General features: G+C 43.3%; 1 protein-coding gene, 1 long non-coding RNA gene and 1 pseudogene across 5 annotated transcripts; 1 reads left to right on the top strand and 2 right to left on the bottom strand.

The window, feature by feature from the left end:
* The window catches only part of LOC118924135 (40S ribosomal protein S6-like), a 918-nt pseudogene extending 404 nt beyond the window's left edge, over window positions 1-514 (bottom strand).
* Window positions 515-13,540: 13,026 nt separating this feature from the next.
* LOC118924134 (patr class I histocompatibility antigen, A-126 alpha chain-like) lies at window positions 13,541-49,191 on the top strand. 4 transcript variants are annotated; one of them, XM_057493764.1, is made up of 8 exons: window positions 13,541-13,695; window positions 13,994-14,263; window positions 14,453-14,728; window positions 15,259-15,534; window positions 15,647-15,757; window positions 44,655-44,687; window positions 44,826-44,873; window positions 45,113-49,191. In XM_057493764.1, exons 1-8 carry the CDS (start codon window positions 13,632-13,634, stop codon window positions 45,121-45,123), a joined length of 1,089 nt encoding a protein of 362 aa, XP_057349747.1. In that variant the 5' UTR covers window positions 13,541-13,631; the 3' UTR covers window positions 45,124-49,191. The 4 variants fall into 4 exon arrangements, with proteins under 4 accessions (XP_057349747.1, XP_036764529.2, XP_057349748.1 ...); XM_036908634.2 differs by lacking the exons at window positions 44,655-44,687; window positions 44,826-44,873; window positions 45,113-49,191 and adding exons at window positions 16,192-16,224; window positions 16,363-16,410; window positions 16,561-16,966; XM_057493765.1 differs by lacking the exons at window positions 13,541-13,695; window positions 13,994-14,263; window positions 14,453-14,728; window positions 15,259-15,534; window positions 15,647-15,757 and adding exons at window positions 41,955-42,086; window positions 42,363-42,632; window positions 42,841-43,116; window positions 43,720-43,995; window positions 44,109-44,219.
* On the bottom strand, window positions 27,251-42,387 carry LOC118924138 (uncharacterized). The gene is made up of 2 exons (XR_005029466.2): window positions 41,857-42,387; window positions 27,251-28,616 (listed from the first exon to the last, which is right to left on the bottom strand). It is a non-coding gene; the product is annotated as an uncharacterized LOC118924138 (long non-coding RNA).
* Window positions 49,192-72,089: the final 22,898 nt, after the last annotated feature.

Raw genomic sequence — 72,089 nt, 5'->3', positions numbered from 1 at the left:
CCCCCCCCATTTATTTTTTAATGACCAAGTTGACAACACTAAAATTGGCATCCACAGTGCAGCCCCCCAACAGATTTGCTCTTTCTTTTTCCAGTCCTCCTGGGCTGTAACAGGAATGCCCCTTACTTAGTAGAAGGTGGACACAACCATGGGTCAAGGCACCCTGCTTCAAGGGGAAACCTTGTTTGTCATCCCTACCACTGATTCAGACCACAAAACCCTTCCACTCTTCACCTAGAGCATCAACAGCAACTCTTGTGAGCATATGCTTCTCCTGAAAGGTGGGAAGTTTGCTTTTATTGTCCACTTCAGTGAGTTTCTGGCAGCCAGTGGCTGGGGAAGAGATGTTCAGCTTCATCTTTAAGCAGCAGATGGCCTGTGAGGCACCGCAAAAAAGAGCCACAAATTCCTTAATAACCCTCCCTTCAAGTGGTGGAACTTACTCCCTTCTTCTGAGTGTGGACTAAACTCAGTGACTCACTTTTTTTTTTATTAAAGTATCTTTGACATACAATCTCATTTTGGTTTCAAATGTACAACAACAGTTACTCATACTATCAAATCCTCACCCCCTCTAGTGAGGTTACTAATTATCAATGTAGAAAGATGTTACAAAATCATTCACTATATTCTCCGTGCTGTACTACAGTCCCTGTGACCAACTTATATTGTGATTGCAAATTACTGCACCCCTGTATCCCCCTCAACCCCCACTCATGCCAACTCCTCCCCCTTGGTAACCATTAGTCTCTTCTCAGTGTCTTTAGTCTACTGCTGATTTGTCCCTTCTGTTTTCCTTTGTTTTTATATTCCACAAACAAGTGAAATCATATGGTATTTTGTCTTTCTCTGCTGGGCTTATTTCACTGAGCATAATACCCTCTAGCTCCATCTATGTTGTTGCAAATGGCATAATTTCCTTTCTTTTTATGACTGAATAATATTCCATTGTATATGTCCCACCTCTTTATCCATTCATCTATTGATGGACACTTAGGTTGCTTCCATATATTGGCTATTGCAAATAGTGTGACAATAAACATAGGGGAGCATATATCTTTTCAAATTAGGAATTTTGTTTTCTTCAGGTAAATTCCTAGAAGTGCAGTTACTGAGTCACATGGTATTTCTATATTTAGTTTTTTGAGGAACCTCCATACTGCCTTCCACAGCAGTTGCACCAATTTACATTCCCACCAACAGTGTAGGAGGGTTCCTGTTTCCTCATGTCCTCACCAACAATTGTTATTTCTTGTCTTTTGGATAGTGGTCATTCTAACTGGTGTGAAATGATATCTAACTGTGGTTTTAACTTGCATTTCCCTGATGATTAGCGATGTGGAGCATCTTTTCATGTGGCTATTGGTCATTTGTATATCATCTTTGGGGAAGTGTCTGTTCAGATCCTCTGCTCATTTTTTAATTGGGTTATTTGTTTTCTGGGTGTAGGGGTATATGAGTTTTTATATATTTTGGATGTTAACCCCTAATCAGATGAGTCATTTACAGATATATTCTCCCATACTGTAGGATGTCTTTTTGTTCTGCTGATGGTGTCCTTTGCTGTACAGAAGATATTTAATTTGATGTCGTCCCACTTGTTTGTTTTTTATTTTGTTTCCCTTGCCCAAGGAAATGTGTTCAGGAAAAGCATTGCTCATGTTTATATTCAAGAGATTTTTGCCTATGTTTTCTTCTAAGAGTTTTATGGTTTTATGACTTACATTCTGATCTTTTTATCCATTTTGAGTTTACTTTTGTGTATGGAGTTACAAAATAATTCAGTTTCATTCTCTTATATGTATGTTCAGTTTCCCCAACACCAGTTGCTGAAGAGGCTGTCTTTTCCCCATTGTATATTCATGACTCCTTTATCATATATTAATTGACCATGTATGCATGGGTTTATATCTGGACTCTCTATTCTGTTCCATTGATCAATGGGTCCGTTCTTGAGTGACTCACTTCTAATAGAAAGAATAATGTGGAAGTGATGGTATGTGTCCTTAGATTTGGTCTTAAAGTAACTATGGTTTTCTGGGCTCTCTTCCTCCCCCTCTTTCAGATCATTTGTTTTGAGAAGACATGACCTGTTATAAAAATACTCAGTGAAGCTCACACTGTGTGGAGCTAAGGCTTCACACTAAGAGCCAACAAGGAATGGAAGCCTCCTAACAATAGACACATGCATGAGCTTGACACAGTTCCTCCAGCCCTAGTCAAGCCTTTGCATTGTTGTAATGAGCTGATATCTTGCTTGAAACTTAATGAGAAACCTTTAGCCAGAGCCATCCTGTTACCCTGCTCCTACAGTTATGATCCTCAGAAATTTAGGATTATGAATTTTCATTGTTTTAAGCTTCTAAACTGTATTATCATTTGTTACACAACAATAGAGGATGATCCTAGGACACTCTTTTTTGCAGGAACTGCAGGGCTCACTCCCTCACCTCCTTCAGGACTTAGCTCAAATGTCTTCTCCCAGGAAAGCCTACCCTCAGGATATTTGAAACTATAACCAGTTTCTGCATTCTCCCACCTTGTTCTTTTTCTCTAAATCACTCTTTACTTTCTAACACCTGATCCTTTACTACACTGCTTTGTTGTTTGTTGTTGGGTCTCCCATCAGCATGAGTTGCATAGGGCAGGGGTGTGCCCGAGTTGGTCTGAAATTTCCAAAAGTACCTTGAATAATGCCTGGCACATAGTAGATGCCCCCAAAATACTTGTGAAGGAGTGAATAAGTCTAGGGACCAGATCTCCTTAAAGCTGAGACTGGGGCAGGAAAGGCAGGTAGTTCCTTGGTAAGTGAGCAGGGGAGGGTTGTGTTGGGAGGGGGAGGAGCTGCTCACGACTTATCCCAGCCTATAAGCCACGCAGACAGAGCCGCTCAGAGCCCTTCAGCACTTCCCAGGCAGCCACTAGCACCTGGCCAAGGACTAGCCATACCACGAGCTGCTTCTGAGGACTCTCGCCCTCCGAAGGGGTGCCATGGCCAGGACATGAGGCTCTTACTGTGCAGTCCTCCAGGATCTATTCTTATGTACAGATTCCATTGACTTTGCCCAGCCTGAAGGCTTGGCTCAGCTGCAATCTATAGGGCCCTGGTGGGTCGTCCCCTGATCCACCAACCCAAATTTCCAGGTCATTCCACAATACTAGAAGTTAGATTTGGGTTCAAGAATTTAGAACATATAATCCCAGGGTTTGGAGATGGCAGGAAGGGAGGCCTGAGGGATCCAGGCAGCAGGTGGCATCTGCTTAGATCCATGAAGGGGAAGAAGAGGCAGGACTCTGGGGTCTTGGGCTCTCAAAGCTGGGGAGATGGGAGGAAACAAGCTCCAAGCTCCTAAGGCTGGGGGGTCTGACACCTGGAAAGGCAGGTTCCCTTGGGGGTCCTTAGGTATGGTGTTTAGTTGCCTGGGTCCTGGAGGCTTGGGAAGGAGGGGGAGGATCCCACTTGGGTTCTGGGGGGATATGAGGCAGGAGCCTGGGCCCAACTCACCACTGCTCTCCTTGTAGCCACTGTAGCCTTGAGCCTCTGGGCCTGGGTTACCCTCTGCACTTCAGGAACAGTCTCCATGGCCCCTAGGAGCTGGGCAGCTCCTAGTCTGAGGTCCACAGCTGCTCTTTATGGCACAGTGGTTCCCACCCATCTTAGCAAGTGGAGAGGGTGTCCAGGTAGCAGAGAGCTGTGAGCCGGGAATGGACTCAGACACGGCTTTGAAGTCATAGTGCTCAGAGTGGGAATCTAGAAACCCAGGATCAGGGCCCAGGCTGCCCCCTCCAGTGGTCAGGCCCTCCCTCCGTGCTCCTTGGTGCTCTTGGTGACCCCAGCCCAAGACGGAGGGATCCCTGCTCTGCGAGAGGTGAATCTCCTCAATCACCTCTCTTCCCTCCTTTTCCCTTTCCTCCACCTATGTTTGTGTTATACCATATGTGTAAGTATAGAAATATGCATAAACTTTGGTTTACCACCAGTTACAGAGCTGACCATGTGCAGTCAGCATCAGGTGACCACAGAGACTTCTCACAGAGTCCAAAACCCTGTGCCTCTCCCCACACAGAACCCACCCCCCACACAGGTGTCCACTGAGCCGACCCCTCCCCTGCCCCCTCCTCTCTACTTCTTCCCCCTGCACTCCTGTGGGCCTGCATGCCCCTAGAGTCACCATCTCCTTCCTCTCCTCTCTTCTCCAGGAGCTTCCCCGTCCTCCTGGGCCATGACCCTGGGGCTCTCCTCCCCTTCTTCCATCCCTTCCTGTGACTGGAGGGTCCAGAGTTGATTCCCTGGAGGAGGGGTCTTCATGCCCGGAAGCTGCAGCAGGAAAAAGCCTCAAGAGACTACGGGGCTCAAGGTCCCACCCCAGGAGACTAAGGGCACCCAGAATTTTGTGGGGTCAACCCAGATCTGGGAACCAGATGTGATAGCCTGTTTGCTCCTCCCTGAGGCCAAAGTGCATGGTCATTCAATGAGGATGAGAAGTTTATGGCAGTACGTATTTTGGGAAACAGTCCAGACTCCTAACCTGACTCTGATGGAGGGCTCCCCCTTGTGTGCACAGCCCTGTCCTGCTACTGGCAGCTCAAGGAGACCCTGGGAGGTCCCTGGGGAGGGAGCAAGGGCGCCCAAGTCCCCTGTCCTTAGCCCTGAGGCCACACGGGGGCGCCGGCGCTCTCTCTCTGAGTCTGCGCAGCCAGGGGCGAGGAGCGCGCTGTGCTGTCAGGCAGAGGAGGGTGACCTGGAGGCCGGGCAACGTGGGGATGAAGATGCTCCTGGGCAGCCCTGGGCTCAGGCGCGAGGGCGGGGCAGCGACTGGAGGGGCAGGGGCGCCCTGGTCCGAGGTTCCCATCTTTCCTCCCTACAGCCCTCTCACCAGCCCCCTGATGACAACACCCTGGAAGACGGAAAGTAGATACTGTTTTGTCCACTCCCTGTTCCTTTCTGAGGACTATTTATCTTTTAAATAAACTTTAAAACTTTTAGAATGATTTGAGATTTATGGAGAAGTTGCAGTTATTACAGATATCCGGTATATCCCACACTCAGTATCCCTGTTGTTAATATGTATATCCCCATCACACATTTGTCATAGCTAATGAAGCAATAGTGATACGTTACTAACTCCACATTTTATTTGGATTTCAGTAGTTTCCTTTTTTTTTCTGTTCCAGGATTCCGCTCAAGCCACCACTTTAGGTTGAGTCCCAGTCAGTCTCCTTCAGGCTCCTCGGCTGTGACAGTGTCTCAGGCGTTCCTTGTTTCTGATGACCTTGACATTTTGAGGAGTACTGCTCAGGTGTATGGTAGACTGTCTCTCAGTTTGCGTTTGGTTGACTGGGGCAGTGGGTTTGGGAGAAGAAACCGCAGAGATGAAGTGCCATCTCAACCCCACATATCAAAGGCATATGATATCTACTAGATCATCATGGGTAATGTTAACCTTCAGCACCTGGCAGAGGTCAGGTAACCAGGGCTCCTGCTAGGAAGTTCCCTTTTTACTCTCTCCCTTTCCATTCTTCCATAGCGTAGTCTTTGGAAAGAAGTCACTATTACACTCACACTTAAGGGGTGTTCTGCTATAAACATCTTCATGTAGGTTTTTGTGCAAACATGAGTTTTCAAATAATCTATGTAAATATCTAGAAGAGCCATCAGTGGTGAGTCTGTGTTTAGTTTTATAACAAACCTCCATCTCCACAGAGGCTGTGCTGTTCCGTGTTCCTGCCAGCAGTGGGTGAGGGCTTCTGCTGCTAAACATCGTGGTCAGCACTCAGCTTCCCAGTTTGGGGATTTCCACAGCGGCATCCCAGTGGTTTCCTAATGACACAGGATATGGGGCACCTTTTCATGTGCTTATTTGTCATTCACGTTCTTTGGTGAAGTGTCTGTCAAACTTGTGCTCATTTTCTGATTGAATTATTTGTTTTCTTGTTGAGTTTCCAGCATTCTATGTGTATTCTAAACCAAGTCCTTTGTCAGATAAGTGATTTGCAAATATTTTCTCCCAGTCTGTGGCCTGAGTTCTTTTACTGACACAACGCTATACACTAATACTTAGATATAAGCATAGTTACATTTTTCTGGGCAGAGAAATGGTAAATTGCAACTGGGATGGTTTCTGGGTGGAAGATTTAGGTGACTGGGGCGTGGTGGGGGACATTGTGACATTTATTTTTGTATAATCTTGAATAGTGCTAAAATTCACTGGTGAGAGCATTAATACATGTCAAAAATAAATTACCTTAAAATCCCCTTGTGAGTAAAATTGCAATTTTTCCAGAATCTCTCCCCTGGCCTTAGTGTACCTCCATATCAACTGGTGTTTCCAAGGGGTAGAGAGAATTAGTCTATCTCTGTATCAATAGGTAATTACACAGGGGAGCAAGGGCATCCAGAACTGAGAGGTTGGGTGGGGCCCCTTTTTTTCTACAACCAGGTCGTGACACGGGTGAGAAGTGGATGACTGCTTGTAAGGAATAAATGGGTTTCTCCCACTTTATTTCTCCCTTTGACTGATTTTGTTTCAAAGGTATTTTGTCCCAGGACTTTTCCCCCCAGAGTTACACCCCTACTCTTGCAAAACCCTTAACAGGCCATGTTCAGCTCCTGCATTAAGCCTCACATTCTGATGCTCTGCTCCAGGGACCGTCAACTTTTCACCCAACTATTTTGCCATTGAATTTCCATTTCTGGAAAAGGTGGATTGTATGGACAAATCCTCCCACTAAAATAGCTAAAAAGTCCATGTAAAACACGAATATCATCACTGTTAAGCATCAAAGAATAGACGACACACTAATAAAAGACCACACTCCACAAGAAGGGAAGCTCCTGCTTGGCCTCCACAGCTCCCAGCATCCTGAGAGACGGAGAAAAGGCCTGGAAGGGCACTGCCTGGAGCCAGACATGCAGGCCCAGCCCTTCCAGCCCCAAGCCTTTCACTTTTCTACCTATCTGCCTTCCCTTTTAAATTTAAACAAAGCTGCTTAATTCCCATTATGATGTATAGGTATAATGTACAACATATTTAATGTAATGAATATTCACCACAGAAAAAGTGTAAAACGTTAAAAGTGATAAAAGACAAAGGAAAAAGTACAGTAATCCTCACAATGGAGATACTGTGGCTTTTCTTCTAGTCTCACACATCTTTCGGCTGCTGTCGCAGGGCAGGGAGAGCCCCTCTTTCTAAGCTGATGAGCACAGAGCGAGGCCCAGCCCTGCTCTCCAGATACCATTTCCCGAGTCCACTCACCCTCCGCTCCTGAGAGGCCTCTCTTCCATCCTCCTCCTTCCTCAGTCCCCTCCAGGCCCTTCCACTCCCCACTCTGAGGTGACAGGCTTGTTCCTATTTTCAGTCAGAAAAGAAGGACTCAGGTGAGAGCTGTCACTCACCATCTGCTTCTGTCTCCTCACCTTCCCACCAGTGACGGAGACATCCCGCTCCTGCCTAAGGTGCCCTCAGCTTGGGCCCAGGGTTGGCCCTCCCTCCCCATCATCCATTCCCCCTCACTACTGGCTCATTCCTCCTACAAAAGGACTGGAATTCCTCCTGTTCAAAAATTAAAACTAAACAACATAAACCAAAACACAATCCTCCCAGAAAAACCCATCATTCAATCGCACGTGTCCTTCCAACTATGGCCCTATCTCCATGGCACTGCTGCTAGAACAAGCCTGGTCCATGTTCTCACCTGCTGAATTGTCTTTTTATTTTTACTGAATGGATATATGCACATAATTTTAAAAGTCCAGTACTTCTACAAGGCTGGTAATGAAGATAGACTTCCGCCCACCCCATTCCCCGAATCTCAGAAAAAAACTTGTTTTAGCCCTTCTCGCTGATTCTCTGGTACTTCTCTGCCTCCCACAGGCATGCTTACCACACTCCTTCTTTGTTTTTCATTTTTATGCATCATCTTTACTGAACTGGCTCTTCTTTCACACACCCCATTCCTCCCGACATAGGTGTTTCATATTTCAATTAGCTCAATGTGCAAAGTTTACACTATTATGACCATGTAAATGCAGATCACAATGGAGCACTTAGTAGACTGTGATCATTTTCTTTTTTTGAATTAATTTTTTATTTTACCTGTAGTTAACAAATGTCTGGTTCCTTCATTTGCTTTGTTTCTGTTGTACTTATTACTAAATCATCCCCAAACTTCCCCAGGGTAAATCTGAGAGAATACATTTGAGCACATCAGCTATATCACCACCATCTCCTCTGCTGACACCGGGTCCACAGCCCTCAGTGCTGCCCACGTGGCCTGGATGCTGCCCACCTGGGGCAGGGCTGACATCTGGAGCTCCTGCACCTCATCCTGGGTGGCCCTGAGCCTCTCCTCTTCTGGCTCCACTGTTTCCTGGATCCCGTGTATTTTCCTGTTTTGGTTTCTCATTCCTTCATCATTTTTTCCCCACTTTGCCTACTAGTACCCTGAAGAAGGAACATGGACAGTAAAGCTCTGCATCTCTAAATATCTGAAGTGTCTTTAGGCCACCCTCCCCCTTGTTCACAGTGACATCATAGAGAATCTGTGTTGGAAATACTCTTCCTCGGGCTTTGGAGGCATTGCTTCAATGTCTCCCAGCCTCCAGACCTGAGTTTGTTGCCTGTTGAAGTTTTCAAGGTCTCTTCCTTTCCACCCTCTTTCTGAAATTCCACTGTGATGTGTTGGTTTGGGTCAGATTTCATCTACTAAAGTAAGAATTTTATAATGACTTTCAAACTTTGGTATTTAAATTTTGAGAAATTGTCTTGAAATATTTTTTATCCTTTCCTACTTTCCACTTTTTGGGAAACTTATATTATGAACTTGTTGGAATCCCGTGATTAATAGAGCAACAGGTCTTCTGCTTGCCACCACTTTTCCATTTGCACTACTTAGTGGGAGTACAGCTTTAATCTTAAAAGGCATCCACTGAATTATTCATTTCTGTGAACGTATTTTTAATTCCAAGAGCTCCTGCTTGTTCTGTGACTGTATATAGTTGTATATGATTCTGCTTTTGTTTCCTGTGCCATATATCTTTACATCCTGTAGCTGTTGTTGATACAGTGGTCAGGGCCTGTTGGCTGTCCTGCTGTCTGCTTTCATGCTCATGAACTCAGCTCAGTGGTGATTCATGGTCATCTTTGGCATTTCTGCTCAGTGCCCGTCTCCCTTGGGACAGTGCTGGTGTCACATGGCCAGGGTCTTACTCTTGCTCATTGTTGAACCTCCAGAGTCTGGCTGATCCGGATCCACTGGAGGCCTTGAAATATATACTGGAAGATGGATTTACTGTGGTTTGAGTAGAAAAGTCACATTGCCGCTTGACATCCTCCTGAGCTCTGAGCCTAGTGGTCTCCTGTCACAGAACATTCTGGAACATTGCAATAGTTCATTTGTTTGGAGTACAGATCACACCCAGAGACAAGGAACCAAGGGGAGATGAGTCAACAAGGCCTCTGAGAGAAAACCCCTCAGGATTCAACCCCTGCTCCACCACCTCCTAAGCCTCTGTGAGTCCCTGTCCCTGTCTGTACAAAGGGATCACATGCTGGGTGCCTCATGGGTTTGCTTGGGTGGTTAAATTTGACCCTCTATGCAAATCACATGGTATGAATCCCTGAGAGATATTGATTATAGCATTTAGACAAGTTTAGTTCTTTGCCTTTATAGACCATAACGAAAAGACCATCCTTGAATGTATACTTTTGACACCATGTATGATTATCTTCTTAGGATAAATTCCTTAAATAAAATTTCTGTGTCAAAATTTAAGCACGTTAAATTGTTGAAACATTTTACAAAAGCATCTTCTAGAAATTTCACACCCATTTTCAATCCCTTCAGAGTGTATTTTCCCTACCCTCTGACAGATACTTTCATCCCTTAGTTTCATTTTTGCCAAGCTGTTAGATTTAAATTTTTATTCCCATTTGTTATTTAACATTTTAGCTTTTGTTTATACAGTTTAGTTTTATTACTAATATATTTGTTGACATTTTCATTTATTCTTTTACAAATTATTTTATAATATTCTTTAATTATTATTTGGTTGGGTTGTAGTTACTTTAAAATATTGAATGTATGAAAGAAGAAAAGGCAGCCCCCAACATGGGGAACTGGTCTGACACAGCAAGGCCTCAGTGCCATCTGAATCAGGCCTGATGCTCACCACTCAGCCATGTCATTCTTCTGTGGGACATAAGTCATTGCACAGGACATCAACATCAGAGAGGACACTCTGAGACCATGACAACATGAGCCGAAACATGACCACTGCATCATTCTGTCTAAGCACAGACAATAACAGCACAGGTGCACCCACAAAGTACCAAACATCTCCCAAACAGCAATGGCTGTTCTTTCCAATTACAATGTTCTCCTTGCTGTAGTCAGCTCTGACTGTGGTAAGATTTATCAATACGCGCGATCATAGCACTGCCTCCACTTCCTGACAGCATCCAATCAGGAGTGAGCCCCAGCTTCCACGGACCCTCCCAAATCACCCATCCAAAGCCCAAATCCTATATATGTTCCAATACCTTCATGCTAATACACCCCATGGGCCCCAGTGGTGTGTGTTCTCCCTCACTGCACCTAGTAAAACATACAACTTGTCTGCCCACAGGTGCTTTTGGTAGTCTTTGGGTGAAGAGCACTGAAGCATGTTACCTCTTTGTCAAAATTGTGTACATGTCCTTTAGTTTATGGGCATGAGTTTGTATCTATATGAATGAGTGATGACATATAGAAATTTTATGTTTTTCATCTTTGGGTCATGCTTAGAGAATTCTTCACTCCACAATTGCAAAAATGTCATGTATATTTTTATAGGCAGAGACGATGAGGAGAGAGGGGTCCAAGGGTGAAGGGAAACAGAACTGTTTGAATTGGGGGGAAGTCTGGAGAAGAGTAACAGGCATAGAATTCTAAGGTTTACATCTGCTCTATAACATCACAAGTGTATCTACATGGCCTACACTATATTGGATATATATTGTGCTCAATAAATACTCTCTCTTGATCTGGTTGAAGGCTTATGCACCTGCTTATGTTCACCAGATAAATGAAAACAACACCAAGAGTCCCAATGTAATACACACAGGATTAGCTCCATGGTGGGCATTTTTGAACATTTACCACCTTGATTTGTCATGTTTTGTTAGTAGTGTACACTGTAGTTGTTAAAAGGTATCTAATTAAACTTTCATGGGCATGTATTTTAAGATATATCTAGATATATATAAAGATAAATCCATGGATTCTATATGAAGATAATTTTAATATCTATCAACCATGAGTTACACAGTATCTCTTTGGAGGGAAGATACTGAACACTCAGAACATTCTGGACATGCACTGTCCAGTATGGTAGTTACTAGTCACAAATGGTTACTTAAATTCTAATTAAATGAATACAAATAAAAATTCAACTGCTCAGCACACTAGCCACATTTCAATTGCCTAATAGGCACAGTGGTTACCCTATGGACAGTGCAGATACAGAACAATTCCTTCACCACAGAATGTTCCATGGGGCAGGACTGCTCTTCATGCTTTGTGGGCCTCACGTCAGATGCATCAGGGCCATGTAAAATGAAAGGGCCAATATTGTGTCACTAACAGACTTCTCTCTGGGACATAAATATATATTAAGCTGGTGTAGAACAAAGCCAAAGTAGATTATCAGTGGGTCTGGTGCCTCCACACACAAACTGTTTCCAATTCCAAATGGGAAGCCCTCATCCCTCCACCTCCCTTCCCAGACTGAGGACACTCTCTGGCATCAAATTTCCAGGGGATGAGTTCTCTTCTGGAGGAGGCTGGGAGGCAAAGCTCTAAGCTAAGTTGGAGAACAGGGAGTCCAGCTCAGGCAAAGGAATTCTGGGTCAGTGAAGAGGAGGCTAAGTTGGTGGCCAGTTGGGAGACTCCCTGGTTTATCAGGAACAGCAGTTCTCAACGTGTAGTCTGTGGACCCCTTGAACTCACTGCCACCCTACCATGGGATCCACAAGGTTAAAACTATTCTCATAGTATTACTTAGAGTTTATTTACCTTTCAATCTATTGATATTTGCACTGAGGTAAACTAGCAAGAATGGAGGCTATGGGTTCAAACTGCAATGCCAGTTATTCTTCATCCCCCACTTGCAATAAACACACACTCATACACATGGATACAAATTAGTTTTACTTTAAAACATCTGGGTTGGAGCAGTAAAAATTAATACCTTTTTAAAATTACTATCCTCAAATACACTTTTAAAAAATATATAAGGGTATGAGAGGTACACATACAGCATTTCTGCTACATTCCAAAGTACTATGTCCCAAGGTAAATAATTTGTATGAACTGAACTAGCCTCTTTTTAATGTGTCACAAAATGGCATAGAAGCTATGAATATTTAGACTTGGATATTTGGCAGACACTTTCTTGAAAATGAACATTAGCCTGTCCCTTCAAAAAAATCGGCTGATAGATGACAACTGACGGTACTTGTTGCCTTGATAAAATGTAAAAATCAGAATTTTTGGAAAACTTCTGTCCCACTAATAAGCTTGACAGCTTCTCAGTACTGACCAATTTCTCTATTGGGATCTGTGGTAGCATAAAACAAATGTGACTTTTTGACAATCTGATTCCACTGTAATCAACAGGGGCAGATCTAAATAACTTAATGAAACAATGGATTACTTCACTGTATCATGCACTAGTACAAGATGCAGTCATTACGCAGGTAGGTGTATGGATTTTAATGTAACAAACAGGAACTAGTCAATAATACTGTTCAGGTTTCATTTTGCAAATAACCTTTGAGAGAGCACTGACACCTAGTTTTAATTTAGTATCAAAGATGAATACCTACCCTTATCTGGAAAGATTATCAAAAATACTCTTACATATTTGTGAGGCTGTGTATTTTTTCATATACTTCAACCAAATTAGCATTAAATACCTAAGCAAATATGAATATCCAAGAGTCTTCTAGTGAGACAGACAATAAAGAGTCTTGCAAACTATAAAATGTAAAAAGATAAGTGTTCTTGCTATACTGGCTTTTTTTGAAAGCAGTTTTTCATAAAAATATATTATTTCTTTTAACATAAGTTATTGCAATGAATTACTTTTTTTAAGGTTTCAATTTCTAATATAGTAAACACTGACATTTATAACCCACATAAACAAAATTATCTTTGGGGTCCTACTCATCTGTAAGATTGTATAGACATCCTGAAAGCAAAATATTTGAGAAGCCCTGACTTACATAGCCCCTGGGTCATGACTCTGGGAGACAGCGTGACACCACGCTCTCCAAGGAGGAGAGGGGTCTGGGCAAAGCCCCAGGTCCCCCGGAGGGCGTGGCTCTCAGGGCCCCAAGGCCCGAGGGCAATGTCAGGGCGGGGAAGCTTAGTGTCGGGAACTCCCCCGGTCCCCGAAGTTTCACTTCTGCCGCTCACAACCTGTGTCGGGTCCTCCCGCCTGGATACTAGTGATGCGAGGCCCATTCGCGCTCGCATTGCGTGTCGGGTTTCCGGACAAGCCAATCGGCTTCACCGCGGTCCGGGTTATAAAGTCTCCACAGACTCGCCGGGACTCAGCTTCTCCCCACAGGCGGACGGTCTGTGCCATGGCGCCCCGAGCCCTCCTCCTGCTGCTGTCGGGGGCCCTGGCCCTGACCCAGACCCAGGCGGGTGAGTGCGGGGTCGGGAGGGCGCGGCCTGTGAGGGGAGGAGCGAGGGGGCCCCCGGAAGGGGGCGCAGGACCCCGGGGAAGAGTCATCGCCGTCGCTCCCGGGCCCAGACCCCCACCTCCACCCCACCCTGTCCCCCCCGATCCCTCAAGCTCCCGCCCACACCCCCCTCGGGTCTCCCGCCTCCCTTTTCGGTCTCCTGAGCCCCGAGCGCCTCCCCGCCCGGCCCCACCCACTGGGACCCGGAGCCCGCGCGAGGAGGAGGGTCGGCCCGGGTCTCAGCCCCTCCGCGCCCGCAGGCTCCCACTCCCTGAGGTATTTCAGTACCGCCGTGTCCCGGCCCGGCCGCGGGGAGCCCCGCTTCGTCGCCGTGGGCTACGTGGACGACACGCAGTTTGTGAGGTTCGACAGCGACGCCGCGAGTCCGAGGATGGAGCCCCGGGTGCCGTGGATGCAGCAGGAGGGGCCGGAGTACTGGGACCAGGAGACGCGGAACGTCAAGGGCAGCGAACAGACTTTCCGAGTGAGCCTGAACAACGTCCGCGGCTACTACAACCAGAGCGAGGCCGGTGAGCGACGCGGGCCCGGGTACAGGGCGCGGACGGGCGGGGTCGCCCCGAGGCTGCAGGCCCTGCCCGCTCTCCCACATGGGAAGAGCCCACGGGAACCCGTACCCGGTTTCAATTTCAGTTTAGGCTCCGTCACTGCGGGTGCGGGGACTCGCGGGGCTGAGGGGCTGACCTCGGTGGCGGGGCCAGGGTCTCACACCCTCCAGTGGATGTTCGGCTGCGTCATGGGGCCGGACGGGCGCCTCCTCCGCGGGTACCACCAGTCAGCCTACGACGGCGCCGATTACATCGCCCTGAACGAGGACCTGCGCTCCTGGACCGCGGCGGACACGGCGGCGCAGATCACCCGGCGCAAGTGGGAGGTGGCCGGTGCGGCTGAGCACCTCAGGAACTACGTGCAGGGCAGGTGCCTGGAGTGGCTGCGCAGGTACCTGGAGATCGGGAAGGAGACGCTGCAGCGCGCAGGTACGAGGGGCCGCGGGCCTCCCGGCTGTCCTTTGGGGCGGGCTGGTGTCCCACAGGAGGGGAAATGGACTCGGTGTCAGAGCCCGGCTCCTGCCGTGGGTGGGGAGAGGGACAGTCCTTTCCTGAGATGAGGGGAGAGACATCCCGAAATAACCCATCAGGGGTTCACTGTGACGCTGACAGCCATCCTGGGAACTCTGACTCTGTCTTAAGGCCTTGTTTTCAGCCAGAGAACATCTTAGGAGTCCTGACTCCAGCTTTCCTGAGACATCAGCCCCAACCCCAGTAAGGACCATGAGTATGTTCCCCTCTTTACAGACCCAGAACCTGCTGCCCGGGCTTGACCCTGATTCTAGAAGTTTCCAAGGAATAGATTATCCTAGATCCTCAAGTCACAGCTACTTTCTGGGTTTTCTGCCTCTTCCTTCCAAGCAGTTGTCTTGTCCATCCTCAGGGTGGTCACAGGAGTGTTTGCTTCAGTGGCCCATGGACGTAACCCAAGTATGAATTTTCTGATTCTTCCTCCTCAGAACCCCCAAAAAGACATGTGACCCACCACCGCTTCTCTGACCGTGAGGTCACCCTGAGGTGCTGGGCCCTGGGCTTCTACCCTGCGGAGATCACCCTGACCTGGCTGCGTGATGGGGATGACCTGACACAGGACACAGAGCTTGTGGAGACCAGGCCTTCGGGGGATGGAACCTTCCAGAAGTGGGCGGCTGTGGTGGTGCCTTCTGGGGAGGAGCAGAGATACACATGCCATGTGCAGCACGAGGGGCTGCTCAAGCCCATCACTCTACAGTGGGGTAAGAATAGGTGATGGTGGAGCCTCTTCACAGGGAGCAGATCTCCTCTGGAGACCAGCAAGATCAGGACTCAAGCCTGAGGTCAGGCCTTCACCTTCCCTTCCCTCCCCAGAGCCACCTCAGCCCACCATCCCCCTCGTGGGCCTCATTGCCGGCCTGGTCCTCTTCGGGGTCACTGGAGCTGCGGTGGCTGGAGCTGTGATGTGGAGGAAGAAGCGCTCAGGTAGGGAAGGGGGGTGTTTCTGAGTGCTCCTGGCCCACTGGGGGGCTCAAGCCCTGGGTGGAAGTTTGTCCTGCCTGTTATGGGAAGTGCCATCCACACCCCTGTGCTTGCCCAGCCTGGAGCTGAGGGCTGACACTGACCCTCCTAAAGCACATGTGAAAATGAAGGACAGATTTTTTCCCTTCACAAATCTGGTGATGGGGACAGGATTCCCAGCAGCCCAAGGTCAGAGGGAAGGTCCCTGCTGAGGACAGATTCCAGGAGGGCAGGTGGTCCAGTCCCCACCACACCTCCTTTCTCCCTGTTTCCTGATCCTGTCCTGGGTCTGTAGTAGCAGTTCTGGAAACTTCCCTGTGGTCCAGGGCTATCAAATCCCACTAGGCCCTATGGCCCTGCCTCCTCCCTGCCTCTCACAGGGTGTTTTCTTCCCACAGGAGGAAAAGGAGGGAGCTATGCTCAGGCTGCAAGTAAGTATGGAGGGGGTGGTCCCTGAGCCCCTTGGGGGTGTAGATGGGAGCCCATTGGGGAGCTCACAGTCCCCATAATGCCTCCTTTACTGTCATCTCCCATGGGCTCTGTCCTCATCCTGTTCTGTCCCACACCAGATGGGGACAGTGACCAGGGCTCTGATGTGTCTCTCACAGCTGCTAAAGGTGAGACCCTGGAGGTCTGAGGTGGGAGGGGTTGGGGCAGAGGAGACACACTGGGTGATGGGGACTCTGAGTGGGAGCATGGGGTGGGCTAGGAGAATGTCACCGTTAGGTGACTGCCCTCAATTTGTTCATGATGATTTTCTCTCACAGTGTGAGGCGGCTGCCTTGTGGGGACTGGGTGATGCAAGATTTGTTCGTGTTCCTCTGTGTGACATTGTGTTCCCTACCTCTTTCTGCGAAGAGCATCTGAATGGGTCTGTGTTCCTATTGGCATAATGTGGGGAGGTGGGAAGACTGGTCCACCCCTGCCCACCAGGACCCCTCCCCACACTGACTGCCTTCTCTTCCCTGATGGACTGTCCTGTTCCAGCAGAGGTGGTCTGGGCCTTGTCTTCACTTCATGTTGGGCTTAGTATGGTCTTACTAATTGAAAATGAGAATCTGTTATGCATTTGTGTTTTTTTAATTCTTGCCATAGGGGTTGATATATTAAAGGGGAAGAATCGTAATGTTGAGAGAAGAAATAAATGGAAGCACTGAGAACTTCCAGAATCTGTGTTTGCTGTGCTGAGTCTGTTGTGAGTGTGGACAGGAGAGGCTGCGGGGAGCCCAGTGTGGACAGGGCCTGTGCCTGTGGGCTCAGTGCATCATGGGCTTTGACGTCCCTCCTCAGCTGGGTCATCTCTGCTCCTTTTCTGTGTCCCTTCAGTAAAACCTTGTCCTACCAGTACCTGTGATCATGGGAGGTTGGACATCATCCAGGCCTTGTCCTATGTCCAGGATTGGGGGTAGGAAGGGCTTTGTGTGTCCAGGTCTACCTAGGCTCAGGCCTGGACCCAGCCCTTAGCCCTAATATTTTGGGAATTTTGTTTGTTTGTTTCTGTAGAGATTTAGGGCTGTTCATGTTCTTATGTGGAGTTCATGACATTCACTTCTGTATCCTGCCTCTGACAGCAGCATTTATCCCTGGCCTATCATTCTCCTCACAATACTAGGGCAGCCCATGCACACAGGAGACTGTGGTATTGAGAGGGAAATTTTGAGATGCATCCTGCTTGTCCCCTCTTCTGGGGCTGGTTTTCTTTCTTTCTTCCTTTCCTTTCCTTCTTACCCTTTCCCTTTCCCTTTCTTCTCTCTCTCTCTCTCTCTCTCTCTCTCTCTCTCTCTCTCTCTCTCTCTCTCTCTCTCTTTCTCTCTCCTCTCTCTCTCTCTCTCTCTCTCTCTCTTTCTTTCTTTTCTTTTTCACTCTTTCATTTTATCCCCATCTTTATAAAGCCATATTCTGGAGTCGGAGAGGGGAGGGACCCAATAGTGTGTCATAGGGATTAAACTGCAGTTAGTTTCTATCTTGTCTGCTCACCTGCCCTCCCTCCCACCTTAGTTTTGGGTAATGCCAGTGCTGTCTCTGATCCAGACTCGTGGAGCTATGAAATAGGGCCTAGATTAGATTTATATTTGCTTGGAAAATATGGCCCTTAAGCCGAGGTACATCTTTTCTAAAGAAAGAAATATGCTTGTGTGCTGGTGTGCAGGAGGGATGGAGTGGGAAGGAGGACGTGGAGGTGGGGGAGTGGGGGAGCGGCACTGGTGAGGAAAGCACTGGCAACAGTGACATCAGTGTGAGTGGATGTTGTGCCGCAGCTGCCACCAAACAGCTGTGATATGAGGTCCCATTAGTAAAGATATTGTCTCTAGAATAGGGAGGTGCTCTACATGGATCATTCATTCAACTGATGTATGTTGTATGCCAGATAATAGGACATTCACATAATAACACACACATAACAGGACACCTCAGAGAACTAAAAACAAGCAAAAATTGCAAGCCATGTGTAGCACATGTTCTAGTGGAAGGAGCAGAGTATATCAATAAGCATAATAAAAAGGGGAAGTGTTTATATTAGGAGTTGGTAAGTGATTTGAGGCAGGTGGCCCAGAGTATAAGTGTGGGGACAGGGAAGATGGCTATTGTACTGGGGTGGTCAGTGTGAGCCTTACTGGGAATGTCACCTCTAAGTGAAGGTTTGAAGGATGAAGGAATGACCATGAGGATGTCTGGGGCAAGTTCTTTCCAGGCAGGGGAACCTCCATTGCAAACGCTGTGTCAAGGAAGGGCAAGGAGGCCACTGTGCTGCAGCAGAGAGCAACTGAGACGAGTCCCATGTCCGGCCACATAATGTGGGCCTTAGAGTATTAGCAGGGCCTTGACTTTTCTCTGAGTAAGATAAGTTAGAGACGATTTTGACCAGAAGACTGACCTTGTATGACTTATCTAGAAGCTTCGGCCTGGCTGCGCAGAACCAAGAAGTGAAGGGAGATGAGCAGTCGGGAGAACTGTAGGAAACCAGTGCTGGGCTCCAGGCTGGAGAGGCCGCTGCCTGTCTGGGATGTGAGCATGAGAATTATGGGAAGTAATTGGATTTTGGATATATTTAAAGATGGACTTTGCAGCACTTCCTGATGGATTAAATCTGGGTTGTGAGAAGGAGGAAACAAGGACGCCCACAATTTCAGACTGCAGGGAGAAATGTGGATGCTTTCATGGAGATGGGGACGACTCCAGAAGGGGCCTGAGGAAGTGGCATCATAAGCATCCAATTTAAAATATGCTGAAACTGAGACGTCTGTTAGAAATGCAGGTGAGGTTGGCAGTTGGATACACAGTGGTGTTTAGAAGGAATGTCATGGATGGTGAAATAAATCTTGGAGGTGACACCATAGAAGTGATACATAAGGCCCTGAGCACACATGAGGTCACCAGGGGTTGTGGGATAGAAGAGAAGGAAACAGGATCTGACCCGTGCACCCCCAGTGCTGAGCGATCTGATCAGACCACAGGCCCAAGGCAGACTCACAGTCTGGCACCACATGCAGAAGCCCATAGAGCAGAGAGACCCAACCTTTAGTGTCACCAGGCTCCCCTGGACATCCCATTAAGATCCAGACAGTCTGGGTAGAGCATGAGATTCTGGATTTATAACAAGCTTGATGCTGCTGGTGGTTTTCAGGTCACACATTTAGTAGCAGGAACATAGACCAGGACTCCCGCACAGCTGTGCATCGGCCTCACCTGTAGGGCTTGTGAAGTAAGTGATTCCTGATTCCAGGCCCAACATTCTAAGAAGGTGGGTCTGCGGAGAGGCCTCAGTGTTTTGTAACAAGCCCAGCCAATCCTTGGGCTCTGCCAGATGGGTCAGTTTAAGGGTGTGCTCATGATGGGAAGGCATCTTAGATACACAGTTTTTTCCTGGGAGGAAAAAGGCAGGATGCGTGTGTTTCCCTTCCAGACGGTGAGCTAGGTGGACCACTGAGGAAGTGCTTATCAGTTCAACCTAAGCAAATCTCTCAGTTGCTGAGAAAGTAGATTATAAATGCTCTCACCACAGAAAAGAAATGGTAATTATGGACCTGGTGTAGTGTTAGCTAATGCTTGTGGTAAACGTTTGCAATATATAAATGTAGCAAACCAACAGGCCCTGCTCCTTAAACTACACAATGTTACGTGTCAATTATATCTCAATAAAGTAGAAACAAATCTCTGAATCCTTGCTTGAAGAACCTATTCCCTACATGGATTTTTCATGAGCAAAACCAGATGCTGAATTGTTCTATTTGAAACATAACGAGTATATATACATATATTTCAGAGATAGTCTAGTTTTTGGGTCTAGACTTTGTTTCTCTAGTTTATACTCACAAATAAGTGGTCACAACACATCATGACCAAGTAAGGTTTATCTCAGGACACAAGTTTGGATGGCTATAGAGACATCAATCTAATATAATCTTTAATAGAATGAAGAACAGTAACCATAGGATACTCTCCATGCAGAAAATGTCCTTTAAAAATTCAACATCCATTCATGATAAAATCTTGGCAAACTAGGAACAGAAGGCCACTTCTTCAATTTGGTAAAGGGCCTGTATGAAAAACCTACAGCCAACATTATACATTATGGTCAAAGACTGAATACTTTCTACTTAAGGAACAAGGCAAGGATGTCAACTGCACCATTTCTACTACACAGGTCCTAGCCAGAGCATTAATGCAAGAAAAAGGAATAAAAGGAATATAGATTATAAAGGAGAAGTAAAGTGTCCTAATTGGCAGCTGACATGATTGTATACATAGAAAATTCCCAAGTAAAGGAATATTCTAGCATTAATAGGTGAATTTACCAAGACTGCAAATTACCAGTCCATTGGATTTTGTTTTGTTTTGTTTTGTTAGGAAAACCAAAAAAAATTAATTCCATTTATAATAGCATGAAAATAAAATATTTTGGGATCAACTGAAGAAAAGTATACAAGACTTGGAAATCTACACAGCACCATTAAGAGAATATTTTTTAAAAACTAAATAAGGGATCAAAGTATCATATTCAAGGATCAAAACACTTCATATTGCTAAAGATCAGTTCTAAAATCAGTCTAAGATTCAGTGCAATCAATCCTGAATCCTAAAAGCCAATAAAAATACAGACAGGTCTTTTTTTTAAAGGAATTGTCAAGCTGATTCTATAATTTATATGTAAATGCAAACGTCTTTGAATAGTGAAAATAATGTTATGAAAAGAAGAGGAACTTGGAACATGCGCACTACCTGATTTCAAGACGTAACATAAGGCTCCAGTGATCAGAACCAAGTGATGCTGGCATAGGCGAGTCTCGGTCAATGGAACAGAATAGGACCATATGTGCTCATGAAAAGGCGTCAAGGTAAATCAGTGGGGAAGGATCCTCTTTTCCACAAACGATGTCGGAACAGATAGACACAAGGAGAACAAACACCTATACAAAAGCTAACCTGAAATGAAGCACATACCAAAACATGAGGCAAAAATATTAAGCTCCTAAAACAGTGCTCTCCAATAGAAGTGTAATTTGAACCACAAATATAACCTTTACATTTTTAGTAACTGCATTAAAAAGTAATGGGTGAAAATGGTTTTAATATTATAATTTTATAATATTATAATTTCAAATTATATAATTTGAAATTATAAAATAGTATTATAATTCAGCATATAATTAATGAAAGGATTATTGATGACAGATTTTACTCTTTTTTCTTATACTTTCCTCTCTTGAAATTAATGTTTTGAGTCTCCAGAGGCCAGGAATTCCTGCTTTTCTGTTGTGCCATTTGGTGGCTCTCCTCCAGATCCAGTGATTCTAGGATTTGCTGACCCCACAAAACTCACAGCTCCAGCTGGATGCAGCAGAGAGGAAGCACAGAGGCAGAGCTGGGGCAGGACCCACCTCAGCTTCCTCCCTCTCCTCCCAACTCTCCTACATTCTCCGGCCCTTCCTCCACTCTCGACCAATCTTGAGGATTTCATGAGTCCCCAGGCACAAACGGGAGCTGGTCATGAGATGAACAAACCCAGACCTCTACAATTCCTCTCTGGGAAGTCCTTCCTGCGGTCTGCCCACACCCACTCCTGTTGTAGCCTCAGTGCTTCCCCAGGAGAGCCCCAGGTCTGCACAATGATCCTAGGACACCTTTCTTCCCAGGAACTGCAGGCCCACTCCCTTCCCTCCTTCAGGACTTAGCTCATATGTCTCCCTCAGAAAAGCCTGGCCTCAGAATATTTAAGATGACATCAGGATCCCTCATGTTCCCTGCCTTGTTCTTTTCTCTAAATCACTCTTTACTTTTGACACCCTGATCCTTTGCTACAATTGTTTGTTTTTTGTAGGGGTCTCCCATCAGCATGTGAGCTTCATGGGGCAGGGATTTGCCTGAGTTGCTTTAAAATAATCCAAAGTGTCTAGAATAGTGCCTGACACATAGTAGATGCCCCAAAATATTTGTTAATGAATGACTATGTCTAGGAACCAAAACTTAAAGCTGAGACTGGGACAGGAAGGTACTTGGTTCCCTGGTAGGTGATGGAGGGGAGGATGGGTGTCTTGTTTTGGAAGGAAGAGAAGCTGCTCTAGGCTTATCCCAGCCCAGAGGCCAAGCAGCAGAGCCCCTCAGAGCCCCTCAGCATTTTCCACGTGGCCACAAGCACATGACCAAGGACTAAGCCAGACTGCCAGCAGCTTCTGAAGACTCTTGGCCCCTGGAGAGGTTCCACGCCTAGGTGACAGGGTCCTTAGGCAGTGAAGTCCTCCAGGCCCTACTCTTACATCCAGTATCTGCTGATTCTGCCCAGCTGGAAGATGTGGCTCAGCAGCAGCCTGTGAGGCTCCAGGGAGCACCCACATACCCCAAGATCCCACACTTCTGGGTCCTTCAGCAGAGCCAGAAATTATCCTTGGGTCAGGACTGAAGGACCTATAATTTCAGGGTTTGGAGGAGGCAGGGAGAGAGGCTTGGGGGATCCAGATGGCAGCACATCTCAGCTTATGTCCATAAAGGAGAAGAAGAGACAGGATGCTGCGTCCAGGGCTCTCAGGGCTGGGGAGGAGGGCAGCCACTGTCCAGGATCCAAAGAGGGGTGTGGGGGGGTTGTTCTGACACCTGGACAGAAGGGTCCATGCTTGGTGTCCTTGGGGCTGGTGTTTAGATGCCTGGGTCCTGGAGACTTAGGGAGAAGGGGAAGAAATGCATTTGGGTTTTGGGGGTGTTGTGAGGCAGAAGCTTGGGCCCTGACTTGTTGCTCTCCTTGTAGCCACTGTAGCCTCCAGCCTCCAGGCCTGAGCTGCCCTCTGCACTCCAGGAACACAGTGCCTGAGGCCACCAGCAGCTGGGAAGCTCCCTGTCTGAGGCCCAGGGATGGTCTTTTTGGTGCAGTGGTTCCCACCTATCATAGCAAGTAGAGAGGGTGTCCAGGTGGCAGAGGACTGTGAGCCGGGGATGGACTCGGACACGGCTTTGAAGTCATAGTGCTCAGAGTGGGAATCTAGAAACCCAGGACCAGGGCCCAGGCTGCCCCCTCCAGTGGTCAGGCCCTCCCTCCTCCGTGCTCCGTGGTGCTCTTGGCCACCCCAGCCCAAGACGGAGGGATCCTTGCTCTGCAAGAGGTGAATCTCCTCAATCACCTCTCTTCTCTCCTTTTCTTTTCCCTTTCCTCTGCCTGTGGTTGTGTTATACCATACATGTAAGTATAGAAATATCCCTAAAGTTAGTACAGTTCACCTGCAGTTACAGAGCTGGGCCTGTGTACTGTGTGATCAGCATCAAGTGACCACAGAGACCTCTCGCAGCGCCCAGCCAGCAGCCCCTGTGCCTCTCCCCACACAGAACCCGTCCCCCACACAGGTGTCCACTGAGCCGACCCCTCCCCAGCCCCTCTCCTCTCTGCTTCCTCCCCCTGCACTCCTGTAGGCCCCCGTCCCCCGACAGTCACCATCTCCTTCCTCTCCTCACTTCTCTAGGAGCTTTGCCGTCTTCCCGGGCCATGACCCTGGGGCTCTCCTCCCCCTTCTTACCCCTCTTTCACACCCTGGAATAGAGGGTCGGGAGTTGATTCCCTGAAGGAGATTTCCTCCCTGGAACCTGCAGCAGGAACAAGCTACAAGGTACTCTGGGTTTCAAGGTCCCACCCCAGGAGACTAAGGGCACCCAGGGTGTTTGTGAGGTCCACCCCAAATCTGGGTACTAACTGTTATGGCCCATTTGCTCGTGGTCGTTAAAGGAGGAAGAACAATCAGTGTCACCATGTATTTTGGGAAACAATTCAGCCTCTGAACCTGACACTGGATGGGGGTTCCCCCCTGTGTGCACAGCCCTGTCCCACTGCTGGCGGCTCACGGAGACCCTGGGGAGGTCCCTGGGGAAGGACCAAGGGCGCTCAGGCCCGTCCTCAGCCCTGCGGCCACACGGGGGCGCCAGAGCTCTCTCCGATTCTGCGCTGCCCGAGGCGAGGGCCGCTCTGTGCTGTCAGGCAGAGGTGGGTGACCTGGAGGCCGGGCAACGTGGGGATGAAGATGCTCCTGGGCAGCCCTGGGCTCCGGCGCGAGGGCGGGGCGGCGACCGGAGGGGAGAGCCCTGGAGCCCGCCTGTGTCTGAGGTTCCTGTCTTTCCTTCCCACAGCCCTCTCTCTGGCCCCTGATGACACTCTCTTAGAAAATAGAAAAGTATATCATTCTTTCTTCCACAACCTATTCCTTTCTGAGGGCGATTTTAAAAAACACTTTCTAAAATTTCAGATACTTTGAGATTTAAGAGAAGTGTAAAGTTAGTACAGTATCCCAACTCAGTGTCCCTGTTGTTAACATCTATATTCCCATCAGACCGTTGTCACAGCTAATGAAGCAACAGTGATACATTATTACTAACTCCACACTTTATTTAGATTTCAATAGTGTTTCTTTTCTGTTCCAGGATCCCGTCCAAGTCACCACATTAGGTTAAGTCCCGGTCAGTCTCCTTCAGGCTTCTCGGCTGTGACAGTGTCTCAGGCATTCCTTGTTTCTGATGACCTTGACATTTTGAGGAGTACTGCTCAGGTGTACGGTAGACTGTCTCTCAGTTTGCGTTTGGTTGACTGGGGCAGTGGGTTTGGGAGAAGAAACTGCAGAGATGAAGTGCCGTCTCAACACTGCATAAAAGGGTATATGATAACCACTAGATCATCACATGTGATGTTAAATTAACCTCGTCACCCAACTGAGGCTGAAAATTCCAGGTCTCCCAATGAAGAAGTTCTGTTTTTACACCCGCACTTACCATATTGCAGTCTTTGGAAGGAAGTCACCATGCACATACAGCCCACACTTAAGGGGTTTTCTGCTATAAACGCCCTTGTGCAGGTTTTTGTGCAAACATAAGTTTCAACTGAGTTAGGTAAATACCTAGGAGAGCTATCACTGGTGAGTCTATGTTTAGCTTTATAAGAAACCACTAACTATCTTCCAGAGAGGCTGTGCTGTTCTGAGTTCCTCAGCAATGGGTGAGAGATTCTCTTGCTCCACATCCTGGTCAGCACTTGGCATTCCCCGTTTGGGGATTTCCATTATTCTAATAGGTGTGTGATGGCATTCCACAGTTGTTTTCATTTGCATTTGCCTAATAACACATGATGTGGAGCATCTTTTCATGTGCTTATCTGCAATCTGCAAATCTCCTTCTGTGAGTATCTGTCAGACTTCTTCTCATTTTTTAATTAAAGTACTTATTTTCTTATTGTTGAATTTTCAAGGTTCTTTGTATTTTAAAAACAAGTCCTTTATTAAATAAGTGACTTCCAATCATTTTCTCCCAGTCTGAGACCTGAGCTTTTTTACTGAGATAACAATGTAAACTAATGCCTAGATATAAGCATAGTTATATTTTTCTGGGCAAAGAAATGAAAAAGTGCTAACTGCAATGGTTTCTGGCGGGATGACCTGGGTGACTGGGGTATAGGGGGATGATGTGACTTATTTATTTTGTATAATCTGAAGTATTGTTTGAATGAGCATGAATAACCTTCACAAAAATAAATTACATTAAAATCGTTACTCTTGTAAAGTCTTGTAAAGCACTTGACATCATCTGTGAATATGCAGATTCTGATCCTGTACTCTGGGTCCATCACTTTTTCATGTAACTATTTTGCCTTATAATTTCTGTTTCTGGAAAAGGTGGGCTAGATTGTATGGACAAATTATCCCACTAAAATAGCTTAAAATGCCATGTAAAACAGAAAAACCATGTCTAAAGCATGAAAGAGCCAACAAGATACTAATAAAAGACCACACTCCAAAAGATGGGGAAGCTCTTGCTTGTCCTCCACAGAGCCCAGCATCCTGAGAGAGGGAGAAAAGCCTTGGGAAGGTCATTGCCCAGAGCACAGGCGTGCAGGCTCATCCCTTCCACCTCTGGGTTTGACCCCTTGACTTTTCTACCCATCTGCCTTCCCTTTTAAAATTTAAACATTTCTCATTAATGTTTTTGTATATTGTATAACATATTTTATGTCATGAATATTTACTGTAGAAAAATTATGAATGTTAAAACTGATAAATGACAAAATACAATAACTATTCTTCACAGTGGAGATATTTGCTGCATTTCTCCTAATGTCTCACACATCGTCTGGCTGCTGCCCCAGAACAGGAACCTCCCCTCTCTAAGTTGCTGGGCACAGAGCCAGGCCCAGCCCTGCTGTCCAGATGCCATTTCCTGAGTCCGCTCCCCTGAGAGGCCTCTTCTCCTTCCTCATCCCTCCTAAGCCCCCTTCATGTCTTCCCACTCCCCACTGTGAGGTGAGGGGCTTATTTCTATTTTCAGGCAGAAAAGAAGGACTCAGGTGAGAACTGCACCCCAGGAGACGTCTGTACCTCTTTCATTTTCCCACCAGTGACTGGGATGTCCCACTCCTATCTAAGGTGCCCTCAGCTCAGGCCCACGGTCGGTCCCCACGCCTCTGCCCCATTTATCCCCCCCCTTCCACTGGCTCCTTCGTTCCTTCTACAAATAGGATGTAATCCCCCCATTCAAAAAATAAAAGTCAAGTAAATAAATCAAAATAAAATCCTTGCATAAAAAACCACTACTCTATCCCAAATCTCCTTGCATCTATTGCCCTATTTCTATGGCACTCCTAGACCAAGACTGAGTCTATTTTCTCAACTACTGGGCTGTCTTTTTACCCAATGGAATAGTGCACAGAGTTTAAATTCTGATACTTCTATAAGCCTTCTTATGAAGACAGATGTCCCCCCACCCCATTGCCTAAATTCCAGAAGTAGCCTGTCTTAGCTCTCCTAGCGGATTCTTTGATGTTTATAATACTTTGTTTTTCAGTTTTATGCACCTTCTTTAGTTAGTTCTTCTTTCACATACAACCATCCTCCCAATATAATATTTTTTTATCGTTTTGATTAGCCCAATGTGCAGAGCCTGCGCTATTATGCTTATAGAATGCTAGTCACAGTGGAGCACTAAGTAGACTAGAACAACTTTTCTTGAAACAACTTTTTATTTTTTCTGGAGTATATAAATATCTTGTTCCTTCAGTTGCTTATATTTCTGTTATATTTGTTTTAAATCATTCCCAAACTCCCAGGGTAAATCTGGGTGAATATATTTGAGTGCATCAGGGATTCTATGGCCTTCATGTCTTGGCACATCCCTGGGCCTCAGTACTCAGCACCGTTGTGGACTGGATGCTGCGCACCGGCACGGGGCTCACATCCCATCTCCTGCACCTTGTCCTGGGTGGCCGGTGCCTTTGTTGAGCTGGCTCCCCTGTTGCCTGGATCCCATGTGTTCCTGTTTATTGGTTTTCTCTATCATTTTACCCCACTTTGCCTAGTAGTATCCTGAGAAAGGAGTATGGAAAGTAAATGACTGAACCTCTAAACATCTGAAGTGTCTTTAGGCCACATTCCTCCTTATTCACAGTGACTTCATATAGAATCTGTGTTGGAAATACTTTTCCTCAGGATTTGGAGGCATTGCTTCAGTGTCTCCCAGCCTCCAGGCCTGTGTTTGTTGCCTGTTGAAGTTTTCCAGGTCTCTTCTTCTCCACCTGCTTTCTGAAATTCCACTGTAATTTGTTGGTGTGAGTCAGATTTCATCTACTGTAGTGAGAAGTTGGTTAGGCCTTTCAAAATATGAATTTGTACCTGTAAACTCTGAGAAGTATTCTTGAAATTGTTTTTTATCATTTACTACTCTACATTTTTTTGAAGTTACATCATGAACTCGTTGGAATCCCATGACTGATAGGGCTAAAGGTCTTCTCTCCTGCTTGCCATCACTTTCCCATTTGTACTACTTAGGGGAACTGCAGCTTTAATCTTCCAAGTCATCCACTGAATTATTCATTTCTGTGAATAATTTTTAATTTCCAAGAGCTCCTGCTTGTTCTATGATTGTACATAGTTGTATATGATTCTTTTGTTTCCTATGCCATATATCTTTACATCCTGTAGATGTTGTTGATACAGTGGTCAGGGCCTGTTGGGTTTCCTGCTTTCTGCTTTGATGCCCATGAACTCGGTCCTCACAGCACTCAGCTCAGTGGTGATTCACGTTCATCTTCGGCATTTCTGCTCAGTGCCCGTCTCCCTCGGGACAGTGCTGGTGTCACATGGCCAGGGTCTTACTCTTGCTCATTTCTTTACCTCCAGAGTCTGGCTGATCCGGATCCACTGGAAGCCTTGAAATATATGCTGCAAAATGGATTTACTGTGGTTTGAGTAGGAAAATCACATTGCCAGTTGACATCCTCCTGAGCTCTGAGCCTAGTGGTCTCCTGTCACAGAACATTCTGGAACATTCCAAGAGTTCACTTGTGTGGCGTGCAGATCATACCCACCACCTGATAGACAAGGAACCAAGGGGAGATGCATCAACAAGGCCTCTGAGAGAAAACCCCTCAGGGATCAATCCCTGCTCCACCACCTCCTAAGCCTCTGTGAGTCTTCCTGTCCCTGTCTGTACAAAGGGATCACATGCTGGGTGCCTCATGGGTTTGCCTGGGTGATTGAATTTGACCCTCTAAAGGAAAGAAAAGTGTTGCTGATAGGAATTTTTAATCTGTTTATACTTTTATTGCTGGGAATTGTTTTTAAGATCTTCTATTGTTACAAAAGTAATTCATTACAGGAAAAAACCATATATAATCAAAAGAAATTTTTAAGTATTTATCTTAGAGACAATTAATAGTCTTTTCATACCCTTTTCTATCCATCAATGTGTATAATTTTTTTGTAAAAATTAAATGTATCATACATATTTGTGGAAGCACATTCCCTAGCAATAAACACATGTATTTAGTAATAAAAACATAGCTAATTAAAAAAAAAATTTGACCCTCTATGCATATCACATGGTATTGATCCCTGAGTCATAGTAAGTGGTCCATTATTCATTGTTACCATCAGTACACTGATTATAGCATTAATATAAGTTCCATTCTTTGATTTTATAAATGATAATTCAAGAAACATTCTTGAATATATACTTTTGAGAAAATGTGTGATTATCTGCTTAGGATAAATTCCTAAAATAGAATTTGTGTTAAATTGTCAGCACATTTAATTGTTGAGACATTTTGCAAAGTTGCCCTTTAGAAATGTCATACCCATTTTCAATCCTTTCACTTTTTTATGACAGAGTATTTTCCCTACCCTTTTACTTTCATCACTTACTTTCATCTTTGCCAAGCTAAAAGATTTTAATTTTTATCCTCATTTCTTATTCCACATTTTCAGTTGTTTTTTTTTTTAAATAATTATTTTTTATTGAAGGGTAGTTGACACACAGTATTACATTACATGAGTTTCAAGTGTACAACACAGTGGTAGAACATTTATATACATAATTCTAGGTTCCAGCTATCACCCTACCAGGCTGTTACAATATCTTGACTATATTCCTTATGCTATACATTACATCCTGGTTACTAATTTATTTTACCATTGGAAGTCTGTCTTTTTTTTTTTTTTTTTTTTTTTTTTGTGAGGGCATCTCTCATATTTATTGATCAAATGGTTGTTAACGACAATAAAATTCTGTATAGGGGAGTCAATGCTCAATGCACAATCATTAATCCACCCCAAGCCTAATTTTTGTCAGTCTCCAATCTTCTGAGGCATAACAAACAAGTTTTTACATGTAGAACAAATTCTTACATAATGAATAAGTTACATAGTGAACAGTACAAGGGCAGTCATCACAGAAACTTTCGGTTTTGCTCATGCATTATGAACTATAAACAGTCAGTTCAAATATGAATACTCATTTGGTTTTTATACTTGATTTATATGTGGATACCACATTTCTCTCTTTATTATTATTATTTTTAATAAAATGCTGAAGTGGTAGGTAGATACAAGATAAAGGTAGAAAACATAGTTTAGTGTTGTAAGAGAGCAAATGTAGATGATCAGGTGTGTGCCTGTAGACTATGTGTTAATCCGAGCTAGACAAGGGTAATAAAACATCCACGTATGCAGAAGATTTCTCTCAGAACGGGGGGGTGAGGTTCTAAGCCTCACCTCTGTTGATCCCCAATTTCTCACCTGATGGCCCCCCTGCGACTGTGCCTGTCTTAGGTTGTTCCTCCCTTGAGGAATCTTACCCGTCTCTGGCTAACCAGTCATCTTCCGGGGCCATACAGGGAAATGTGAAGTTGGTAAGTGAGAGGGAAGCCTTATTGTTTGAAAAGGTTAGCTTTTTACTTCTTTGCATATTTATGCCCTGTGGCTTCTATGCCCAGCATTTGTCTTGAGGTATCTTTACCACTTGGAAGAATTATGATACTCGGTAAATTTGATATGAGGCACGAATTCTATTTAAGGGTTGTAATTAGGAAGGAAGAAGAAAAGCTATAGAAGTAGCAGGCAGAAGAAAACATGGGAAGATTGATTATTTCTTTGATATATCTTCTTGTAGAGTAACTTCAGCATGTATAGGTTTTAAGCTACTACTTAAATTGCACACACACATTAACATAATAGGAGTATAGTTACATAACCAAAGCATATCTGTAATTACCAGCCATCTGCAGTGAAACCAAGAAAACCAGTTAGGCACCTTAGGCATTTGTGAAAACTTATCTATGATATGGTGGATATTGTCCAACTGAACTTGAACAGTCTGAGAGAAATCAGACAAATTAAAACAACCCATTCCTGGGGACTGTTCACATGCCATATGTTCTTTTAACAGTAAATAGTTTGTAGTTGTAAGACTTTGGAGTGCTACAATTTGCACTTCTCCAAATTCTTGGTTGAGTTCCAACAGTATAGATCCAGTCCAATTTTGTTGTTTTACTGTATGCACAGGCCAGCTTAGATATCTCCTTCCTCATTCCCATGGCAAGTCCAGGAACTGGTGGGATGAGTGCATCTACACCTGTGGCAGTGCGTGGATCTTTGTTGGGGTTTTTTGATGATCATCTTCTGGCATGAGTCTTCCAGAGAGTGCAGATGTTGGAAGTTCTTTTTCATATCGTATCTTAGTTCATTTTCGGGGTAGCCCAATTAGGCTTTGATCCTCTGTATAAACACAAACAGACCCTTTGCCTACACTTTTATATGCCCTTTATACCCTTGTGTAGAACTCGTTGGAGATTACCACACAGGAACTGCCCTTTTTTTTTTTTTTTTGCTATCACTAATCTACACTTATATGATGAATATTATGTTTACTAGGCTCTCCCCTATACCAGGTCTCCCCTATAAACCCCTTTACAGTCACTGTCCATCAGCATAGCAAAATGTTGTAGAATCACTACTTGCCTTCTCTGTGTTGTACAGCCCTCCCTTTTCTCCTACCCCCCCATGCATGTTAATCTTAATACCCCCCTACTTCTCCCCCCCTTATCCCTCCCTACCCACCCATCCTCCCCAGTCCCTTTCCCTTTGGTACCTGTTAGTCCATTCTTGAGTTCTGTGATTCTGCTGCTGTTTTGTTCCTTCAGTTTTTCCTTTGTTCTTATATTCCACAGATAAGTGAAATCATTTGGTATTTCTCTTTCTCCGCTTGGCTTGTTTCACTGAGCATAATACCCTCCAGCTCCATCCATGTTGCTGCAAATGATTGGATTTGCCCTTTTCTTATGGCTGAGTAGTATTCCATTGTGTATATGTACCACATCTTCTTTATCCATTCATCTATTGATGGACATTTAGGTTGCTTCCAATTCTTGGCTACTGTAAATAGTGCTGCAATAAACATAGGGGTGCATCTGTCTTTCTCAAACTTGATTGCTGCGTTCTTAGGGTAAATTCCTAGGAGTGGAATTCCTGGGTCAAATGGTAAGTCTGTTTTGAGCATTTTGAGGAACCTCCATACTGCTTTCCACAATGGTTGAACTAACTTACATTCCCACCAGCAGTGTAGGAGGGTTCCCCTTTCTCCACAGCCTCGCCAACATTTGTTGTTGTTTGTCTTTTGGATGGCAGCCATCCTTACTGGTGTGAGGTGATACCTCATTGTAGTTTTAATTTGCATTTCTCTGATAATTAGCGATGTGGAGCATCTTTTCATGTGTCTGTTGGCCATCTGTATTTCTTTTTTGGAGAACTGTCTGTTCAGTTCCTCTGCCCATTTTTTAATTGGGTTATTTGTTTTTTGTTTGTTGAGGCGTGAGAGCTCCTTATATATTCTGGATGTCAAGCCTTTATCGGATGTGTCATTTTCAAATATATTCTCCCATACTGTAGGGATCCTTCTTGTTCTATTGATGGTGTCTTTTGCTGTACAGAAGCTTTTCAGCTTAATATAGTCCCACTTACTCATTTTTGCTGTTGTTTTCCTTGCCCGGGGAGATATGTTCAAGAAGAGGTCACTCATGTTTATGTCTAAGAGGTTTTCGCCTATGTTTTCTTCCAAGAGTTTAATGGTTTCATGGCTTACATTCAGGTCTTTGATCCATTTTGAGTTTACTTTTGTATATGGGGTTAGACGATGGTCCAGTTTCATTCTCCTACATGTAGCTGTCCAGTTTTGCCAGCACCACCTGTTGAAGAGACTGTCATTTCGCCATTGTATGTCCATGGCTCCTTTATCAAATATTAATTGACCATATATGTCTGGGTTAATGTCTGGATTCTCTAGTCTGTTCCATTGGTCTGTGGCTCTGCTCTTGTGCCAGTACCAAATTGTCTTGATTACTATGGCTTTATAGTAGAGCTTGAAGTTGGGGAGTGAGATCCCCCCTACTTTATTCTTCTTTCTCAGGATTGCTTTGGCTATTCGGGGTCTTTGGTGTTTCCATATGAATTTTTGAATTATTTGTTCCAGTTCATTGAAGAATGTTGCTGGTAGTTTCATAGGGATTGCATCCAATCTGTATATTGCTTTGGGCAGGATGGCCATTTTGACGATATTAATTCTTCCTAGCCACGAGCATGGGATGAGTTTCCATCTGTTAGTGTCCCCTTTAATTTCTCTTAAGAGTGACTTGTAGTTTTCAGAGTATAAGTCTTTCACTTCTTTGGTTAGGTTTATTCCTAGGTATTTTATTTTTTTTGGTGCAATTGTGAATGGAGTTGTTTTCCTGATTTCTCTTTCTGTTGGTTCATTGTTAGTATATAGGAAAGCCACAGATTTCTGTGTGTTGATTTTGTATCCTGCAACTTTGCTGTATTCCGATATCAGTTCTAGTAGTTTTGGGGTGGAGTCTTTAGGGTTTTTTATGTACAGTATCATGTCATCTGCAAATAGTGACAGTTTAACTTCTTCTTTACCAATCTGTATTCCTTGTATTTCTTTATTTTGTCTGATTGCCGTGGCTAGGACCTCCAGTACTATGTTAAATAACAGTGGAGAGAGTGGGCATCCCTGTCTAGTTCCCGATCTCAGAGGAAATGCTTTCAGCTTCTCACTGTTCAATATAACGTTGGCTGTGGGTTTATCATAGATGGCCTTTATTATGTTGAGGTACTTGCCCTCTATTCCCATTTTGCTGAGAGTTTTTAACATGAATGGATGTTGAACTTTGTCAAATGCTTTTTCAGCATCTATGGAGATGATCATGTGGTTTTTGTCTTTCTTTTTGTTGATGTGGTGGATGATGTTGATGGACTTTCGAATGTTGTACCATCCTTGCATCCCTGGAATGAATCCCACTTGGTCATGGTGTATGATCCTTTTGATATATTTTTGAATTCGGTTTGCTAATATTTTGTTGAGTATTTTTGCATCTACGTTCATCAGGGATATTGGTCTGTAGTTTTCTTTTTTGGTGGGGTCTTTGCCTGGTTTTGGTATTAGGGTGATGTTAGCTTCATAGAATGAGTTTGGGAGTATCCCCTCCTCCTCTATTTTTTGGAAAACTTTAAAGAGAATGGGTATTATGTCTTCCCTGTATGTCTGATAAAATTCCGAGGTAAATCCATCTGGCCCGGGGGTTTTGTTCTTTGGTAGTTTTTTGATTACCTCTTCAATTTCGTTGCTGGTAATTGGTCTGTTTAGATTTTCTGTTTCTTCCTGGGTCAATCTTGGAAGGTTATATTTTTCTAGGAAGTTGTCCATTTCTCCTAGGTTTCCCAGCTTGTTAGCATATAGGTTTTCATAGTATTCTCCAATAATTCTTTGCATTTCCGTGGGGTCCGTCGTGATTTTTCCTTTCTCGTTTCTGATACTGTTGATTTGTGTTGACTCTCTTTTCTTCTTAATAAGTCTGGCTAGAGGCTTATCTATTTTGTTTATTTTCTCGAAGAACCAGCTCTTGGTTTCATTGATTTTTGCTATTGTTTTATTCTTCTCAATTTTATTTATTTCTTCTCTGATCTTTATTATGTCCCTCCTTCTGCTGACCTTAGGCCTCATCTGTTCTTCTTTGTCCAATTTCGATAATTGTGACATTAGACCATTCATTTGGGATTGTTCTTCCTTTTTTAAATATGCTTGGATTGCTATATACTTTCCTCTTAAGACTGCTTTTGCTGTGTCCCACAGAAGTTGGGGCTTAGTGTTGTTGTTGTCATTTGTTTCCATATATTGCTGGATCTCCATTTTGATTTGGTCATTGATCCATTGATTATTTAGGAGCATGTTGTTTAGCCTCCATGTGTTTGTGAGCCTCTTTGCTTTCTTTGTACAGTTTATTTCTAGTTTTATGCCTTTGTGGTCTGAAAAGTTGGTTGGTAGGATTTCAATCTTTTGGAATTTTCTGAGGCTCTTTTTGTGGCCTAGTATGTGGTCTATTCTGGAGAATGTTCCATGTGCACTTGAGAAGAATGTATATCCCGCTGCTTTTGGATGTAGAGTTCTATAGATGTCTATTAGGTCCATCTGCTCTACTGTGTTGTTCAGTGCTTCCGTGTCCTTACTTATTTTCTGCCCAGTGGATCTATCCTTTGGGGTGAGTGGTGTGTTGAAGTCTCCTAGAATGAATGCATTGCAGTCTATATCCCCCTTTAGTTCTGTTAGTATTTGTTTCACATATGCTGGTGCTCCTGTGTTGGGTGCATATATATTTAGAATGGTTATATCCTCTTGTTTGACTGAGCCCTTTATCATTATGTAGTGTCCTTCTTTATCTCTTGTTACTTTCTTTGTTTTGAAGTCTATTTTGTCTGATATTAGTACTGCAACCCCTGCTTTCTTCTCACTGTTGTTTGCTTGAAATATGTTTTTCCATCCCTTGACTTTTAGTCTGTACATGTCTTTGGGTTTGAGGTGAGTTTCTTGTAAGCAGCATATAGATGGGTCTTGCTTTTTTATCCATTCTGTTACTCTGTGTCTTTTGATTGGTGCATTCAACCCATTAACATTTAGGGTGACTATTGAAAGATATGTACTTATTGCCATTGCAGGCTTTAAATTCGTGGTTACCAAAGGTTCAAGGTTAGCCTCTTTAGTATCTTACTGCCTAACTTAGCTCGCTTATTGAGCTGTTATATACACTGTCTGGAGATTCTTTTCTTCTCTCCCTTCTTGTTCCTCCTCCTCGATTCTTCATATGTTGGGTGTTTTGTGCTGTTCTCCTTCTTGGAGTGCTCCCATCTAGAGCAGTCCCTGTAAGATGTTCTGTAGAGGTGGTTTGTGGAAAGCAAATTCCCTCAGCTTTTGTTTGTCTGGGAATTGTTTAATCCCACCATCATATTTGAATGATAGTCGTGCTGGATACAGTATCCTAGGTTCAAGGCCCTTCTGTTTCATTGTATTAAATATATCATGCCATTCTCTTCTGGCCTGTAGGGTTTCTGTTGAGAAATCTGACGTTAGCCTGATGGGTTTTCCTTTATAGGTGACCTTTTTCTCTCTAGCTGCCTTTAACACTCTTTCCTTGTCCTTGATCTTTGCCATTTTAATTATTATGTGTCTTGGTGTTGCCCTTCTTGGATCCTTTCTGTTGGGGGTTCTGTGTATTTCCGTGGTCTGTTCGATTACTTCCTCCCCCAGTGTGGGGAAGTTTTCAGCAATTATTTCTTCTAAGATACTTTCCATCTGTTTTCCTCTCTCTTCTTCTTCTGGAACCCCTATAATACGGATATTGTTCTTTTTGGATTGGTCACACAGTTCTCTTAATATTGTTTCATTCCTGGAGATCCTTTTGTCTCTCTCTATGTCAGCTTCTATGCGTTCCTGTTCTCTGATTTCAATTCCATCAATGGCCTCTTGCATTCTATCCATTCTGCTTATAAACCCTTCCAGAGTTTGTTTCATTTCTGCGATCTCCTTTCTGGCATCTGTGATCTCTTTCCGGACTTCATCCCATTTTTCTTGCGTATTTCTCTGCATCTCTGTCAGCATGTTTATGATTCTTATTTTGAATTCTTTGTCAGGAAGACTGGTTAGGTCTGTCTCCTTCTCTGGTGTTGTCTCTGTGATCTTTGTCTGCCTGTAGCTTTGCCTTTTCATGGTGATAGGAATAGTCTGCAGAGCTGGGACGAGTGATGGCTGGAAGGACTTCCTTTCTTGTTGGTTTGTGGCCCTCCTCTCCTGGGAGAACAGCGACCTCTAGTGGCTTGTGCTGCGCAGCTGCGCGCAGACAGGGTTTCTGCTTCCTGCCCGGCTGCTATGGAGTTAATCTCCGCTGTTGCTGTGGGCGTGGCCTGGCTCGGGCAGCTACTCCAAAATGGTGGAGTCGCGTTGGAGCAGGAGCTGCTGGGAGGCTATTTATCTCCGTAAGGGGCCTCCCTGCTCCCTGCAGCCCAGGGGTTAGGGTGCCCAGAGATCCCGGATTCCCTACCTCTGGATTAAGTGACCCGCCCTGCCCCTTTAAGACTTCCAAAAAGCACCCGCCAAAACAAAACAACGACCACAAAAAAAAACAAGAAAAAAATTTTTTTATTTAAAAAAAAAAAAAAGTGGTCGTTCGTTTTTCTTTATTCTCCGGTGCCAGCCTCAGGCCTCTGCTCACCGGTCTTTCTGCCCTGTTTCCCTAGTATTGGGGTCCCTGTCCCTTTAAGACTTCCAAAAAGCGCTCGCCAAAACAAAGCAGCAAAAAGTTCAAAAAAAAAAAAAATGGTCGCGCGCTTTTCTTATGTCCTCTGTCGCCCAGCCTCCAGTGCCTGCTCACTGTTCTTGCTGCCCTGTTTTCCCAGTATCGAGGGCCCTGCACTCTGGCCCGGATGGCTGGGGCTGGGTGTTCGGCAGCCCTGGGCTCCGTCTCCCTCCCGCTCTGCCTGCTCTTCTCCCGCCGGGAGCTGGGGGGAGGGGAGCTCGGCTCCCGCAGGCCGGGGCTTGTATCTTACCCCCTTCGCGAGGCGCTGGGTTCTCTCAGGTGCGGATGTGGTCTGGATATTGTCCTGTGTCCTCTGGTCTTTATTCTAGGAAGGGTTGTCTTTGTTATATTTTCATAGATATATGTTGTTTTGGGAGGAGATTTCCGCTGCTCTACTCACGCCGCCATCTTCCGCCCCTCTCTCAGTTTTGTTTATATCTATTTACTACTAATATATTTATTTGACATTTTATTTCTTCTTTTCCCAATTGTTTTCTAGTAAGTAAACATAGTTTAATTATTTTTAGTTAGGTTGTAGTTAATTTAAAATATTGAATTTAAGGAAAAAGACAAGGCAGTCCCCAGTATCAAGAAATGGTCTGACACAGTTCATTAGAAGATGGCCTGATGCCCACCCCTTGGCCATGTCATTCTCCTGTGGGACATAAATCATCTCACAGAGCATTAACATCAGACCAGAACACTCTGAGACCTCAACAAAGTGAGACAAAACACTACCACTACATCGTTTTGTCTAAGCATACATAAAAACTAACACACTGTGCAGTCCACAAAATACTGGACATCTCCCTGGTGCTGAACGACATGAACGATGGCTGTATTTGACAGTTACCGATTTATGTCCGCTCTAGTCAGCCCTGTCTACATTAAGCTCTATTGAGATGCCCAGAGAACTTCCTCCTCTTCTGGACAGCACCCAATCTGGAGTGAGCCCCATCTTCCACAGACCAGCCCCAAATCACCCATCCAAAGCCCGAATCCTGTAGATGTTCCAATACCTTTACACTAAGACTTCTGAGGTCCCTTGCTGTGCTGTCTGCAGGACTGCAAGTAATAAATCCAACATGTCTCCTGGTGGTCTCAGTGATGAATATTGAAGCATGTCACTCATTAGTTTGTCAACATTTTTTTACATGTCTTTTAGTTTGATTATGGGTGTGGTTTGTATCTTTGTGAGTGTGTGGCTGACATACAGAAATTTTAACTTTTTCTTTATGGTGTTTCATCTTAGGTTCATTCTTAGAGAATTCTTTATTCCATAAGCATAAAATTTTCATGTTTATTTTCATCCAATAGAAATAAAGAGGAAGAGGCTCCAAGGGTGAAAGGAAACAGAGAGAACTGGTTAAATTTGGGGGAAAGAAAGGGGAGGAGCAATAGGTTAAGAATTTAAGGTACAGAATTCTAAGATTTACATCTTCTGCTTGATACCATTACAAGTATGTCTACAGAGCCTAGAAAGTATTAGATATATGTTGTGTTCAATAAATACCCTCCCTTGAGCTGGGTGAAGTCTTACGGGCCTGCTTAGTTTCAGCAGGTTAACGGAAACAGCACCAAGAGTCCCAATAAACACAAGCATTAGCTCCATGATGGGTATTTTTTAACACTTATGCCCTAGATGTGATAAATCATGTTTGGCTGATGTCTGTACACTGTAGTTGGTAAAATGCATCTTAATTAAACTTTAATAGGCATGTATTCTAAGGATTTATATAGAAATATGTTAGATAAATCCATGACTTCCATGTGAAGATATTTCAGTATCTATCAAGCTTTGATTTATGCAGTATCTTCTTTGAAGAAGAGACTGAACACTAAGAACATTCTAGATATGCACTATATGGCAGCTACCAACCATATATGGTTATTTGAATTCTCATTAAATAAATACAATTAAAAATTCAGCTGCTTAGTGCACAAGCATTAGCCACATTTCAAGTGCTCAATAGCCACAGTGGTTACCCTGTGGTCAGTGCAGATATAGAACAATTCCTTCACCTCAGAACGTTCTATGGGGCAAGACTGCTCTTCATGCTTTGTGGGCCTCAAGTCAGATGTATCAGGGCCATGTAAAATAAAAGGGCCAATTCAACAGGCACATGAAAAATGCTTCATATCATTAATCATCAGAGAAATGAAAATTAAAACCACAATGAGATATCACCCCACACCAGTTAGGATAGCCAACATCCAAAAGACAAGCAACAAAAAATGCTGGTGAGGATGCAGAGAAAGGGAAACCCTCCTGCACTGCTGGTGGGAATGTAAATTACTTCAACCATTGTGGAAAGCAATATGGAGGTCCCTCAAAAAACTAAAAATAGAAATACCATTTGACCCAGGAATTCCACTGTTTGGAATTTACCCAAATAATACAAGTTCTCAGATTCAAAAGACATATGCACCCCTATGTTTATCGCAGCAGTATTTACAATAGCCAAGATATGGAAGCAACCTAAATGTCCATCAGTAGATGAATGGATAAAGAAGATGTGGTACATATACACAATGGAATATCATTCAGCCATAAGAAAAAAACAAATCCTACCATTTGCAACAACATGGATGGAGCTAGAGGGTATTATGCTCAGTGAAATAAGCCAGGTGGAGAAAGACAAGTACCAAATGATTTCACATATCTGTGGAATATAACAACAAAGCAAAAACTGAAGGAACAAAACAGCAGCATACTCACAGAACCCAAGAAGGGACTAACAGTTACCAAAGGGAAAGGGGCTGGGGAGGATGGGTGGCAAGGGAGGGATAAGGGGATTAAGGGGTATTATCATTAGCACACATAATATAGGGGGGGCATGAGGAAGGCAGTACAGCACAGAGAAGGCAAGTAGTGACTCTATAGCATCTTACTATGCTGATGGACAGTGACTGTAATGGGGTATGTGGTGAGGACTTGATAATGGGGGAAATGTATTACCACAATGTTGCTCATGTGAAACCTGAGCATAAGGTTGTATATTAATGAAACCTTAATTTAAAAAAATGAAAGGGCCAATATTGTGTCACTAACAGACTGTCAGACTTCTCTCTGGAATATGAATACATATTAAGCTGGTGGAGAACAAAACCAAAGGAGGTTATCAGTAAGTCTGGTGTCTTCAAACATAAAGTGTTTCCAAGTCCCTCCATCTCCTTTCCCAAACTGAGAATCCTCCCTGGCATCAACGGGTAAGCTCTCCTCTGGAGGTGCCCAGGGAGGGCAAAGCTCTAAACTAAGCTGGAGGGCAGGGAGTCCAGCTCAGGGAAAGGAATGTTGGTCAGGGAAGAGGAGGCTCAGGTGGTGGCCAGTGGGAGACTCCCTGGTTTATCACGAACAGCAGTTCTCAAAGTATGGTCTGTGGACCCCTTGAACTCACTGCCACCCTTTCATGGAATCCATGAGGTTAAAACTATTCTCATAGTATTACTTAGACTTTGTCTTTTCACTATGTTGACATTTGCACCGAGGTAAACTGAGCACAAATGGAGGCTATGGGTCAAAACTGCAATGCTGGTTATTCTTCACCCCCACTTACTTGCATTGAAAAACAAAAATAAAAAGTTTCACTTTAAAACGTCCTGGTTAAAGCATTAAAAGTTATCTTTACTAAATTATACTCAAATCTGTACTTTCAAATTTTATGTGATGTGGGATGTACACATAAAGCACTTCTGCTACATTCCAAAGTACTAAGTCCCAAGGAAAATAATCTGTACAGATGAAACAAGCTTCTTTTTTAATGGATACCATTTATTTGAAGGAAGGAACAACACAGAAACTGTAATTATTAAGACTTGGATATTTAGTGGACAGTTCCTTGAAAATGAACACCGGCCTGTCCCTTCAAGAAAATCAACTGACATATGACAACTGACAGTACTTGTTGCCTTGATAAAATGTACACTGAAGAGAAAAATCAAAATTTTGCAAAACTTGTGTCCCACCAATAAGTCTGACAGCTTCTCAGTACTGACACACTTTTCTATTGGGATCTGTGGTAACATGAGACAAATGTGATTTTTTTTTGATAATTTGATTCCACTATCATCAACACTGGCAGATCTACATAACTTAGTGAAACAACACACTACTTCAAAATAATCATGCATTAGTAGAAGATACACTCAATGTGCAAGGTATGCCTATGGATTTTAATATAAAAGGAAATACTTAATGATACTGTTTCAGGTTCCACTTTGCAAATAACCTTTGAGAAAGGACTTGTATATTCTAACTTAGTGTCAAAAATGAATATCAACAATTATTTGAAAAGGTTATTAAAACTACTTTTACATATTTGAGTGAGATTGTATATTTTCCATATATTTCAATCAAAGTAACAAATTAAATGCAGACGCAAATATAAACATACATAAATCTAATGAAACAGACGACAGACTTGCAAAAATGTAAAACGTAAACAGATCCACTCTTCTCACTACTGTGTTAATTTGGGAAAACAGTTATTTTTCACAAAAACATTTGTTAACATGCAATGAGTTATAGATATTACCTCAAATGAATTAATAAAATTTCTTTAACTGTTTAATTCCTACTATAGTAATCCTGACAGATGCAACCCCCATAAAATATAAGCCCAAACCCCAGGGTTTCACTTCTGCCGCTCACAACCTGTGTCAGGTCCTCCCGCCTGGATGCTAGTGACGCGAGGCCCCTTCGCACTCCCATTGCGTGTCCGGTTTCCAGACAAGCCAATCAGCGTCACCGCCGTTGGATTAGAAAGTCTCCATGGACCCGCTGGGACTAAGCTTCTCCCCACACGGCGAGGGTCTGGGCCATGACACCCCGAGCTCTCCTCCTGCTGCTGTCGGGGGCCCTGGCCCTGACCCAGACTTGGGGGGGTGAGTGCGGGGTCTCTGCTGGGAGGAGCGAGGGGACCGCCCGGAAGGGGGCGCAGGACCCCCGGGGAAGGCGCTTCTACGCCGCCCCACGGCCCGTCCCCAACCTCCGCACCGCCCTATCCCCCTCTGTTCCCTCGTCCCTCCCCGGCACCCGCCTCTACCCTCCGTCGGGTCTCCCGAGCCCCGAACCCCTCCCCGCCAGACCCCACCCACTGGGACCCGGGACTCGAGCGGGGAGGAGGGTCGGCCCGGGTCTCAGCCCCTCCGCGCCCGCAGGCTCCCACTCCCTGAGGTATTTCGGTACCGCCGTGTCCCGGCCCGGCCGCGGGGAGCCCCGCTTCGTCGCCGTGGGTTACGTGGACGACACGCAGTTTGTGAGGTTCGACAGCGATGCCGCGAGTCCGAGGATGGAGCCCCGCGCGCGGTGGGTGGAGCAGGAGGGGCCGGAGTATTGGGACCGGGAGACGCGGATCGCCAAGGGTCACGAACAGAATTTCCAAGTGGGGCTGAACAACCTGCGCAGCTACTACAACCAGAGCGAGGCCGGTGAGCGACGCGGGCCCGGGTACAGGGCACGACCCCTCCCCAAGTCCGGCTGAGGTCGCCCCCAGGCTGCAGGACGCGCCTGGCCCCGTGCCTGCCAGGGAAGACGCCGGAGGGACCTTTACCCGGTTTCATTTTCAGTTTACTCTCAGGCACTGCGGGTGGCGGGGCGGGGCTTTGTGGGCGGGGCTAACCTAGGGGGCGGGGCCAGAGTCTCACACCCTCCAGAAGATGTGTGGATGCGACCTGGCGCCGAACGGGAGCCTCCTCCGCGGGTATTTCCAGTCAGCCTACGACGGCACCGATTACCTTACCCTGAACGAGGACCTGAGCTCCTGGACCGCGGCGGACACGTCGGCTCAGATCGCCCGGCGCAAGTGGGAGGTGGGCCGTGAAGCGAAGAGTCAAAGGAACTACTTAGAAGGAAGGTGCGTGGAGTGGCTGCGCAGGTACCTGGAGATCGGAAAGGAGACGCTGCAGCGCGCAGGTACGAGGGGCGGCGGGCCTCCCCAATCTCCCTTCGGGCTGGGCTGGCCTCCCACAGCAAGAGAAATTGACTCGGTGTCAGAGCCCCGCCCCTGCCGTGGGTGGGGAGAGAGACAGTCCCCTATTCATACTCTGCCCTAGAGAGTGACTCGCCCTGAGGGCCCGCCTTTCTCTAAAGAACTATTTTCGCATCCTTCCCGAGGTGGAGGCGGAGACATCCCGAAATAATCCGTCAGAGGAGGTCCCTGTCACCCTTACAGTCATCCTGGGAACCATTCCTTGCTCTCTCAAGGCCTTGATCATAGCCTGAGAACATCTTAGGAGGTCTGACTCCCGCTTTTCTGAGCGATTCATCTCCACCCCTATCAGGACCATTAGTGTGTTTTCCTACTTACAGACCCCGACCCTCCAACCTGGTCTCTAACCGCCATTCTAGAACTTCCCAAGGACTAGTAGATTATCCCAGATCCCTGAGTCCTGGCTGCTATGCTTCCTTCCATAGTAACCAGTTGTCCTGTCTATCCTCAGGGTGGGCACAGGAATGTGGTTGCAGTAGCCCATGAAGAGAGAATAAAGTGTGAATTTTCTTATTCTTCCTCCTTAGAACCCCCCAAAAGACACGTGAGCCACCACCCCTTCTCTGACGGTGAGGTCAGCCTGAGGTGCTGGGCCCTGGGCTTCTACCCTGCAGAGATCACCCTGACCTGGCTGCGTGATGGGGACGATCTGACCCAGGACACAGAGCTTGTGGAGACCAGGCCTTCAGGGGACGGAACCTTCCAGAAGTGGGCGGCTGTGGTGGTGCCTTCTGGGGAGGAGCAGAGATACACATGCCACATGCAGCATGAGGGGCTGCCTGAGCCCATCACCCTGAGATGGGGTGAGGAGGGGTGAGGGGTGGAGCCCTTCTCAGAGAGCAGAGCCCTGTGGAGACTTCAGCAAGGTCAGGACTCAAACCTGAGGTCAGGCCTTCACCTTCCCTTCCCTCCCCAGAGCCACCTCAGCCCACCATCTCCCTCGTGGGCCTCATTGCCGGCCTGGTCCTATTTGTGGTCACTGGAACTGCAGTGGCTGGAGCTGTGATGTGGAGGAAGAAACGCTCAGGTAGGGAAGGGGGGTGTTTCTGAGTGCTCCTGGCCCACTGGGGGGCTCAAGCCCTGGGTGGAAGTTTGTCCTGCCTGTTAGTGGGAAATGCCACCCACACCCCTGTGCTTGCCCAGACTGGAGCTGAGGGCTGACACTGGCTCCTGTAAAGCACATGTGAAAATGAAGGATGGATTTTCCCCTTAATGTATGTGGCCATGGGGATGGAATTCCTAGCAGGCCAAGGTCAGAGGGAAGGTCCCTGCTGAGGACAGATTCCAGGAGGGCAGGTGGTCCAGTCCCCACCACACCTCCTTTCTCCCTGTTTCCTGATCCTGTCCTGGGTCTGTAGTAGCAGTTCTGGAAACTTCCCTGTGGTCCAGGGCTATCAAGTCCCACTAGGACCTCATGGCCCTGCCTCCTCCCTGCCTCTCATGGGGTGTTTTCTTCCCACAGGAGGAAAAGGAGGGAGCTATGCTCAGGCTGCAAGTAAGTATGGAGGGGGTGGTCCCTGAGCCCCTTGGGGGTATAGATGGGAGCCCATTGGGGAGCTCACAGTCCCCATAATGCCTCCTTTACTGTCATCTCCCATGGGCTCTGACCTCGTCCTGTTCTGTCCCATACCAGGTGGGGACAGTGACCAGGGCTCTGATGTGTCTCTCACGGCTGCTAAAGGTGAGACCCTGGAGGTCTGAGGTGGGAGGGGTTGGGGCAGAGGAGACACACTGGGTGATGGGGACTCTGAGTGGACAGTGTGAGCATGGGGTGGGCTAGGAGAATGTCTCCCTTAGGTGACTGCCTTGAATTTGTTCATTCTCTCACAGTGTGAGGCGGCTGCCTTGTGGGGACTGGGTGATGCAAGATTTGTTCGTGTTCCTCTGTGTGACATCGAGATCCCCTGCCTCTTTCTGCGAAGAGCATCTGAATGGGTCTATGTTCCTATTGGCATAATGTGGGGAGGTGGGAAGACTGGCCCCCCCTGCCTCCCCACACAGACTGGGTTCTCTTCCCTGATGGACTGTCCTGTTCCAGCAGAGGCAAGGCTGGGCCTTGCTTTCACATCATGTTGGGCTGAGTAGTGATGTCTACCTTCCTTAGGGAAAATGAGAATATGGTATGCATTTGTTTTTTCTACTAATTATCAAGGGGTTGATGGGGTAATAAAGGAGAAGATTGCTGATATTGAGAGAAGAAACAAATTTTAAGCACTGAGTCCAAAATCCGTGTGTTTGCTGCATTGAGTCTGTTGTGAGTGTGGACAGGAGAGGCCGCGGGGAGCCCAACATGGACGGGGCCTGTGCCCTGTGGGCTCAGTGCATCATGGGCTCTGATGTCCCTCCTCAGCTGGGTCATCTCTGCTCCTTTGCCTTTGTCCTTTAAGTAGAACTTTGTCCCAACAGGACCTGTGATCACAAGGATTCAGACATCATCCAGGCCTTGCCCTGTGTCCCCGACCATGAGCAGGAGGGCTTTGTGTCACCAAGTCAGGCAAGAGCATGGCCTGGGTCCCACCCTCAGCCCCCATGTTTTGAGTGTTTATTCATTTTGTCTTTGTTTCTGTAGAGGATTGTGCCTGTTCTTGTTTTGTGTATGAGTTCATGTCTTATTTTCCTCTGGATGGTGCCCCCATCCCTGACAGCCAGGAGTCATTTGGCCTGTCATTGTCCCCACAAGTCTCAGGATGACCCCTGTGCACAGGATACTCTAGAGTATCAAAAAGTGAATATTGAGATCAATCATTCTTTCCCTCCTTCTAGGGCTTCTTTATGGAATTTTCTATCTTTCCCCCACCTTTTTTAGTTAGAGGAGGGATCAGATTCTAAGTGTGTCATTCTTATTAAATTGTAAGTATGGAGGGGGTGGTCCCTGAGCCCCTTTGGGACCAGGGAAGTTCCTATCTTCGCTGCCTTATGTCTAGTGATTCCTGGTGCTGCCTCTGATCCAAACTCGGGGTTGTAGAGGCTAATATAGATTTATATTTGGTAGGAAAATAGGACCCATGGGCTAAGGCACATCTTTTCTAAACAGCAAACTATAACTGCTGGGCTGTGCAGGAGGGTTGGTGTGAGGGGAGGAGATGGTGCAAGTGGGGAGCAGCACTGGTGAGGAAAGCACAGGCGGCACTGAGGTCAGTGTAAGTGGACATTGTGCCGTATCTGCCACCAAACAGCTGTGACCTGCAGTCACATTTAGTAAAGATATTTCTTGATTTAGGGAGGTGCTCTATATGGACCATTCATTCAACTATTTGTTATGTGCCAGATAATAGTACATACACATACTGACACACACATAATAGGGTACCTCAAAGTAAAACTGCAAGTTGTGTGTAGCCCATGTTCTTGCAGGAAGGAGTAGAGTATATCAATAAACATAAAATAGGAGCAATGTTTATATTAGAAGCTGGTTAAGTGATTTGAGGCAGGTGGCCCATAATATAAGTATGGGGAGAGGGAAGATGGCTATTGTTTTAGGGTGGTCAGTGTGAGCCCTACTGGCAATGTGACCTGTAAGTGAAGATTTGAAGGATAATGGAATGCCCATGAGGGTGTCTGGGGCAAGTTCTTCCCAGGCAGGGAACTTCCATTGCAAATGGTCTGGGACAGGAGTGTGTCCTGTGTCAAGGAAGGGCGAGGAGGCCACTGTGCTACAGCAGAGAGCAACTGAGACGAGTCCTGTGTCCGGCCACATCATGTGGGCCTTAGGGTATTAGCAGGGCCTTGACTTTTTTCTGAGTAAGATGTGGAGTTAGAGACAATTTTGACCAGAATATTGACCTTGTATGACTTAAAAGCTTCAGCCTGGCTGCTGTGCAGAAACGAGAAGCGAAGGGAGATGAGCAGTCGGGAAAACTGTAGGAAACCAGTGCAGGGCTCCAGGCTGGAGAGGCTGTGTCTGGGGTGTGAGCATGAGAATTATGGGAAGTGATTGGATTCTGGATATAATTAAAGATGAACTTTGCAGCACTTCCTGATGGATTTAATCTGGGTTGCAAGAAGGAGGAAACTAGGACATGCACAATTTCAGACGCTACAGGGAGAAATGTGGATGCCTTCATGGAAATGGGGAGGACTCTAGAAGGGGCCTGCTTGAGGAAGTGGCATCATAAGCATCCAATTTAGGAAATGCTGAAACTGAGACGTCTGTTAGAAATACAGGTGAGGTTGGCAGTTGGATACACAGTGATGTTTAGAAGGAATGTCTTGGATGGTGAAATAAATTTTGGAGGTGATGCCATAGAAGTGATACATAAGGCCTTGGGCACAGATGAGGTCACCAGGGGTTGTGGGATAGAAGAGAAAGGAACAAGGACTGACCCCTGCACCCCTGGTGCTGAGCAGTCTGATCAGACCACATGCCCTAGGCAGACTCAAAATCTAGCATCATGTGCAGAAGGCATGTAGAGCAGGGAGACCCAAAACTTTAGTGTCACAGGAGTCCCCTGGACATCCCATTAAGATCCAGACCATCTTTGTAGAGTGTGAGATTCTGGATTTGTAATAAGGCTGGTGTTGCTGCTGGTCTACAGGTCACAATTCAGCAAAAAAGACATAAGGATGGCCAACAGGCACATGAAAAAATGCTCCACATCCCTAACCATCAGGGAAATGCAAATCAAAACCACAGAGATATATCACCTCACACCAGTCAGAATAGCCACTATCCAAAAGACAAGAAATAACAAGTGTTGGTGAGGATGTGGAGATAAGGAAACCCTCCTACACTGTTCGTGGGAATGTTAATTGGTTCAGCCACTGTGGAAAGCAGTATGGAGGTTCCTCAGAAAACTAAAAATTGAAATACCATTTGAACCAGTAATTTTATTTCTGGGAATTTATCTGAAAAAATGAAGTCCCTGATTCAAAAAGATATATGCAGCACATTATTTACAATAACCTAGTTATGGGAGCAACCCAGTGTCCATCAGTAGGTAAGTAGATAAAGAAGAGGTGGTACATGTACACAATGGAATATTATTTGGCCATTAAAAAGAAATCCTGCCATTTATGACAACATGGATGGGTTTAGAGGGTATTATGCTAAGTGAAATAAGGCAGGTGGAAAAGACAAATACCGTATGATTTCACTTATATGTGGAATCTAAAAATAAAACAAAATGAACAAAACAGCAATAGACTGTCATAGATAACTGAGAAAAGTTACCATTGGGAGGGTGTGTGGTGGGTGGGTGAATTAGGTGAAGGGGATAAAGAAGCACAAAATCTCAATCATAATATAAATTAGTCACAGGGACGAAGTTACAGCATAGAGAATGGTGGATAGTTCTGTAACATCTTTCTATGTTTATAGTAACTACTAGTTGGGGTGAGTAAATGTATTGTTGGGGTGAGTAAATTACTTATTGTTGAATCACTTATGTTTTATATGTGAATATAACATTATATATCAACTATTCTTCAATAAAAAAGTCAATCAACATATGAAAAAAGGTAGGCTAGGATTCCCAAATGACTGTGCGTTGGCTCACCTGCAGGGCTTCTGGAATAAGTGATTCCTGGTCCCAGGCCCAACATTCTAAGAAGGTGGATCTGGGGAGAGGCCTGAGTTTTTTTTACTAGTCCACAAGCAATCCTGGGGCTCAATCAGATTCGAAACCACTAAGGTCAGAAATCAGAGAGCATTCAGGGTGGGAAGGGTCATAAATTCATATTAAATTTTTTTTTCCTGGGAAGAAAAAGGCAAGACATATGCTGGGAGATACATGTTATTTTACCTACCAGGGAAAAGCCAGGTGGACCATTGAAGTGCTTAGCAGCTCAGTCTAAGGAAATTCTCTGAGAAGCTGAGAGTATAGATTTTAGATATTCTCAACACAAAAAAGAAACTATAAACTATGCAGTGACTCAGGTATTAGCTAGCTCTATGGTGGCAATCATTTTGGAAAATATAAATGTACCAAATCCACAGGTTGTACACCTTAAAGGTACACAACGTTACACGTCAAGGATACAGCAATAAAGCTGGAAAGATATCTCTGAAGCCTTCCTTTCTGAAACTATTGCATGCATGGATTTCTCAGTCCTTGGTGTAAACAACAGATTCCGAGTTGTCCTAATTGAAACATAAGTGAATATACATATAGTTAAAGCGACGGAGGAAGGAAGAGAGAGAACTGGGGCCTTGTTTTATTTCAGGGAGTACAGAAATAAAACAGTCTTGAGGCTACACAGCCAGAAACAGAATCCACTACCTGGTGCCACCTAAATAGCAGGAGTAAAAAATGATGGGCATTCCATTTCCAATAATATGGTAGAGTAGGCTTTAAGGATGTCTCTTTACAAAAAAACAGCTAAACAGGTAAAATATAAAAAGCATTCAAAGTGTAGTAGAACAATGAAGAGAATATTCATTAGGCCAAAATATAAATGTGGGTAATAAGCCAGAAAGAAAAGTTGCTTTGATCAACTGGGTATTTGCCAAATTTAGAAAAAGCCTACCTTTTATTTCTCAGGCTCATAAGCTGTAATAGACAGGAAATAATGTCCAGAGCTTACCTGTGTGGGAGCATGAGAGACAACCCTCTCTGTGAATGTGCGGAACCAAGATTCATATCCTCAGAGTAAGGGAGAAAGAAAGCAAAATCTGCTCCATCCTGGAATATATGAGTACTCTAAGGGAATTTGCCTTTGGGGCACAAAAAGTGAGCAAACAACTATCTCTGAGAACTTAACAACCATGAGCTGCGCTCCTGACAGATGTAGCCAAAATTTGCTTTGCCATTTTGGGCCAAAAGAACTTCAGGTCATGAATTTATAATGGTTCTGGATTGGTGATGACCCAAAAATTGTAAGAAAATATAAAAATCTCTAGAGATAACTCTATATAACCTAAGTATCCAAAAGGTTACCCAAATAAATGCATAAAGAAAAATAAAGCAATCTCAACCAACAGCAGAGGAAAACATAAAGACTAGAGTGGAAATTGATGAAATAATAGAGAATACATGAAGTTAATTAAATTTGGTCCTTTATAACATCAAAATTGACAAATCTTCAACTAGACTCACTAGAAAGGAAAAAGAAGACAAATACTAATCTCATCAATTAAATGACATTATGAATAGCCATGCAGAAATAATACTGTGAACAATTACGTGCCAGGAAATTAGATAATTTAGGTAAAACAATCCAATTGATAGAAAGATACAAAGCACTAATGGTGACTCCGAAGAAATGGACAGTCTAAAAATGCCTCTAAAAGACTGAATCAGTTACACAAACCAGTCACAAAAAATCCCATACCTGAATGACTCACTGGTGAAATCTATGATATATTTAAAGAAATAATAACAATGCTTTACAAACTCTTCCCAGAAAAATGAGACAGGTAGCACTACCCAAGTCATCTATGTGGCCAGTATTCACATATCATACACACAAATCTATCACATACAAAAAATATACAGGCCAATATCTTGTGAATATAGATGAAAAAATCCTTAAGAAAACAGCAAAGCTGATCCAGAACTTACAAAAAGATTTATAAAGTGTGAACAAGTGAAAGTTATTCCAGGAATGCAAGACTGGTTTAACATTCAAATCAATTAAGGTAATACACCATATTAAAATAATTTTTAAAACTATATGCTTATCTCAACAAAAGGAGAACAAGAATTTAACAAAATTGGACACACTTTCATGAAAAGAGCACCCAGAAAATGAGTATTAGAAGGAAATGTCCTCAGTTTGGTTATAGGCATTTATGAAAACCCTAAAGCTAGCATCATGCTTAATGGCAAGAGACTGGTTGTTTTCTTCCTCAATCAGGAAGAACTTAAGGATGTCCAGTCTCACCATTGTTCACTGTGCAGGAGGTTCTAACAAGAGCTGCTGAGCAATAAAAAGAGATTAAATGAATCTAGATTGGAAAGAAGTAAAACTATTTGTTCGCAGATGACATGATCATATAAATAGAAAATCCTAAAGAATCCACTAAAAAGCTATTAGAACTAATAAGTTCAGCAAGATTGCAAGATGTGTGGTCAATATAGAAAAATTGATTATATTTCTACACACTTGCAATAAACATACCAAGAATGAAATTTGAGAAAGCAATTCCATTTGCAGTAGCATCAAAGGAAATAAAAATATGAACATGTTAATAAAAGAAATACAAAATTCATACTCTGAATACCATAAGCATTGGTGAAAGAACTTAAAAAACAACAAGGCACATGGAAAATGTTCCTTGATCAGAAGCCTTAATAACGTTAATATGGCAATAGTGCCCAAACTGATATACACATTCAATCTCACTATCACACCTAACTGACTTCTTTGCAAGACTTAATGAACTGATTCTAAATTCACATGGAAATTCAAGGGACCTAGAACAGCCAATCTTAAAAAGAAAACCAAGAGGGACTCACAATTCCCAATTTCAAAATTTCCTACATGCAACATGATACAGATAGTGGTACTGGCACATGGATAGGCTATACGTCAGTGGAATAGAATTGTGATTCCATAACTAAAGCCAAGTTTCTTGTTAATTGATTTGCAACAAGGGTGCCAAGACCATTCAATGAGAGAAAGAGTAGTCTTCTCAACAAAAGGTGCTGGGATAACTGGGTAGTCACATCCAAATAATGCAGATGGACACTAGCATTCCCACCATATGTAAACATTAGCATAAAAGGAACCAAAGACCAAAACCTAAGAGCTAAAGCTATTACATTCTTAAAATGGGAAAATCTTCTTGATATTGGGATTGGCAATGATTTCACGTTATGACATGAAAAGCACAGGGAACAAAAGTAAAATAACACAGGTCATTAAAATTAAACACTCTATACAATGGCATATTATTCAGCCATAAAAAATAAACGAAATAGGGAGGGGCTCAAGATGGCAGCATGAGAAGGGTGGCGGAAATCTCCTCTCAAAACCATATATATTTTTGAAAATACAGCAAATACAACTATTCCTAAAAGAGAGACCAGAAGATAGAGTACAACAGCCAGGCTACATCTACATCTGTGAGAACTCAGCATCTCATGAAAAGGGTAAGGTACAAAGCCATGACCTGGCGGAACCCAAGCACTATCCCCACTCCAGCTTACTGGTGGGAGGGAAAGAATCAGAGTGGGGAGAAAATGGAAGCACAGGACTGCTAAATAACCACTCCTAGTAATCTGCACCGGGAGCACAGACACACATTGCATGGTGCACTGGATATTAGAGAAATAGAAAAGTAAAATCCAAGCCTGAGCCTGCAAGCAGGTCCCCACAGCTGGCTCTCCTGGGCCAAATGAAAAGTGGGCACTTTTTTAAACTCTTAAAGGAACAAGGGCTTAACAGCTGGACAAAATCATCCCAGGACACTCAGCCTAGCACACTGGGAATATTGAGAAACTTCAGGTGCCCTAACGCACTGGGGGATGATGCAGCCACAAAGCCCCCCACAGCAATAAGTAGCCTGCCATTCAAGCAATGGCTGCAAGCAAACCGGCTAATCCACAACAGATGCAGAACAGCTGGAGAACAGCCCTGTCAACAACAACTACACAGACTCTTCTCCCAGCATGCAGTTAACTGGGAGAGACCCAGAGGCTACTGCCAGCATGTAGCTGCCTAGCACAGACAGAGGAAGCCAGAGTAAGGTCTGGAAGGCACAAATGGGTGCTGTTCTCACAGGAGAACACATCGGATGTGTCTGCCACCTGGCGCAGTGTACTATGCTATCCTGAGGGCCGCCCCACCCACTGCAGCTCAGGGGATTAACCCAGAGACTGCTCCCAGTATGTGGGTAACCAGCAAAGGCAGTAGAATCTGGAGCAAGGTCCAAAAGGCATGAAGGGGCACCGTTCACACAGGAGAACACACTGGGCATGTCTGCGACACCCCACAGGGCCCGAGGCTACCCCAAGGGACACCCCATCCACAGCAGCTCAAAAGATTATCCCAGAAACTGCCCCCAGTGTGCAGGTAACCAACACAGGCAGCAGAAAGGGCAAGGTGACCAACAAGCAGGAAGGGACATTGATCTCCCAGCTGACACATGCACCACCCACCTGTGACTGCTTCTATAACCATGAAAAGGAAGAAGAATCTGGTCCAGTCAAAAATTGCTCAGACAACTCTAGAGAGAGGGCCTGGTGAAATAGATATAGCCAATCTTCCTGAAAAATAATTCAAAATAAAAGTAATAACCATGATGATGGACCCACAGAGAAATATGCAAGAGCTAAGGGATGAAGTTCAGAGTGAGATAAGAGAAATGAAACAATTGATAGAAGGTCTTAAGAGCAGACTGGAAGGTGCAAGAGACTGTTAATGGAATAGAAATCAGAGAACAGGAATACAGAGAAGCTCAGGCAGAGTGAGATAAAAGGATTTCTAGGAATGAAAGAATATTAAGAGAACTGTGTGACCAATCAAAATGGAACAATATTTGCATTATAGGGTTACCAGAAGAAGCAGAGAGAGAATAAGGGGTGGAAAGTGTCTTTGAAGACATAATTGCTGAAAACTTCCCCAAGCTGGGGAAGGAAACAGTATCTCAGACCATGGAAGCCCACAGATCTCCAAACACAAGGGACCCAAGGAGGACAACACCAACATATATAATAATTAAAATGGCAAAGATCAAAGAACAAGGACAGAGTATTAAAGGCAGCCAGAGAGAAAAAAGATCACCTACAAATGAAAACCCATCAGGCTATCATCACACTTCTCAACAGAAACATTAAAGAACAGAATAGAATGGCATGATAGATTTAATGCAATGAAACAGAAGGGCTTTTAACCAAGAATACTGTATCCAGCACGATTATCTTTTTTTTTTTAGATAATTATTTTTTATTGAAGGGTAGTTGACACACAGTATTACATTAGTTTCAGGTGTACAACACAGTGATTCAACATTTATATGCATGATAATTCTAGGTACCAGCTATCACCATACCAAGTTGTTACAATATTTTGACTATATTCCTTATGCTACACATTACATCCCGGTTACTTATTTATTTTACAATTGGAAGTGTGTGCTTATTTATGTTTTTGTTTTTGTTTTTGTGAGGGCAACTATCATAATTATTGATCAAACGGTCGCTAACAACAATAAAATTCTGTATAGGGGGGTCAATGCTCAATGCACAATCATTAATCCACCCCAAGCATAATTTTCATGAGTCTCCAATCTTCTTAAGCATAAAGAACAAGTTCTTACATGGAGAACAAATTCTTTTTTTCTTTTCCTGGATAATTATTTTTTATTGAATGGTAGTTGACACACAGTATTACATTAGTTTCAGGTGTACAACACAGTGACTCAACATCCATACACATGACAATTCTAGGTACCAGCTATCACCACACCAAGTTGTTACAATATTTTGACTATATTCCTTATGCTGTACATTACATCCCAGTTACTTATTTATTTTACAATTGGAAGTATTTATATATATATATATATATATATATATATATATATATACACACATACATATATATATATATATTTTGTGAGGGCATCTCTCATATCTATTGATCAAATGGTTGTTAACAACAATAAAATTCTGTATAGGGAGGTCAATGCTCAATGCACAATCATTAATCCACCCCAAGCCTAATTTTCGTCAGTCTCCAATCTTCTGATGCATAATGAACAAACTCTTACATGGAGTACAAATTCTTACATAGTGAATAAGTTACATGGTGAACATTACAAGGGCAGTCATCACAGAAGCTTTCGGTTTTGTTCATGCATTATGAACTATAAACAGTTCAAATATGAATATTCATTTGATTTTTAAATTTGATTTATATGTGGATACCACATTTCTCTCTTTATTATTATTATTTTTAATAAAATGCTGAAGTGGTAGGTAGATACGAGATAAAGGTAGAAAACAGAGTTTAGTGTTGTAAGAGAGCAAATGTAGATGATCAGGTGTGTGCCTGTAGACTATGTGTTAATCCGAGCTAGACAAGGGCAATAAACATCCATGTATGCAGAAGATTTCTCTCAGAACAGGAGGGGGAAGGTTCTAAGCCTCACCTCTGCTGATCCCCATTTTCTCACCTGATGGCCCCCCTGCGACTGTGCCTGTCTTAGGTTGTTCCTCCCTTGAGGAATCTTACCCATCTCTGGCTAACCAGTCATCTTCCGGGGCCATACAGGGAAATTTAAAGTTGGTAAGTGAGAGAGAAGCCTTATTGTTTGAAAAGGTTAGCTTTTTACTTCTTTGCATATTTATGCCCTGTGGCTTCTATGCCGAGCATTTTTCTTGAGGAGTCTTTACCACTTGGAAGAATTATGATACTCGGTAAATTCGCTATGAGGCACGAATTCTATTTAAGGGTTGTAGTTAGGAAGGAAGAAGAAAAGCTATAGAAGTAGCAGGCGGAAGAAAACATGGGAAGATTGATTATTTCTTTGACATATCTTCTTGTAGAGTAACTTCAGCATGGATAGGTTTTAAACTACTAATTAAATTGTGCACACACATTAACATAATAGGAGTACAGTTACGTAACCAACGCATACCTGTAATTACCAGCAATCTCCAGTGAAACCAAGAGAACCAGTTAGGCACCTTAGGCATTTGTGAAAACTTATCTATGATATGGTGGATATTGTCCAACTGAACTTGAACAGTCTGAGAGAAATCAGACAAATTAAAACAGTCCATTCCTGGGGACTGTTCACATCCCATATGTTCTTTTAACAGTAACTAGTTTGTAGTTGTAAGATTTTGGAGAGCTACAATTTGCAGTTCTCCTAATTCTTGGTTGAGTTCCAACAGTATAGATCCAGTCAAATTTGATGTTTTATTATATGCACAGGCCAGCTTAGATATCTCCTTCTTCATTCCCATGGCAAGTCCAGGAACTGGTGGGATGAGTGCATCTACACCTGTAGCAGTGCGTGGATCTTTGTTGGGGATTTTTGATGATCATCTGGCATGAGTCTTCCCGAGAGTGCTGATGTTGGAAGTTCTTTTTCATATCATATCTTAGCTCATTTTCGGGGTAGCCAAATTAGGCTTTGATCCTCTGTATAAACACAAACAGACCCGTGCCTACACTTTTATATGCCCTTTATATCATTGTGTAGAACTCGTTGGAGGTCACCACACAGGAAATGCTTTTTTTTTATCATTAATCTACACTTACATGACGAATATTTTGTTAACTAGGCTCTCCCCTGTACCAGGTCACCCCTATATACCCCTTTACAGTCACTGTCCATCAGCATAGGAAAATGTTGTAGAATCACTACTTGTCTTCTCTGTGTTGTACAGCCCTCCCCTTTCTCCCAACCCCCATGTATGCTAATCTTAATACCCCCCTTTTTCTCCATCCCCTTATCCCTCCCTACCCACCCATCCTCCCCAGTCTCTTTCCCTTTGGTACCTGTTAGTCCCTTCTTGGGTTCTGTGATACTGCTGCTGTTTTGTTCCTTCAGTTTTTCCTTTGTTCTGATACTCCACAGATGAGTGAAATCATTTGGTATTTCTTTCTCTGCTTGGCTTGTTTCACTGAGCATAATACCCTCCAGCTCCATCCATGTTGCTGCAAATGGTGGGATTTTGGCTTCTCTTATGGTTGAGTAGTATTCCATTGTGTATATGTACCACATCTTCTTTATCCATTCATCTATCGATGGACATTTAGGTTGCTTCCAATTCTTGGCTATTGTAAATAGTGCTGCGATAAACATAGGGGTGCATTGGTCTTTCTCATACTTGATTGCTGCATTCTTAGGGTAAATTCCTAGTAGTGCAATTCCTGGGTCAAATGGTATGTCTGTTTTGAGCATTTTGATGTACCTCCATACTGCTTTCCACAATGGTTGAACTAATCTACATTCCCACCAGCAGTGTAGGAGGGTTCCCCTTTCTCAACAACCTTGCCAACATTTGTTGTTGTTTGTCTTTTGGATGGCAGCCATCCTTACTGGTGTGAGGTGATAACTCATTGTAGTTTTAATTTGCATTTCTCTGGTAAGTAGCGATGTGGAGCATCTTTTCATGTGTCTGTTGGCCATCTGTATTTCTTTTTTGGAAAACCTTCTGTTCAGTTCCTCTGCCCATTTTTTAATTAGGTTATTTGTTTTTTGTTTGTTGAGGCATGTGAGCTCTTTATATATTCTGGACGTCAAGCTTTTATCGGATGTGTCATTTTCAAATATATTCTCCTATACTGGACGGTTCCTTTTTGTTCTATTGATGGTGTCTTTTGCTGTACAGAAGCTTTTCAGCTTAATATACTCCCACTTGTTCATTTTTGCTGTTGTTTTCCTTGCCCGGGGAGATATGTTCAAGAAGAGGTCACTCATGTTTATGTCTAAGAGGTTTTCGCCTATGTTTTCTTCCAAGAGTTTAATGGTTTCATGGCTTACATTCAGGTCTTTGATCCATTTTGAGTTTACTTTTGTATATGGGGTTAGACAATGGTCCAGTTTCATTCTCCTACATGTAGCTGTCCAGTTTTGCCAGCACCACCTGTTGAAGAGACTGTCATTTCGCCATTGTATGTCCATGGCTCCTTTATCAAATATTAATTGACCATATATGTCTGGGTTAATGTCTGGATTCTCTAGTCTGTTCCATTGGTCTGTGGCTCTGTTCTTGTGCCAGTACCAAATTGTCTTGATTACTATGGCTTTATAATAGAGCTTGAAGTTGAGGAGTGAGATCCCCCCTACTTTATTCTTCTTTCTCAGGATTGCTTTGGCTATTCGGGGTTTTTGGTGGTTCCATATGAATTTTTGAATTATTTGTTCCAGTTCATTGAAGAATGTTGCTGGTAGTTTCATAGGGATTGCATCAAATCTGTATATTGCTTTGGGCAGGATGGCCATTTTGACGATATTATTTGTTCCTAGCCACCAGCATGGGATGCGTTTCCATCTGTTAGTGTCCCCTTTAATTTCCTTTAAGAGTGACTTGTAGTTTTCAGAGTATAAGTCTTTCACTTATTTGGTTAGGTTTATTCCTAGGTTTTTTTTTTTTATGCAATTGTGAATGGAGTTGTTTTCCTGATTTCTCTCTCTGTTGGTTCATTTTTGGTGTATAGGAAAGCCACAGATTTCTGTGTGTTGATTTTGTATCCTGCAACTTTGCTGTATTCCGATATCAGTTCTAGTAGTTCTGGAGTGGAGTCTTTAGGGTTTTTTATGTACAGTATCATGTCATCTGCAAATAGTGACAGTTTAACTTCTTCTTTACCAATCTGGATTCCTTGTATTTTTTTGTTTTGTCTGAGTGCCGTGGCTAGGGCCTCCAGTACTATGTTAAATATCAGTGGGGAGAGTGGGCATCCCTGTCTAGTTCCTGATCTCAGTGGAAATGCTTTCAGCTTCTCGCTGTTCAATATAATGTTGGCTGTGGGTTTTTCATAGATGGCCTTTATTATGTTGAGGTACTTGCCCTCTATTCCCATTTTGCTGAGAGTTTTTATCATGAATGGATGTTGAACTTTGTCAAATGCTTTTTCAGCATCTATGGAGATGATCATGTGATTTTTGTCTTTCTTTTTATTGATGTGGTGGATGATGTTGATGGACTTTCGAATGTTGTACCATCCTTGCATCCCTGGAATGAATCCCACTTCGTCATGGTGTACGATCCTTTTGATGTATTTTTGAATTTGGTTTGCTAAAATTTTGTTGAGTATTTTTGCATCTACGTTCATCAGGGATATTGGTCTGTAGTTTTCTTTTTTGGTGGGGTCTTTGCCTGGTTTTGGTATTAGGGTGATGTTAGCTTCATAGAATGAGTTTGGGAGTATACCCTCCTCTTCTATTTTTTCGAAAACTTTAAGGAGAATGGGTACTATGTCTTTCCTGTATGTCTGATAAAATTCTGAGGTAAATCCATCTGGATCAGGGGTTTTGTTCTTTGGTAGTTTTTTTATTATCGCTTCAATTTCGTTGATGGTAATTGGTCTGTTTAGATTTTCTTTTTCTTTCTGGGTCAGTCTTGGAAGGTTGTATTTTTCTAGAAAGTTGTCCATTTCTCCTAGGTTTCCCAGCTTGTTAGCATATAGGTTTTCATAGTATTCTCTAATAATTGTTTGTATTTATGTGGGGTCCGTCGTGATTTTTCCTTTCTCGTTTCTGATACTGTTGATTTGTGTTGACTCTCTTTTCCTCTTAATAAGTCTGGCTAGAGGCTTATCTATTTTGTTTATTTTCCCGAAGAACCAGCTCTTGGTTTCATTGATTTTTGCTATTGTTTTATTCTTCTCAATTTTATTTATTTCTTCTCTGATCTTTATTATGTACCTCCTTCTGCTGACCTTAGGCCTCATTTGTTCTTCTTTTTCCAGTTTCGATAATTGTGACACTAGACCATTCATTTGGGATTGTTCTTCCTTTTTTAAATATGCTTGGATTGCTATAAACTTTCCTCTTAAGACTGCTTTTGCTGTGTCCCACAGAAGTTGGGGCTTAGTGTTGTTGTTGTCATTTGTTTCCATATATTGCTGGATCTCCATTTTGATTTGGTCATTGATCCATTGATTATTTAGGAGCGTGTTGTTAAGCCTCCATGTGCTTGTGAGCCTTTTTGCTTCTTTGTACAGTTTATTTCTAGTTTAATGCCTTTGTGGTCTGAAAAGTTGGTTGATAGGATTTCAATATTTTGGAATTTTCTGAGGTTCTTTTTGTGGCCTAGTATGTGGTCTATTCTGGAGAATGTTCCATGTGCACTTGAGAAGAATGTGTATCCTGTTGCTTTTGGATGTAGAGTTCTGTAGATGTCTATTAGGTCCATCTGTTCTAGCGTGTTGTTCAGTGCCTCTGTGTCCTTACTTATTTTCTGTCTGGTGGATCTGTCCTTTGGAGTGAGTGGTGTGTTGAAGTCTCCTAGAATGAATGCATTGCATTCCATTTCCTCCTTTATTTCTGTTAATATTTGCTTCAAGTATGTTGGTGCTCCTGTATTGGGTGCATATATATTTATAATGGTTATATCCTCTTGTTGGACTGAGCCCTTTATCATTATGTAATGTCCTTCTTTGTCTTTTGTTACTTCCTTTATTTTGAAGTCTATTTTGTCTGATACCAGAATTGCAACAGCTGCTTTGTTCTTTCTGTTGTTTGCATGAAATATCTTTTTCCATCCCTTGACTTTAAGTCTGTGAATGTCTTTGGGTTTGAGGTGAGTCTCTTGTAAGCAGCATATGGATGGATCTTGCTTTTTTTTCCATTCTATTACTCTGTGTCTTTTGATTGGTGCATTCAGTCCATTTACATTTAGGGTGATTATTGAAAGGTATGAACTTATTACCATTGTAGGCTTTAAGTTTGTGGTTACCAAAGGTTCAGGGTTACCTTCTTTACTATCTTACTGTCTAACTTAACTTGCTTGTTGAGCTATTATAAACGCAGTCTGATGATTCTTTATTTCTCTCCCTTCTTATTCCTCCTCCCTTCTTCATATGTTGGGTGTTTTGTTCTGTGGTCTTTTTAGGAGTGCTCCCATCTAGAGCAGTCCCTATAGGATGCCCTAAAGAGGTGGTTTGTGGGAGGCAAATTCCCTCAAGTTTTGCTTGTCTGGGAATTGTTTAATCCCTCCTTCATTTAATCCTTTAAATGATATTTGTGCTGGATACAGTAGTCTTGGTTCGAGGCCCTTCTGTTTCATTGCATTAAGTATAACATGCCATTCTCTTCTGGCCTGTAGGGTTTCTGTTGAGAAGTCTGATGATAGCCTGATGGGTTTTCCTTTGTAGGTAACCTTTTTTTTTTCTCTCTGGCTGCCTTTAATACTTTGTCCTTGTCTTTGATCTTTGCCATTTTAATTATTATGTGTCTTGGTGTTGCCCTCCTTGGATCCCTTGTCATGGGAGTTCTGTGTACCTCTGTGGTCTGAGAGGCCATTTCTTCCCCTAGTTTTGGGAAGTTTTCTGCAATTATTTCCTCAAAGACACTTTCTATCCCTTTTTCTTTCTCTTCTTCTTCTGTTATCCCTATAATGTGTATATTGTTCCTTTTCGATTGGTCACTCAGCTCTCTTAAAATTCTTTCATTCCTGAAGATCCTTTTATCTCTCTCTGCATCAGCTTCTCTGCATTCCTGTTCTGTTTTCTAGTCCATTAATGGTCTCTTGCATCTCGTCTATTCTGTTTTGAAGTCCTTCCAGAGCTTGTTTTATTTTTGTATTCTCCTTCCTTAGTTCTTGCATATTTCTCTGCAAGTCCATCAGCATGGTTATGAATTTTGTTTTGAATTCTTTTTCAGGAAGTCTGGCTAAATCTATCTCCCCAGGTTCCTTCTCAGGGGAAGATGTAGCAGATGCCGAAGCTGTCTGGGTTAGTCTTGTCTGGATCATATTTTTTTGCCTTTTCATGTTGACAGGTGCTATTGACTGTCAGCTGGGAGGGCCAAACTTTTCACTTGCTACTGGCCTTTCTTTACTGGGACAACTGCGACCCCTAGTGGCTTGTGTTGGGTAATTGCATGTAGGTAGGGTCTTTGTGTCTTGCCCAGCCGAAGTGTAGGAATTTTCGTTTCTGTGGGCTTGTTTTGCCTTAGGCTGTTTCTCTGTTTTTGCAACGCCCGGAGGGGTAATGGATGGGGGGGAGCTGTTTGGCTGTTTGCTGTTTGGCTGTTGGGTCTCAGAGATGTTGCCCAGTGGGTGAGAGCGCCCGGTTTTCCCTGTAATTTCCAGCCGCTGGGCTGTGACCTGTGTTGATTCCGTCTAGCTGTTAAATTCCTGTCCCTTTAAGACTTTCAAAAAGCACTGGCTTTTCTTTGTCCCAGGGGCATCAGCTTCGGCAAACGATCAGAGGTCTTGCTGCACTGTTCCCCTAGTTTCCAGCGCTCCACACATGCACTGTGTCTGTGCTATGGTGCGGGTGGCTGGGGTTGAGTGTTTAGCAGTCCTGGGCTCCCTCTCCCTCCCGCTGGGATCTGGGGGGAGGGGTGCTCAGGTCCCGCCGGGTCGGGGGTTGTATCTTTCCCCTTTCACCAGGCTCTCGGCTCTCGTACGTGTGGATGTAGTCAGGCTGTTATCCTTTGTCTTCTGGTCTCTCTTTTAGGATTAGTTGTATTTGTTGTATTTTCGGAAATATATATGTTTTGGGGAGGAGATTCCCACTGTCCTACTCACGCCACCATGTTGGCTCCACCTCCCCCATGATTATCATTTAAATTTGAAGGAGGGATTTAAAAATTTCCAGAGGTGGAGAAAAAGACAGCGGTGTGAGTAGAGCAGCGGAAATCTCCTCCCAAAACCACATACATTTATGAAAATATAACAAACACAACTCTTCCTAGAAGTGAGACCAGAAGACACAGGACAACATGCAGACCACATCCACACCTGCGAGAACACAGCGCCTCGTGAAGGGGGTAAGATAGAAGCCCTAGCCCGGCGGGACGTGAGAGCCCCTCCCCCCAACTCTGGGCAGGAGGAGAGGAGTTGGAGAGGGGTGGAAGAGGGAGCCCAGGACTGCTAAACACCCAGACCTAGCCATCCGAACCAGAGCACAGACACAGTGTATGCAGGGGGTCCTGGTACTAGGGAAACAGTACAGTAAGACCTGTGAGAGGGTCCCTGAGGCCGGCGACCTGGGGACAAAGAAAAGCAAATGCTTTTAGGAAGTCTTAAAGGGACAGGGACCCCACCGTTGGATGGAAGTGTCCTGGGACACTTAGTCCAGCAGCAGGGAATCTGGGGAACTCGGGGCACTCTAAACCCCTGGGCAGCAGGGAGCACGGAGGCCCCTCACAGAGATAAATAGCCTCCCAGCTCCTCCCCCTCCAATGCGGCTCCACCATATCGGAGCTGCCGCCCAAGGCAGGCCACGGGCACGGCAACAGCGGAGATAAACTCCATAACAGCCAGGCAGGAATCAGAAACCCTGTCTGCATGCAGCTGCACAGCACAAGCAACTAGAGGTCGCTGTTCTCCCAGGAGAGGAAGGTCACAAACCAATAAGAAGGAAAGTTCTTCCAGCTGTCACTCGTGCCAGCTCTGCAAACTATCTCTCTCGCCAAGAAAAGGCAAATTTCAGGCAGACCAAGATAGCATAGTCAACACCTGAGAAGGAGACAGACCTAACCAGTCTTCATGAAAAAGAATTCAAAATAAAAATCATAAACATGTCGACAGAGATGCAGAGAAATATACAAGAGCTAAGAGATGAAGTCTGGAGCGCGATTACGGATGTCCGGAAGGAGATTACAGAAGTGAAATAAACTCTGGAAAGATTTATAAGCAGAATGGATAAGATGCAAGAGGCCATTGATGGAATAGAAACCAAAGAACAGGAACACATAGAAGATGACACAGAGAGAGATAAAAGGATTTCCAGGAATGAAACAATATTAAGAGAATTGGGTGAACAATCCAAAAGGAACAATATCCGTATTATAGGGGTACCAGAAGAATAAGAGAGAGGAAAAGAGATGGAAAGTATCTTAGAAGAAATAATTGCTGAAAACTTCCCCACACTGGGGGAGGAAGTAATCGAACAGACCATGGAAATACACAGAACTCCCAACAGGAAGGACCCAAGGAGGACAACACCAAAACACATAATAATAAAAATGGCAAAGATCAAGGACAAGGAAAGAGTTTTAAAGGCAGCTAGAAAGAAAAAGGTCACCTATAAAGGGAAACCCATCAGGCTATCATCAGACTTCTCGACAGAAACCTTACAGGTCAGAAGAGAATGGCATGATATATTTAAGGCAATGAAACAGAAGGGCCTTGAACCAAGGATACTGTATCCAGCATGATTATCATTTAAATATGACGGAGTGATTAAACAATTCCCAGACAAGCAAAAGTTGAGGGAATTTGTCTCCCACAAACCACCTCTACAGGGTATTTTAGAGGGACTGTTCTAGACGGGAGCACTCCTAAGACTAAACAGACGTCACCAGAGAAAATAAAATAATACGAAAGAAAGAAGACCAACCAAATATTAACTAAAAGCAAAAAATAAAATCAACTACCCAAAAAAAGCAGTAAAAGGAAACACAAAAGAGCACAGAATAAAACAACTAACATATAAGGAATGGAAGAGGAGGAATAAGAAGGAAGAGAAGAAAAGAATCTCTAGACAGTGTATATAACAGCTCAATAAGCGAGCTAACTTAGGCAGTAAGATACTAAAGAGGCTAACCTTGAACCTTTGGTAACCACGAATCTAAATCCTGAAATGGCAATAAGTACATATCTTTCAATAGTCACCCTAAATGTAAATGGACTGAATGCACCAATCAAAAGACACAGAATAACGGAATGGATAAAAAAGCAAGAGCCAGCTATATGCTACTTACAAGAAACTCACCTCAAACTCAAAGACATGCACAGACTAAAAGTCAAGGGATGGAAAAATATATTTCAGGCAAACAACACAGAGAAGAAAGCAGGGGTTGCAGTACTAATATCAGACAAAATAGACTTCAAAACAAAGAAAGTAACAAGAGATAAAGAAGGACACTACATAATGATAAAGGGCTCAGTCCAACAAGAGGACATAATCATTATAAATATATATGCACCCAACACAGGAGCACCAGCATATGTGAAACAAATACTGACAGAACTAAAGGGGGAAGTAGACTGCAATGCATTCATTCTAGGAGACTTCAACACACCACTCACCCCAAAGGATAGATCCACCGGGCAGAAAATAAGTAAGGACATGGAGGCACTGAACAACACACTAGAACAGATGGACCTAATAGACATCTACAGAACTCTACATCCAAAAGCAACAGGATATACATTCTTCTCAACTGCACATGGAACATTCTCCAGAATAGACCACATACTAGGCCACAAAAAGAGCCTCAGCAAATTCCAAAATATTGAAATTCTACCAACCAACTTTTCAGACCACAAAGGTATAAAACTAGAAATAAATTGTACAAAGAAAACAAAAAGACTCACAAACACATGGAGGCTTAACAACATGCTCCTAAATAATCAATGGATCAACAAACAAATTAAAATAGAGATCAAGGAATATATGGAAACAAATGAAAACAACAACACAAAGCCCCAACTTCTGTGAGACGCAGCGAAAGCAGTCTTGAGAGGAAAGTATATAGCGATACAGGCAAACTTGAAGAAGGAAGAACAACCCCAAATGAATAGTCTAACATCACAATTATCCAAACTGGAAAAAGAAGAACAAATGAGGCCTAAAGTCAGCAGAAGGAGGGACATAATAAAGATCAGAGAAGAAATAAACAAAATTGAGAAGAATAAAAGAATAGAAAAAATCAATGAAACCAAGAGCTGGTTATTTGAGAAAATAAACAAAATAGATAGGCCTCTAGACAAACTTACTGAGAAAAAGAGAATCAACACACATCAACAGAATCAGAAATGAGAATGGAAAAATCACGACAGACCCCATAGAAATACAAAGAATTACGAAAGACTACTATGAAAACCTATGTGCTAACAAGCTGGAAAACCTAGAAGAAATGGACAACTTCCTAGAAAAATACAACCTTCCAAGACTGACCAAGGAAGAAACACAAAAGTTAAACAAACCAATTACGAGCAAAGAAATTGAAACGGTAATCAAAAAACTACCCAAGAACAAAATCCCCGGGTAAGATGGATTTACCTTGGAATTTTATCAGACACACAGAGAAGACATAATACGCATTCTCCGTAAAGTTTTCCAAAAAATAGAAGAGAAGGGAAAACTCCCAAACTCATTCTATGTAGCCAACATCACCCTAATACCAAAACCAGGCAAAGATCCCATCAAAAAAGAAAACTACAGACCAATATCCCTGATGAACGTAGATGCAAAAATACTCAACAAAATATTAGCAAACCGAATTCAAAAATACATCAAGAGGATCATACACCATGACCAAGTGGGATTCATCACAGGGATGCAAGGATGGTACAATATTTGAAAATCCATCAACATCATCCACCACATCAACAAAAAGAAGGACAAAAACCACATGCTCATCTCCATAGATGCTGAAAAAGCATTCGACAAAATTCACCATCCATTCATGATAAAAACTCTAAGCAAAATGGCTATAGAGGGCAAGTACCTCAACATAATAAAGGCCATATATGATAAACCCACAGCCAACATCATACTGAACAGCGAGAAGCTGAAAGATTTTCCTCTGAGATCGGGAACAAGACAGGGTGCCCACTCTCCCCACTGTTATTTAACATAGTACTGGAGGTCCTAGCCACGGCAATTAGACAATACAAAGAAATACAAGGAATCCAGATTGGTAAAGAAGAAGTTAAACTGTCACTATTTGCAGATAACATGATATTGTACACAAAAAACCCTAAAGACTCTACCCCAAAACTACTAGAACTGACATCGGAATACAGCAAAGTTGCAGGATACAAAATTAACACACAGAAATCTGTGGCTTTCCTATACACTAACAATGAACCAATAGAAAGAGAAATCAGGAAAACAATTCCATTCACAATTGCATCAAAAAGAATAAAATACCTAGGAATAAACCTAACCAAAGATGTGAAAGGCCCATACCCTGAAAACTACAGGTCACTCTTAGGAGAGATTAGAAGGGACACTAACAAATGGAAACTCATCCCATGCTCATATCTAGGAAGAGCTAATATCGTCAAGGTGGCCATCCTGCCCAAATCAATATACATATTTGATGCAATCCCTATCAAATTACCGGCAACATTCTTTAATGAACTGGAACAAATAGTTCAAAAATTCATATGGAAACACCAAAGACCCCAAATATCCAAAGCAATCCTGAGAAAGAGAATAAAGTCGGGGTGGGGGGGGATCTCACTCCCCAACTTCAAGCTCTACTACAAAGCCGTAGCAATCAAGACAATTTGGTACTGGCACAAGAACAGAGCCACCGACCAGTGGAACAGATTAGAGACTCCAGACATTAACCCAAACATGTATGGTCAATTAATAAATGATGAAGGAGCCATGGACATATAATGGGGAAATGACAGTCTCTTCAACAGATGGTGCTGGCAAAACTGGACAGCTACATGTAAGAGAATGAAATTGGATCACTGTCTAACCCCATACACAAAAGTAAATTCGAAATGGATCAAAGACCTGAATGTAAGTCATGAAACCATAAAACTCTTAGAAAAAAACATAGGCAAAAATCTCTTAGACATAAACATGAGGGACCTCTTCTTGAACATATCTCCACGGGCAAGGAAAACAAAAGCAAAAATGAACAACTGGGACTACATCAAGCTGGAAAGCTTCTGTACAGCAAAGGACACCATCAGTAGAACAAAAAGGTACCCTACAGTATGGGAAAATATATTTGTGAATGACAGATCCGAGAAAGGCTTGACATCCAAAATATAAAAAGAGCTCACCCACCTCAACAAACAAAAAACAAATAATCCAATTAAAAAATGGGCAGAGGAAATGAACAGACAGTTCTCCAAAAAAGAAATACAGATGGCCAACAGACACATAAAAAGATGCTCCACATCCCTGATAACCAGAGAAATGCAAATTAAAACTACAATGAGGTATCACCTCACACCAGTAAGGATGGCTGCCATCAAAAAGAGAAACAACAACAAATGGTGGCGAGGTTGTGGAGAAAGGGGAACCCTCCTACACTGCTGGTGGGAATGTAAATTAGTTCAACCATTGTGGAAAGCAGTATGGAGGCTCCTCAAAATGCTCAAAATAGGCTTACCATTTGACCCAGGAATTCCACTTCTAGGAATTACCCTAAGAATGCAGCACTCAAGTTTGAAAAAGACAGATGCACCCTTATGTTTATCACAGCACTATTTACAATAGCCAAGATATGGAAGCAACCTAAGTGTCCATCTGTAGATGAATGGATAAAGAAGATGTGGTACATATATACAATGGAATACTATTCACCCATAAGAAAGAAATAAATCCTACCATTTGTAACAACATGGACGGAACTGGCAGACATTATGCTCAGTGAAATAAGCCGAGTGGAGAAAGAGAAATACCAAATGTTTTCACTCATCTGTGGAGTATAAGAACAAAGGAAAAACTGAAGGAACAAAACAGCAGCAGAATCACAGAACCCAAGAATGGACTAACAGGTACCAAAGAGAAAGGGACTGGGGAGGATGGGTTGGTAGGGAGGGATAATGGGGGGGAGAAGAAAGGGGGTATTATGATTAGCATGCATAATGGGGGGAGTGGGAAAAGGGGAGGGCTGTACAACACAGAGAAGACAAGTAGTGATTCTACAACAATTTGCTATGCTGATGGACAGTGACTGTAATGGGGTTTGTGAGGGGGACCTGGTATAGGGGAGAGCCTAGTAAGCATAATATTCTTCATGTAATTGTAGATTTATGATAACAAAAAAAAAAAGAGAAAGAAAAGGGGGTTTACTCCCTGATAGGGTAAAACTAACTGCAAATCAACGATTAATGCATGCTTTACATATCCTGAATTTTGATCATTTAAAGGGAGTCAGATGATCAGCTATGGAAGTACATTTTTCTGATAATATTCCTTTCTCTTAAAAAAAAAAAAGCAGTTCCTGTGTGGTGATCTCCAATAAGTTGTTCACAATGGTATAAAGGTCATATCAAAGTGTGGGCAAAGGGTTTGTTTCTGTTTATACAGAGGATCAAAGCCTAATATGGCTACCCAGAAAACGAAATAAGATACGATATGAAGAACTTCCAACATCAACATCCTCTGGAAGAGTCATTCCAGAAGATGATCATCAAAAACTTCAACAAAGATCCTGGTGCTGTTACAGTTGTAGGTGCATTCATCCCACCAGTTCCTTGACTTGCCATTGGAATGAAGAAGGAGATATCTAAGCTGGCCTGTGTATACAGTAAAACAACAAATTTGACTGGATCTATAGTGTTGGAACTCAACCAAGAATTAGGAGAAGTGCAAGTTGCAGTGCTCCAAAATCGTGTGACTATAGACTATCTACTGTTAAAAGAACATATGGGATGTGAACAGTTCCCAGGAATGTGTTGTTTTAATTTGTCTGATTTTTCTCAAAATATTCAAATTCAGTTAGACAATATCCATCATATCAGTGATAAGTTTTCACAAATGCCTAGGGTGCCTAACTGGTTTTCTTGGTTTCACTGGATATGGCTGGTAATTGTAGGTCTGCTTTTGTTGTGTAGCTGTATTCCTATTATGTTAATGTGTATACGCAATTTAATTAGTAGGTTAAAACCTATACATGCTTATGTTACTCTACAAGAAGATATGTCAAAGAAATAATCAATCTTCCCATGTTTTCTTCCATCTGCTACTTCTATAGCTTTTTTTCTTCCTTCCTAATTACAACCCTTTAGTAGAATTTGTGCCTCATATCGAAATTACCAAGTATCATAATTCTTCCAAGTGGTAAAGATACCTCAAGACAAATGCTGGGCATAGAAGCACAAGTCATAAATCTGCAAAGAAGTAAAAAGCTAACCTTTTCAAAGAATATTTCTTCTCTCTACTTACCAACTTTACATTTCCCTGTATGGCCCCAAAGATGGCTGGTTAGCCAGAGACGGGTAAGATTCCTCAAGGGAGGAACAACCTAAGACAGGCACAGTCACAGGGGGGCCATCAGGTGAGAAATTGGGGATCAACAGAGGTGAGGCTTAGAACCTAACACCCATTTTGAGATAAATCTTCTGCATCTGTGGATGTTTTGTTGCCCTTTTCTAGCTTGGATTAATACTTAGTCTATAGGCACACACCTGATCATCTACATTTACCCTCTTACAGCACTAAATTATGTTTTCTACCTTTATCTTACATCTACCTACCACTTCAGCATTTTATTAAAAATAATAATAATAATAATAATGGAGAAATGTGGGATTCACATATAAATCAAGTATAAAAATCAAACAAATAATCATACTTGACCTGATTGTTTATAGTTCATGATGCGTGATCAAAACTGAAAGTTTCTGTGATGACTGCCCTTGCACTGTTGACCATGTAAGAACTTATTCACTATGTAATAACTTGTTCACCATGTAAGAACCTGTTCGTTATGCCTCAGAAGATTGGAGACTGTTGAGAATTAGGCTTGGGGTTGATTAATGATTGTGCATTGAGTCCCCTATACAGAATTTTATTGTTGTTAACAACCATTTGATCAATAAATATGAGAGATGCCCTCTCCAAAAAAAAAAAAAAATGCATGAGCTTAGAAAAAAAATTTCCAGACAAGCAAAAGTTGAGGGAATTTGCCTCCCACAAATGACCTCTACAGGATATTTTTAAGGGACTGCTCTAGATAGAAGCACTCCTAAGGCTATACAGATGTCATCAAAGAAAATAAAATCACACCAAAGAAAGTAGACAAACCAAATACTAACTGAAGGCAAAAAATAAAATGAAGTATCCACAAAAGCAGTCAAAGTAAACACAAAACAGAACAGAATAAAATACTGAACATATAAGAAATGGAGAAGGAAGAATAAGAAGGGAGAGGAATAAAGATTCATCACACTGGGTTTATAATAGTGTAATAAGTGACTTAAGTTAGACAGTTAGATAGTAAAGAAGCTAACCATGAACCTGGTCCAAGAATCTAAACCTAGCAATTGCAGTAAGTACATGTCTATCGATAATCACCATAAATGTAAATGGACTGAATGCACCAATCAAAAGACACAGAATAACAGAATGGATAAAAAAAGCAAAACCCATCTATATGCTGCTTACAAGAGACTCAGCTCAAACCAAAAGACATGCACAGATTAAAAGTCAAGGGATGGAAAAAGATATTTCATGCAAACAACAGAGAGAAAAAAGCAGGTGTTGCAATACTAGTATCAGACAAAATAGACTTCAAAATAAAGAAAGTAACAAGAGATAAAGAAGGACACTACATAATGATAAAGGGCTCAGTCCAACAAGAGGATATAACCATTACAAACATATATGCACCCAATACAGGAGCACCAATATATGTGAAACAAATATGAACAGAATTAAAGGAGGAAATACAATGCAATGCATTCATTTTGGGAGACTTTAACATACCGCTCACTCCAAAGGACAGATCCACCAGACAGAAAATAAGTAAGGACACAGAGGCACTGAAAAACACACTATAACAGATGAACGTTATAGACATCTATAGAACTCTACACCCAAAAGCAACAGGATACACATTCTTCTCAAGTGCACATGGATCATTCTCCAGAATAGACCACATGCTAGGCCACAAAAAGAACCTTAGTAAATTCCAAAAGATTGAAATTCTACCAACCAACTTTTCAGACCACAAAGGTATAAAACTAGAAATAAATTGTACAAAGAAAACAAAAAGGCTCACAAACACATGGAGGCTTAACAACATGCTCCTAAATAATCAATGGATCAACGACCAAATTAAAATAGAGATCAAGGAATATATGGAAACAAATGACAACAACAACACGAAGCCCCAAGTTCTGTGGGACGCAGCAAAAGCAATCATTAGAGGAAAGTATACAGCAATCCAGGCATATTTAAAGAAGGAAGAACAATCCCAAATGAATAATCTACTGTCACAATTATTGAAATTGGAAAAATAAGAACAAACGAGGCCTAAGGTCAGCAGAAGTAGGGACATAATAAAGATCAAAGAAGAAGTAAATAAAATTGAGAAGAATAAAACAATAGAAAAAATCAATGAAACCAAGAGCTGGTTCTTCGAGAAAATAAACAAAATAGATAAGCCCCTAGCCAGACTTATTAAGAGAAAAAGAGAGTCAACACACGTCAACAGAATCAGAAACGAGAAAGGAAAAATCACGACGGACCCCACAGAAATATGAAGAATTATTAGAGAATACTATGAAAACCTATATGCTAACAAGCTGGAAAACCTAGGGGAAATGGACAACTTCCTAGAAAAATACAACCTTCCAAGGCTGACTCAGAAAGAAACAGAAAATCTAAACAGACCAAT

Source organism: Manis pentadactyla, chromosome 16, assembly GCF_030020395.1.
Source record: "Manis pentadactyla isolate mManPen7 chromosome 16, mManPen7.hap1, whole genome shotgun sequence".
In the NCBI taxonomy this organism is placed as follows: Eukaryota; Metazoa; Chordata; class Mammalia; order Pholidota; family Manidae; genus Manis; species Manis pentadactyla.
Note: the sequence above shows the minus strand (reverse complement) of the source record. Positions and strands in the feature narration are given on the sequence as shown.

Excerpts from the sequence above, each read along its gene's own strand:
- LOC118924134 (XM_057493764.1), top strand. The coding sequence starts at position 13,632 with ATGGCGCCCCGAGCCCTCCTCCTGCTGCTGTCGGGGGCCCTGGCCCTG. Across the intron at positions 13,696-13,993 it reads CCTGACCCAGACCCAGGCGG|GCTCCCACTCCCTGAGGTAT; the intron begins GTGAGTGCGGGG and ends CCGCGCCCGCAG. Across the intron at positions 14,729-15,258 it reads GGAGACGCTGCAGCGCGCAG|AACCCCCAAAAAGACATGTG; the intron begins GTACGAGGGGCC and ends CTTCCTCCTCAG.